Genomic DNA, 70,749 nt, shown 5'->3' with positions numbered 1-70,749 from the left:
TTATTGTTGTAGCATTGTTGTTGAAATTCATTCGGAATTATGATTTGTATTTTTGTGCGCTTCGGCTATATTTAGTCTTTTGCACCGCTGAGAAATCTCTCTATTCATTACCTTAGTTGTTGTATTTATGTTTTTTTTAATCCTTTTTTAGCCAGACAATTGGTCTTGTATCAATAGGTTAGGTAGTACTTTAATCACAAGTCAGAATGCTCTAATCAGGGTTGCAAGGATGTATGATTCTAATCATACATAATTGTGACTTGAATCATGAAGTCACATGAAAGTTGGGAATTAGTTATGCCTCATTTGAGTCGAATCTAAGTAGAGTGTGATTCGAATCACAACTCCACTTAACTCGAATCATGTCTTCTTTTCAACATTTGATTCAAGTTGTTATTTCTTTGATTCAAATAATCACTTTATGATTTGATAAAAACATGTTGTCTTAGCAGTTTTTAGAGAGTACCGTCATTAAATTAAGTGTCTACCCTCTTGCACCAATTTCTCATCTTTCTCTTTTGTTTTTTTGTCAGTGAGTAATAGTGTGTCACCCATGAGAGAACATCTAAAAAATGAGCGAGGGAGCACATCTCTTGAATCATCATTGTGTCTTTTTGTCGAAGAACAAGAAATATAGAGAAAATGATAGGATTGATCGAATCGAGTGATAGATTTGATTAATCTCTAAACCATCACCAAGAACCTATAAACTTGTGTTTACAAAGAATCTTGAGAGAACCTAATGAGTGTGATCTTTATTCATTGACACACATAACTCCTTGTTGATACCTTGTGATTAACCTCCTAGAATGTGGATCTTGTGAGTTTTAGTTGTGTATGTCTGAGATTCTTCAGATACTAATCATCATCTTCAACCTTTGTTAAGAACCATTATTATGAACCCTCAACTTTGAAGATCCAGTATGAGAGGTAGACCAAAGATACTTTAGGTAATCTAATATATATTTTTGAAGCTGCATTTTTGCGTATCAGGTGGAAGAATTATTTATTGGATATGGATTTTGGTTGTGAGTTCACAAAGAGAGAAGAGTGTTTTTATACTTCATTGAAGACTTTGGTGAAACCATGTGAAGGTTGTTGCAGAACAATGTTATGAGTTATCCAATTATTCTAGGCTAATGGCAATCACTCAAACAAGTCTTTGTCAGATTTGAGGAAATAATGTTACAGAAAGGAAGTTTGGAGCAGGTTATTATGGATAGGAAGATTATTTGATCAAGATCATTGAGGATCTTATGTGTAGTAGTTGAATATCTGCATCAACATAAGGAATTGTCATTGGATCTCTGTGTACGCTAATGCAATGAGGTTATTAGCGTTCAGTTTAATGATAGTTCGCTGTATCAAATTACGTGTATATTAACTTTTGAAAATAATGGAAGTCTTAATTAGTTTCCCAATGATTTCAAACCATTGAAGAGTGGAATAGGCATAGTGAGGACGATTTCTCAACTACTATATATATATATATATATATATATATATGTGTGTGTGTGTGTGTGTGTGTGTGTGTGTGTGTGTGTGTTCTTTCTTTCTTTCCTATCTCTCTTTATTTTTTCTTCATTCATCATGTAAAAGTTAAATCATAGCATAATTTGTATGCCATCTAAGTTAGATCATGCTTGTAGTAATTTATTGTATAAGCATAGGTTTGTGTTGCATCAAACCTACCAAATCGTGCTTAAGTCGATTGTGATAAAATATATATTTATGTTGAGAAATTAAATTGCTTGGATTATAAGTAACTTAAGTTATCATACTTGACTTAAGTCCTTGTTTGATCATAGCATTAGTGATATTATCGAAATGCATCGGTTAGAATTCATATTGATGAGACTCTATGCTTCCATTCTACTTTGTTTTAGCTTCCTCCCATTGAACTTTGATTTCTATATTGAAGTTTAGAAATCGTTTTTAAAAGGGGTCAATCCATCCCTCATATTAACCTTTATCGCTTATAGTCCCAACTAGGGGTGGCAAAACGGGCCCGGCCCGCGGGGAAATCCCGTTTTACTCGCATTTTTTCGCGGGACGGGGCAAGGGTTTAAGCCCGCTCTCTTTAATGTGCCCGCATCGCCCCGACCCATTTTTTTGCGGGCTTTTGCGGGCATGAACTTTTTCATACAATTTTACTATTTTTAGGCCTAAAAGGTTCAATGTCCGCGGGCTTTCTGCCCCGCCCTCACTTTTTTGTGGGGCGGGGCAAGGTTTTAGACCCGCACTCTCAAATATGCCCGCCCTATTTTTTCGCGGGCTTTTACGGGGCGGACCTAAACGGGACGGACATGCCTGTTTGTCACTCCTAATTCAAACCAACAAGTGGCTTAAGAGCTGGTCTTTTGATCGAGTCTAAGCGACTTCAAAAGTCAGAAATATAATTTTGTTGGACACATGACTCTATAAACAAGAGGGAGGGTGGGTGAATTGTGTGTTTTAGAAAACTTGGTTTTAAAAAACTTTTGGATTTAAAATCAGAGTTAGAAAACATTTTTCAGTTTAATTAGCGGAAACTAAACTAGCAAAATGTAAAGTGTGGAAATTAAAGAGTTTAAGGGAAGAGAGGGAACATTTGAAATTATAGAGGTTTGGTAAAACAAAGAAAATACCTATTCTTCTCCCTAAGAATCAATCTTGATAGTATCCAATAAACTTAAGAGCTTTTAGTAGGTTATACTCTCACCGGTCTCAAATACAAGCAATAAAAAATCAATGGTCTTAAATGTAAACAAAACTCATCTATAATTATTACACTCAATGTCACTATTCCAAATATACCCTTAATTTTTTTACATTCTATGTTTATAACGATTTTCAAAGAAAAAATAGGGGTAAAATTAGAAAGAGTGTAAGAATTAAATGCATCCAGACATTCTTCTTAAAGGGTGAACTTTTTGTAAATTTTCTTATGTATGAGACCGTAGGGCGTACTCACGAACACTCTTATAAGGAAAAAATGAAGTTTAAGGCTATCTTCCACCCAAACATTAACCTTAGGAGTGAAATGTTAAATTTTCCTTCTAAACGGTGGATCAAAGTTGTTAGTCCTCTTTCAACAAACGAAGAATCTTGGAGATGTTAGTCTTTAAGCTTCTTAAACAAAGATTTTACCACAGGCTAATCTTGAATGTTATAGAGATTTTAATATCGAGCTTTTCTCACAAACCTAACCATGCTTTTATCACGGGCTAACTAAGAACCTGCGAGATTTTACCACAGGCTAATCTCGAACCTACCAGGCTTTTAATATTGGGTCGAGCTTGAACCTAACCTTGGTTTTATCACGGGCTAACCAAGAACCTGAGAGATTTTACCATGAAATAATCTCGATTCTATCAAGCTTTTAATATCGATATGAGCTTGAACCTAACCTTGGTTTTATCACGAGCTAACCAAGAACCTAAGAGATTTTACCACGGGCTAATCTTGAACCGAAATAGAAAGTGAATCATAAAATCCCCAAACCAAAGCTTTTTTACGGGTTTAGATTCGAACCCTTGAACATTCGGAGAAACATCGTATGTAGAAACAAATTCTTTTGAGATATTATCAGGGTGCACCATACCTATTTGTAAACAATAACAGAAAATAACACAAAATTACAAAACTGCTCTAAAAAAATAGTACAGACATGTTTTGCAGATATACCTATGAAATATGTTCATCTTTAACACATTCCGGAGTTGTACCTACGGAAGCAACAATACCTTTTTTTTTACAAAAACTTCATGATTAATGTGAGCAATGTAATGGACACAGATGGATATTTACCTGAAATTCAGTTTTCTCTTGCTCCCTTTGATTTGTTGCACAAAAAAGTTAAAGCTTTTGAGTGAAAAATGATATTGATGATGTAAGGTTTTTTAGATTGGTGAATGTGGGTGTTGAAGAAGAAAACAAACAATGGGGGAGTGATCACACTGGTTCAAAATATGAAAAAAAAATCCAAATAACCAAGTTTAATAAATAATTTACACCAAAAACCATGTTTTCGGCAAAATTACGCATATGACCAGGTTTCAGAGGTGGCCTCCACATAGGAGCCACCTCATGTGGCGCCATAGGCCAAATTCCCTTAACTCATGCGCCACCCAGGGTGGCTTCAATGAGTATTTTGGCCTTTTTAGCCACCTAGGGTGGCGCCTACTCTCATTTGCTTTTTTTTTTTTTTGTTTTTTTTTTGTTGTTTATATACTATTTTTTTTTAATTTTTATTTATTTATTAATAAAATGGTTTTTAACATAAATATATAAGTTCAGTGAATCAGCTAAGTCGAGTGTCCACGGAAAAGAGTAGTTCATTGATTAATTAAAAGGTACATAGAAAATAACCAACAGAAAAGATAAAGTAAAACATCTAAGAAATCACCACGGTTAAAACAATGTCATTAGGTCCATGCATCATTTGAATGGCATCAATGTCGTATTCCACCTTATGCCAGAAACTTATCGTTGCTCCAGTCACAGGATCGGCCCTTGTTTTAAGCCTCTTGATGCTTCTTATCTGTTCGCCGGCCTCGTACTCCCCCTCTAAAAATCTCAGGAGAGTCCTCTTGAGTTGCTCGACGGAAGAGATATTCCAAAACATTACCGGCATGAGAGGTTTGACGGCGGAGAATATGACATGTCCGTTCCTTCTGCGATACTCCGGCTCAGGTTCGGCACGCCATGTTGATCTCCGGGGCGGCAACTCTGTTGTCCGGTGACATCCATCTGGCCTAATAGTTGTCCGGCGAGGCATGGTTGTGTTTGTGTGATTGTTTGGTATTTGTAGTTTGTGTATGTGTGTGTAAACTCAACCATAGGAGCCACTAATTTATAATAGTAGTGGGTAGAAAAAAGTAATGATGTTGCGTACTGTTTACAAGCACGCCTAACATGTATGATAAATGCAGACACACTGATCAATGACTGACTTGATGGGACTAGACGAAAGCATGCGTATTTGACTGACTGTCCAAAATAAAGAGTGGCAGTATGGGCCATGAAGACAATTTCACTACGAGACAAAGACATAACTAGTTGATTTAATAAAGGATAATACAAATACATAACAAATACAAATACGAATACCAATACAAATACAAATACAAATACGAAATATTATGGCGCTAAGACATTCCATAAATGTAGCTACGGAAGATTCCCTGAACTGAATTATTATGATTTTTTCCCATTGTTTACCATTTTAAAATACTTCCGTAGATGTAGCTCTGGAAAAAACAAAATTTTGGCAAAAAAAGATGCTTCCTGATATGTATCTCCGGAATCAGGGGGTATACATGAAATTGCATTAGGTGCAGAAGAGTATCAAAGGGTGGATTGAGATTTTCTCTAATGAAAATACATTAATTTCTCTACATGTGTTCAACACATTTTAAAACATGTCATTTTAACATGTGTTTAATGTCTCTTTAACAATACATGTGTTTTCTTATGCGAACAAGAATATCATCATGCCAAGACCACTGATTTATGTTGCTTATTTGAAGAAGGATTTTCATGTTTGGAAAATTGTCATTCATGTTGTTGATCTCTGGTTGGTGAAAGAGAGAAGTGGACAACAACATCTTGAAAATATTATTCAAGATGTCAATGTTAATATTTTGAGAACTTAATAGAAAATCAATTGCTTTTGTAAAAATAAAAAAATCAATGCCCTTTCTTTTGTTCTTTACAGGATGATCAAGTCCATATGATTATGCGAAACTGTGAACCCGATAGGAATTTTGCTTATTTTTAATAGCTTATAAGATAGGGAACCAATCAAAAAGTCACTAATATAATTGCAGTCGCCAATATGAGTATTTTTCCATATTAGGATATTCCAAAGCTGATATTATAATTTTCTACGATTTTTGATGATTACTTTTGAGTTTTTATATCAAAATTAGACTATAAAGATTGTTTAAAAGCCATAATTATATTGTAAGGGACATATAGCATTAAACCATTACAAATACATCTTCTTATTGAAGATGTGGGGAATGCTTCCAAATTGATTTAACATGATATTCTTTGACAACTGCAACAATACCAATGTCTCATGTTATATGTATCAGGCTTATAATTGTGATGTTTCAATATGACTATTATTGGTCTTAATTTTGTGTCCAAACTAACTTAGTCCTAAGAAAAGATTATTTTCTTATATTTGTGTCCAATGCTAAATGAAGAAAATAGTGGCTGAAATGCTTCAACTAAGTATGCCTTTATGTTTTTGTGTTATTTAGACTTAACATGATGTGTGCTTGTGATTTTTCTGTCATGATAACTTAGAATTGATGTTGCAGCTGCTCCTGTTAAAATTTATGACGGTATTGATCGATGTATAAGGTGAGAGGTGATGTTCACTTTTTGGTCCATTATTTCAATGAATCTGGGTTTTTAGGAATTGCTACAACTTGGAAATATTGACTTTGCACACTTTTTAGATGCATGTATGACGTAGAATGATTTTCTGGCTTTTGGAGCAGTACATGTCCAATACTAAGTGCACACATCTTGTCATAAAGGTTGTGCATAGGGACTCAATGTTACCTAACTTAGGTAACTAGCATTTCAAACAAACCAGATTTACTATGCTTGATTTAACTGTTTAGACATTTCACAAATTATTAAGTTTATCTTAATAATATATTAAAATATAAACTGTGTTGATTTAATAATTTATATGTTTCAAAAAAATACATAAAGGTGCAGTTTGACTTTGTTTATATTTCAGAAAAAGTCAACGCAATGACTTACTTTCCTATGATGATTTCAGCCCTCTACTGATGAACCAATGGAAAGATTAACAATCATTGAGATGTTTATTTTCTCAATTACTTGAATCCCACCTTTCTTTCTTATTTTTAATATAAATAAGATGAGTTTCTAAGTCTTGAGTGCAGAGGGAACATCTAGAAACCAATGTACTTCCTTTCATTCTAAGACTGTTATTTGTGGAAATGAAATTATGTATGGTTCTCCAATATATGCAAGATTTTGCAAGCGAAATTTAGGGTTCCCATATGGTTTTGGCCTAACTATCTTATGCATGATCATTAATATGACATTCGTATGAATCTTTGAATGTAAGTGTTCCATTGCTTAAACTTTTCCAAATTTCAACGTCTTTATTAGTTTCAGAGAGAGAGAGAGAAAGTCTTTATTTATTTTAGAGAGAGATAATGTGTGTGTGTGTGTGAGAGAGAGAGAGAGAGAGAATGATTTTGAGAATATTATTTGTTATCTTTGGTGAAAAATGGTGAAATTCAGAGGAATGTTCCAAATACTTCCTTGGATTAGATCTTGGAAATTACTATTTTACTTATACTTAAGTTGATCCAGAAGGACAATGGAACCATTAATTTTATAACCTAACAAATTGTCATGCCATAAAGAAATCTCTTTGTTGTTCCTTATTTTCCACATGTTATGATCTTGAATATCATTCAAAGTATGCTTTAAACCAAATCACATTGAGAAGGATATGTGATGCTTGATAGGTTTATTTTTTTTCTTAAAGTACCATCTTATAAGAGTAATGACACATAGTTTGTTAGTTGTGATCATGTTCCATCAAATAGTGGGACGTCTTGATTTATTAGTGCTTTTGATTTTCCTCAAACCAAGTCTACCTATAGAGACGAGAGTAAAAAAAATTATCGCAAAAAACAATAATAAGTTTTCTTGTGTCAATATTGCTTGTCCACATAAATTTTCTAATATAGCTATCCAATCTATTCAAAAGGGTCAATGGCCACTCATAGATTTTGAGACTATATAATAAGATTTCATGGATGACAGATCCAACCAACTGGACATGATCCATCATGGAAAGAAGATGTCATTTCCAATTATATAACTTAGCCTTTTAAGATAAATACTCCAATGAAGTTAAAGGGGTTTGACCAATGGTAAAGCTACACAAATTAACTAAGTTGTTGAGCCTTGTATAGTTGACTCCCCTCTTATCAACATGCACTTGAGAAGGATGATATGTTGTTCTGAGTTTCGTCTATACTATTGAAGAAGATTATGGATGTTTGTCGCCTTCATCCTAGTGGCTTTGCAAAAATTACAGGATCATCAACAAAGAAAGTATGAGTAGGAATGATGGTATTATTTGAAGTTATGGAGTTACTTCTAACTTGCTCCACGAATATAGCTATTTGTCTACTAAGAGCTTTTTCTTTAATGCAAAACAAAAGAGAAGATAAATGGTCCTCATATCTCACACCTATAGAGCAATTAAAAAATACATAACTTTTCCATTGATGGGTTATTTTATAGATGTTTAGATTTATATGACTAATAATTTGTTATCATAATTACTACATATTTTAAACAAAGATACAATCTAAATACACATCACACAAATAAGATAAATCAAAATCAAAATTAAGTAAAAGAACATAACTTTATATATTGGCAAAATAAAAATGTCAGAAGTGGGATTTGAACCCACGCCCTCTTTCGAAGACTAGAACTTGAGTCTGGCGCCTTAGACCACTCGGCCATCCTGACTTGTGATAACAAATTTGTTAAATGATATAAAATCTATTATTAACATCTTATATCACTATTAAAATAAAAAATGTAGTTATTTTTGCATGAAAAAGAGAAGTTATGTATGATTTCCATTAATTAGAATGAAAATAATAGAAGATATATTAGGGGGAAAATAATAGTGTTGCACTAAACTTAATCCACCAAGAAAATAAAAAGGACTATTAGTATTGAGTGCATGGATTGAGAGAATATTCCCAGTTCTCTTACCGTTTAATTGATAATTTACTAACACCATCCAAAGTGGGGCTTCTATCTATCCATTGCTTATAACACACATATTTACTGTAATGCTTGCTCACTGGATATACTATTCCCTTGTTGGCCACATCACTCGTCCTCGGCTGGGCCTGGGTAAAACCACCGTTTGCCCGCTAATGAAACATGTGTGAATCAGTAACATGTCCTTGGGGTACTAACGGTTGGGAAACCCAATCAAAGGAGGAAGTCACGTTCTCCGTAATAATAGGGGGAATAACAATATATGTTTAACAAGTGACTCTACGTAGAAGAGAGGGGGGATGAATTGGGGTATTAAAAAAATATGATTTATTTAAAAGTTTGTTACTTAAAACAATAATTTGTGTTAGTATAGTTAAAAAGAAGAGACGAAAGCATTGGAAATTAGAAAGACTAAAATGTAAAAGAAAGTAAATAACTGCAAGTAAAGAGAGAAAGTTTAGATAGATATCACCTGGATTTATCGAGGTTCGGCCAATCTCTTGGTCTACTCCTATCCCTAATAATTTCTTCTTGAGATTTCCACTAAAAATAATACCTTTGAACTTTTATCAAGTTATGCCCAAGAACCTTCCTACTGTCGACTGAGAGATTTTCATAGGCTGGTCCTTCAAACCAAAATTGAGATTTTAATAGACTAAGATCATGAACCAAGAATGAGATTTTAATAAACTAATCTCATAAACCAAACAAAAAATTTATCAAGTTAACTTCTATAACCAAATAAGAGAAACACTTCAAGAGCCAACATTCCAAAGTAAATATGCCAAACTTGGCAGCATTACAAAGAAGTTTTGTTACAATTGTGATTGCTGAGATAACATGTGAAAATAACTGTATAATACCATAAATTATAACATCTTACATTTATTCATGCAATAAGTCTTGATCATCTTGCAAACACGTGGATAAATTAAAGGAAGAAGTGCAAGATAAAAAATCCTTCAAGATGAACCCTATTTACTATTTTTCAAATATTCATGCTCTAAAATCTCTTTATATAGCAGGTGAAAGCCTTCCTCAGAGTTGTAACCTCCACTTATATATCTAATATACAAGAGAAATGGAGACATATGATTATTACTATGGGATGCGTTTGATTTTCTAAAAAATAAGGGACTGGACAACACATTTTTAGTTGTCCCGCGTTTGATTTAAAAACTGTTCACGAGACAGGGCAAAAATAAGGATTAGGGACTGGACAAAAACTAAAATTTTTGTCCCTCACTAAACCATGAGACAACTTTTTGTCCCTAGTACAACTGACTTAAAATACAAAATTACCCTTTTTTTCTACAAAAATCCACACACACACACACACACACACACACACACACACTCTCTCTCTCTCTCTCACTCTCTCTCTCTCTCACACACACACACACACACACTCTCTCTCTCTCTCTGTCATTCTCCTCTTTCTCCTCTTCCTCCTCTATTAATATTTACATTTATAAAGAGTAATATAGTAAATTTTCCTTTATTTTACTTGTCTTGTCCATTATCCATCAAACATCGCACAAGACAAAAAGTTGTCCATTACTTAAAAGGTTTGTATTGTATTATTTTGTCCAATACTTACCCTTTTGCAAATCAAACACACCCTTAGACCAATCAAAATTTTGAAGTAAGATATCAAGAAATGGTGAGAGATAGCTGGACCTAACCATTGAAATTTATTTGATACACCATCTAACTCTTTAGGGGAGATAGTTGCATGTCAATCCATAAGTGTTACAGTTACAAACAGTTCAACACATGCATTTACATGAATTAATTAAACTATGACAAAGCATATTGTTGAACAATTTTGTGAAAGAAGGTGCAAGAGTAAAATCATGACATGCAGTTCACAAAACAAAGTTGTTTCTCTATAAGAAAATCAAGATACATAAATATGATGTATAAACTATATCTAACATGTTTTTTCTAAAAAGATTCTTACATGTGCAATTTGTTTCTCAATTCATCATTAGAGATCTTTGACCTTGCATAACCAAAAATATGAACTTCATTGGATTTACTTCAATATAGTCATTACTCAAAGATAAACTTAAAATAAAATTTACAAAGTGGCAACAATGACAAACAAAAGATTGAATTAGTCTTAACATTAAAGATTCTCAAAAGAGTAACAATGAGGAGGCGTTACCTTCAATGTTTGTAAGATGTTGATATCAAATCCAACAAACCATCAATCCACTGCATAGTCAAAGTCACAACATCCCCAAATCATCAATTCACTGCAGAGTCAAAGTCGCAGTACCCTCAAACCATTAATTCACTGTAGAACTGATAAGAGCCAAATTGTGTTTATATTTATTATTAATTAGTGGCGCCTTTTATCTCGATTTATTTAATATTCATGGTAAAACCTTAACTATAATGTTTATACTAGCTTTTTAGTTTTACCGTGTAAATATTGTATAGTTTGATCATTTGCAGCTCATTTTGTAGGTTTGTTTGCATTGGTAAAGCTTTGGGCATTAAAAGGCAAAAGAATAGCTTCAACATGCATTTTTGGAAGAAAAACAAAGTTATAGGTGGGGCTAAGCATGGTCAAAGCGCGCTAGAAGATTCCAAAATAGAAGCTTTCGGGCTAAGTGCCGTTTTCTTGCGCTAAGCACCATTGTGGGTGGTTTGATCAATTTTTGTCTGGTAGTCGCGCTAAGCGCGTTTTGTGGGGCTTAACACTGTCTGTGTTTTTCTTTGTTGTATAAATAGAATTCAATTGATATTTTTGGGGTTAGACACCATTTTGGAGAGAGAAATACACCAAGAATACTGTAAAAAACACAAAATCGAGGAATCAGAGCTGAATACACGTTAATAGTCGACTTCTCAACATTGATGCTTATTCATCTCTTCTCCTTTCTTGTGAAGCAAGCTACCATGATGATGTGTAGCTAAATCCATTGTGTCCGAATTAGATGTAATTGACCGTAATTGTATGTATTCCTTTTGATCCTTGTTATGTGAACTAGTTATGAATTAATATAGATGTTATCTTTGTTTTCATGTTATTTTTAAGGTTTGAAACATTATTGAGAAATATCTTTCAAGTCTTGACCTAAGACTGTCATCTATCAAATACCAAAGTCTAGACATAGATTTAGAGGTTGATACTTACTTGTATCAAGTCTTAATGTTATTGTATTGCTTAATAGGTTGAGAGTTCATCGATTAAACAATAAGGTAAAACCCACAACACCGATTAGACATAAGCGGTATTGATGAGTGATACATGATTATATCGATTAAATTCGTCTCCACGGGGATTGTGAATTTAACAACGTATCTATGGTGCAAATTAAAGTATATAACAAAAGGCATAAGGGTTCATGTTGATTCAGCTCGAGATTAAAATGAGAAAATAGTTGGAATAAAATTCAATAGTTAAAGGCGATTAGATCTTTCTTTGGACTCTCTTACTTATACATGTTAATGAACTGTGCATTAATTGAATTTCTAATATGTTAAAGTTTTATGGCAAGTTAACAAGACCACTGCACCCAATTCTTTGGTGTATAACTCACTAATCTTCATAATAATTCCCTAATTTCTTAAGCAAGTTCAGAGTTAAATTAGGCGCTCTACATTCTTTAATTCAAGACCCACAACTTATAATTACATATTTCTAGTTAATTACTAAATTGAACAATTACCCTACACCGAATTGGTATACTTACATCAATAATTCCTACTTATCTGATATCGATTCTTGTATTCGTCAATACATAAAAAACATTAAAATTAAGGATAATTAAATAACAATAGTAACATAAAAGAATTTAATTAACATTAAAAATCCATATGATCCAACATAATACAAGCAGGTTTGTCTCAAAAAGACTTAGTCTAAGGAATCTAGCTACTCATATTGCTTGTAACAATTACCATGAGTTTAGCTGAAGAAGACAGAAAAATCAAGGAAGCAAAAATATCTTCAATGACTTCCAAAACCCTTAAAATCCTTGTTGTAAAACTATAAGTTGTCACTTTCTCTGTCAAATTTGGAACCCCTTAAAAAGTAGCAAAAAAAACCTATTTATAGCAAATTCAGTGTGTCAGAGTATCACGCCATCGCGCCTGCGTCACTAAGCATTGCGCCCGTAATATGACATCATCGCGCCGACGATGTCAACATGACGGTCGCGTGAAATCCAGAGGCTAAATTCTTATATTTTCTTCCTTTTTTTCAATATTTTCACTAAGTCCATATTTCTTCCTCTTGATAGATTTTCGCCCACTTCTTCATACTTTGGCATGACTTTTACTCATTATTCCATTGATTTCATCCAAAATTGATCGTAAATATTACGTAACCACCAAATTTCATCATAACCCCTAACTTACTCTGTTGCTTGAGAGTAAAATTTTAGGGCGTTTAGGAAGACCCTCAAATTAACGAGGAACCTTGATTGGAGGAAAGTTGAAGTTTGTGTGGATTCGAAGACGATTGTTAAAGCAATAGAAGATGAAGGAGATAAAGGCATGGAAGGTTATGATTTGATTAAGCAAATTCATAATTTCATGAAATGGTTTGAGGAAGTGACAGTAGATCATACATATAGAAAAGCTAATTCTTGTGCCGATGCTTTAGCTAAGGCCAGAATAGATAACATGCATATTGGTGTTTCGAGAAGTTGCTCTTGTTTTTCTGAAAGTTATGATAGTTAGAGATGTTATGTGGAGTGTTTTTCCTAGAATAATTGGTTTGTTGTGTTTTTTGGGCGAAAGCCCTCTGTTTAATAAAAAATACATATTAATATTTTATTTTTTAACAGAAGGAAAATCGACACTTAAATCAACAAATATTCTGATAGACGGGTAGTATGAGAAAAATATGCATACGTAGATTTGATAGAAGGTTCTCCACTTGTGGAATTAAGAATTGAAGGTTTTATTGTGAAACAGATAATTCTCAAACTGCTCCAAATAAAATGACAAATCATGAAAAACATGTTCCAACAATGAAAATACTTCCATATTATTTACCTTTGACATTTTTTATTTTCTAACACTATTGTTGAATTACAAAAAATTTTAAAAAAAAACTCATAGTATTTTCTAAAATAATAAATATAATTTTTAAAAAAATTAATTTTCTCATAGTAATTTGAATCAACAATACACAACTATATCAACATTCAAGCAACATAATGGATAAATTGAATTTTAAATTAAATTAAGAAACTTTTTTATTTTTACGCTAAAAAAATATCAAATAATTAATTGTTAGTTGGTTCAATGATAATTGACGCTGAATTTGATAGAAAAAATTATATATTGATCTCTCATGTGCAATAAAAAAAATGTATCCACTTGATAAAGTGACCCTCAACCATACTAAACAAAAAAAATGCCAAATAAAAATAAAATTTAAAATACACATTAATATTTAGTTTTGTTTTTTATATCTAAAAGAAGGTGAGGGTTCAATTAAATCCCTCACCGGTGAAACATTTAAATAATACCATTAGATTTAATTAACGGTTGGATTTATTTAATATAAAATTAAAACTCTTTACGCATCCCCACATATGATCTTATCATCTTTTTTTCATTTGTATATTTTCCAATAAAAAAATAGTGAATGGAAATTAAAATACTAGATAATAGATTTGTCTTCTTCAATATAGAAGGGACCAACCCTTAATTCTTAACACAAAACTAAAATGGGATTAGAAGATATAAGATAGTTAATTGTCTTCTAAAATGGAAATTAAAATACTAGATAATAGATTTGTCTTCTTCAATATAGAAGGGACCAACCCTTAATTCTTAACACAAAACTAAAATGGGATTAGAAGATATAAGATAGTTAATTGTCTGTAATTGAAGTTAAACCATCGTCGTCTTCTATGAAACAAGTTTTCTTCCTACAACCAACCATAAAGTTTAAGATTTTAGAAAAGAGCAATGTAGAAAATGTCTTAAATTTTCTCATGGAGACAATAATTTTTTTTTTGAGGGTAAAAGAAACTTAGATTACCAAAGAAGCCAAATTGGCAGTACAAACAACTGGTTCCTCAACAGAGGGAATTTCACCAGACCAAGACATAGTACCAAGTCTTTTACCTACATGCACCAAATGGTGTGCATCAATATTAAACCTTCTATTAAGATAAACAACAACAGGATTCCTAAATTTCGAAAGCATAAGCCTACAATCATTAACAAGTAACTCCAGTGCAGCTGAATAGGAAACTCCATTTATGCAATCAATCACTTCAAGGGCGTCAGATTGAAAGATCACATTTTCTAGCTTGTGATCCAAGGCAATATGCATGGCCCACAGGATTCCCATGATTTTTGCTGTAGCAATATCTACAAAACTAGAAATTCTTTGGCAGGCGGCTGTAAGCACTTTGTCGTTAGGATCTTTTATCACACAACCAAGAGAGACAATACCATTGTCAAAACATCCAGCATCGGTCTGGACAAACCAGGAAGAACTGGCATTGTTGCCCATGCTGATTTCATTTGGCCTGTTCGATGGTGCTTTGCTTACTACCTGCCACTCCAGCACGGATTCCATGGTGATGTGAGCAACTTGTTGGGGGTTTGGCACTGCATTCTTAAACACTAAATTGTTCCTCGCCTGCCAGATATTCAAAAAGCCTGTGCAAACAACCTGTGCAGGTGAAGGCTTATTGTATAGATTTATGTAGGGGATTGTTGATCTCAATGTTAGAAGATGGTCTCTTGTGAAGAACATTTTCATTACTGTGGGTGTTTAACTTTTTGATTAGATTATCCTGTAAGTGTAAATGTACAAATTTTAGAACCTAAAATTGATGTAACTGTTTTAATGTTCTGCAATTTTTTAATGAAAAGAAGAAGATTTACACGGAGAAGAAAGGTAGAGAAAAGATTGTGTGAAAATATATAATTTTTTTTAGGGTCATGCTAACATGTGCCCTTAGTGCACATGTTAAGGATACTATAATTAGAAAAAACTAAATGTAATTAAATGCAATAAAGTCATATTTAAAGTTCCGATACATTGAATGCACGCGTTCCAAGAATTTTTTTCTATAAATATCTAATTATCTTGTGCCCCAAGGGCACATGTTAATGAAAAGAAGAAGATTTACACGGAGAAGAAAGGTAGAGAAAAGATTGTGTGAAAATATATAAATTTCTTTATTTTAGTTTTAAACAAATCTAAATCGTTGATTCAGTCAGACGATAATGCTTCGATGTTTCACCGTGAGGGACTTAATTGAGCCCTCACCTTAGACTTCACCCTAAAAGAAATGCCAAAAAATAAATAAAAGATAGGCAAGCATGGATGATGAATGATAATAAGCCGACTTTTGCAGTGCGGCCAATCAGCTACGTGGGGATGATTCCCGAAACGTGGCAATCAAACATACATGGTTTGCTTATTACGAAACTGGTCAACATTTCATCAACCATGACATGTGGCAATCATTCACTATCTGTGTGGCCTTCTTCACCTATCATGCTATTGCTTCCTTCTCTAACCACTCTCTTGCTGACTAATGTAAATGTAATACTCCCTTCTCTTCATTCTTTCCTCTTCTCTCTTCCGTTACGACGGTTACATACCACGTCCCCTCTCTCTCTAGACCAATATGGAATCAGAGAAACGCTATGCTTCAGCTTCTTCTTCTCTCTCCCCTACTTCTTCATCCTCCTCTTCTTCTTCCTCTCCGTCCGACGAGATTGAGGCGGCGGAGACTCTAGCTTACTTTTCCCGATTAGCAATGCGCCGCCACACTACTCATTCCACCGATAATTCCTGCAACAACCGATTCAACCTCGACTCACCGATTCCTCACTCGGATCCTCCTCCGCCTAGTTCGGTAATTTTCTTGCTTAACTTAAATTACTATAGTTCAACTTATTATTATTATACTATTGTGGATTTGATGTTGAATTATACTATATCTTGTCAACTACTACGCATATAATATAATAAATATTTAAATTACTATAGTTCAACTTATTATATAACTTATCAACTACAATTTTAAACGTTCATCAACTATGATTTTCATGTATATAGTTGAGCAGAAATCGTGGTTAATTAATAGATATTTTGTATATTTGAAAATCATATACGTTTGATTGACACAATTTGGATTATTAATGGAATGTTATTTTAAGTTTCAACATCTAAAAATTATGGTTAATGGAGTATAAAGGAGTATCTCCGATCGTTGAAACATTTTATGGAGGAATTTAGAAATTATTTAATTTATTATGGCAGGGCCAAGGTGTTGCAGGTCAGCAGCAAGATGAAAAAATGTCGAGCACTACATCGATCGAAACAGAAAGGATTCAACAAAATGACTGCTTAAGAAACATTAAGTTGGAGCAGGATGCTGATTTATCTAAGACTAATCACTGCAACAAGTCGTCAAGACGTAATTTTACAGAGGTATAAGAGAGGCTGAAGTTTCTTTTACTTCAATTCCTTGGGGTACTTGTAATTTACTGTGTTTTTGTTCAGGAAGAAAAAGAAGCACGGAGGATACGAAGGGTATTGGCTAATAGAGAGTCCGCTAGGCAGACAATTCGCCGCAGGCAGGTATTTATATTGGCAGAAGTTCACCGATTTTTAGGTTTGCTTATGGATAGTCCAAAATCTAAACCAAATTTGCACCTGCACATGTTTGGTGTGTTTTGTTGACTAGAAGTCTTTACTTTTATACTTTTTTATTAACCACATAATTTGTTTGTGGATTGACTTACATTGTTTGTGCTAATGATCACCACCTCTACCTAGGCGTCATCAGATTAATTGGGTCATTAATTATTTGCTCCCTCCCTGATATTGTTGTTAATTGGGCATTGCTTATTGACAATGTACCAATTAGTTGGATGATTATTTAAGCTTTTCTTGTAGAAAATGAAAGTTTCCATGGTCCTAGAACATCATGTTTTATAACATCCATGAAACTTGTAGAATAGTCCAGTCCCAGTTTGCCTCTAGTCACCGGTTTTTTATATGCCATGCCAAAGCCAATGAGGTTAAGCATATAGTTTCTCACAGTGCATGTTAATAGCAACAAGTCCTATTTTGATTATATCAAGAGTCAGGCAACCAGCATAGGAATTTGGTTTTAATACCAAAATGCAGAATTTGACAGTAAATCTGTAGTCTTAATTTTTGATCCAAGTATGGTAATACCTGTATCACTATATCACTATGCCCACTTTGCAACAATTGCTGTGTTTGGTTCTCTCTTATTTTTAAAAACTTAATTTTATTGTAATTAAGCCTTTGCATAAAAAAGTTTAGGACTTCAGTACAACAAAAAAGGCGTAATCAACATTCAATTAGTCCCGATAATATATACCAATTTATCATTGTTCTGGCTGAGTGATTTCTCATTCAAATATTGAGCAGATTTTATTTCTTTTTTATGAAATGCTTCAGGCTCTGAGTGAGGAGTTAAGCAGAAAAGCTGCCTCGTTAGTGCTGGAAAATGAAAACCTAAAGAGAGTACGTTTCAATAGTCGTTCCTTACTTCCTTCTTATAACGAAGCTACTTTTTTTGTCTTCCTTTTATACTTTCTTCCTCTTTATTTTGCTTTGCTTATCTGTATGGTGCATCTATTTTAGATATTATTGCTTCTAACTTAATTTCATCTCTTTGATATTTTCTAATCATTCACTCTGTTGTGGCATTTCTGGTGAAAAGAAGAAGGAACTGGCTTTGAAAGAGTATCAGTCTTTAGAGACTACAAATAAGCTATTAAAAGCACAAGTAAGATGTTTTGCTCAGGAAGAAATCCTTAAGTATGGTATAACTCTTCTTGTTTTCAAAAGTAAATAATTACATGAAAAATGACATTTGCTTCTGTTTGTAGGTATCTAAGTCAATAAACACGAAACTGGAAAAAACTCCTGTTGAGCAGGAGTTATCTATGGCCGAGGTAGCACCTATGTCTGGTAATAGTCCATGGTTTCGTTGTAACCATTTTCCGGTTAGACAATTATTTTGGCCCTCCATCTTTCAATCTTCTAATCAAGTTCATACACCATTTAACTCCATTGCCATTCCATCACATGTATACGAACCATGTTCTTCTGAGTCTGAATCTCCTCACAAGCAAGATAACCTTATAAATGACAATCGAACACAAAATCTATTGTACATGTTTCAATGTCCTTGGTTATACCCTCCTCCGGATATTGGAAATGGACAACCATCGGCTTCCAGTTGTGTAGAAGATAAACAAGATAATCTTCCTCTAGATGAACAATGCAGTACTAGTTTATCCTTAAATAGAGCAGGAAATAGGGATTGTCATGCAACTGTACCTATCAAATTGAAAACAGAATCTACTGAGTGGACCAAATCCAGATCTAGTAGTGATCCTGGTCACACCACTCCATGTTTTTCTTTGGATGGAGTTGAGCAGAAAAAAAGATGTCACAATATAGAAAATTTCCATAGACCTGCATTTGATTGTAATGGACATGCTTCTGTAGTCAAGCAAGAACCCGAGCTTCAGTTAAATTTGGCTTCCAACACCAAGGTATCTTCAACAGTTTCTTCACTGGAAAAGAAACAAGAACAGTTCATATGCCCAGGAAAAAATCTAGTAGATGCAGTTGCTGCGGCAGAGGCACGAAAGAGGAGAAAGGAACTAACAAAACTAAAAAGTAACCAAAGCCGCCGGATGGAGTGTTGATTTCTCAGTTAACCAATTATCAGCTTTTGCACCTGCTTATGGTTTGATAGAAAAGAAATTTGGTGAAATTGAGGAGAGGGTACATGAGACCGAATTCACTTACGAGCCTTGGAAGGGTATTGAATTCCAAATCATGTATATAGCAGTGATAGTGGGAAAGTTAGGTTTTTCTGAAATCATCTTGCTTTTTTTACTTCCATTGTCAAGTGGAACAACTTTTTTATTTAAGAGTTATTACTATCCGGATTCTTCAACTTTGTAGGGTATCTCTGAGCACTTTAATCCCATAAATTGGGTGTACAATATGCTGTATAAGGATAACCTTGTAAATTATATACTTCTAACTGTTACTTGAGAATTGAAAATTTCATTCAACTGAAATAGAAATTGTTGGTATTGAGCTTAAAATACAGTGAACCAGGTTTTAGTGCATGCGCTTGGTTGTCATCCTGTACTTTTTTCTCTTACTGTTTAATGCATTCTTCATGTTTATGGAAAACTTTGACCCTACAACTTTTTCTAGCCCCAAGTATATCGATACAAACTATTGTTCATTACTAGTACTAAGTGCGACTAAATTTCTTTTTCATTAAGCTAAAGCAAATAGCAGACTTAGATGTACACAATATGAATAAACCTCCTGAACTTAAATTCCTAGGATATGAAATATGTCCAATTCGGGTTTTTGTATCACAATGATGGCCTAACGACAACTATTGGACTTCTAACATTGTGTTTAGAGTCATTCCATTCGAGTAATGCAGATAATATCAGTGTCTCCGGCGGCATTGGAGGCCCGTTCAGGACAACCTTAAATGACAGTTCTTGGTGCAACTGAGTAAACGTCAATGTATTTGGGATAACCTCCACAGAAAGACCCTTAGGTGCTGTGACTTTAGCCTTGTATGTTGAAGCTCCGTATCCTACATTTTTTACTGTCCTGTAAAAAACTGCAGAGATATTAGAACTGGCACTCAGGAGCTGAATATGCATAGTAGGGTAGTTGATTCCATCAGTGCCTATTGCTGGTTTAACTCTGGAGCAATCGAAACTCTTGATTCCAATCAGGATACCAATGTTTGTACTGTTGTATCCTTCCTTGCAAAGGAAGGCAATATAGGAGTTCATTCTAATGTCATAAACTAGACCAGGATGCAATGCTTTTACTGGGCTAATCTGTCCCGAGCCTATTCCCAGTTCTGTGAAACTGTCGTTGGCTTTGACTTTCATAGGAGTTGCTGAATCAAAGAGACGAAAATGTTAGATTTGAAATGAATTTTGTTATATACTTTGAAAATTTGTCTTAGTTATAAAAAAAGTCACTTTATGATCCTTGATATTGCCAAATACGGCTGATGCGACCACAATTGCCTTACCAGTGGTCATGAGGGCAGATTTAATTGCTGCAGGAGTCCAGTCGGGATGAAAGGATTTAACATAAGCAGCAGCAGCAGCTGCATGGGGACAAGCCATGGATGTTCCTGATATTATGTTAAAAACATTATGACGCGTGTCTTCAGCATACCCGGTTACTGATGTCAATTTGGAATAAGCCGCCAGTATGTCCAATCCCGGGGCAGCCAAGTCAGGCTTCACATAAAATTTTAACATTTTAGAGGACAAGTGAAATGGAAACAACACAAGGGAGTAAGTAACAAAGAGAGAAAATCAATCACCTTGAGGATGTTACGATTGATATGTTGTGGACCTCTAGATGAAAAAGAAGCAAGATATGGAGCAGGGACTTTCGTACTTGCTGATTTGTATATCACAGCTTGAGGATTCCTAGATTTGAAATCAGGCAGATATTTCTTCTGGTTAGTTACTTTACTTTCCAAAAATGATCAGATTACTCAGTTACGGTATAGTGAAAAGGAGAGTGAAAGAGTTTACTTAGTGGAATTAATATAGGTTTCAATGTTTTTGCCTACTGTATTCATATCAACAACTGCTCCTGCAATTACTGTTGTGGAGGAACCATCTTCTTGATCTTCATCTCCTATAATGATTCCTGCTCCTCCTAACTCCTTAATTATTACGTCCTGGTGGCCTGAACCCCCAGCACAATACACTATCCTTCCCATCACCTTATCCTTGCTTAGAGACCCATAATCACAAGCACTACATCATAACCATCATCATCACCTCAAAACATCATAATCTTCTCAAGAAGTTATAAAATATAGTAAGAAATTAAGGATAATAACAGTACCTAGGATTGCTATACTCATCTCCACTAACGTTAGCAGCAAGAAGTCCACTAGTCAGGGGGTACATCTTTTTCTCAGGGGAAAAGGTATTGATCGATAGTCCCTAATTTGTAACATCGTAAGGAGTTAACCTTTTATTTGTTTTGATTTAAATATACAAAGGTCTTTTGGTTTTAGTTCTTATAGTTACTTACCGTAACACTCTTTCCATCACCGAAGTCTACTTGTGTTGTAAACTGTCTATCAATAGTGGAAGCAGCAACAGTCATAATCCAAGGAGCAACATTCTCAACCGACGTAGGTCGAGGACCATCATTTCCAGCCGAGCAAGAAGTGAGAACACCTCTTCTCATAGCATGAAATGCTCCAATAGCAATTGGGTCCGAGAAAAACTGACGTGAGGGACCCCCAATAGACACTGATATGAGGTTGACACCATCAGCAATGGCTTCATCAAAAGCAGCAAGCATGTCCATGTCACTGCACCCAACGCTCCAACAAACCTTGTACATTGCTATGCGTGCTGATGGGACACCGCCGCGTGCATTGCCTTCGCCAATGCCGTAAAAACTCGCATCCCTCACCACTGATCCGGCCACTGTCGATGACGTGTGAGTTCCATGGCCCTGATCATCCACGGGACTCGGGTTTGGGATGACTGGACCAGTTGGGTCGAGGTTGAAGTATTTTGCTCCTATTACCTTGCTGCGCAAGAAAACAAGTTTAAATCAAATCAACCTTGCATACAAGCAGTACAATATCTCAACTTTGGGTTACTCTACTGATAGAATTAGAAGTAGAAGGATACTTGTTGCAGCCAGTGAAGTTGGCTCCCGTTACACACTTTCCTTTCCATCTACGCGGGGGCGGTCCTAACCCCTCGTCATTGAAACTGGGACAATCAACCCAAATACCTGTTTACATATTTCATCATTTATTTACTATAAATCTTAGAGAAATGTTAATTTAATTTATATATACCTGTGTCTAGCACGCCGACAATGATGTGACTTTCTATATTGCTGTTTCTCTTCACTTTCAGGGGCATTCCCATGAAATCCCATGACCTTGTTGTATGTAATTTATGGTATGTATTTCTAAACACAGATACCACATTCTCCTCCTCTGCATTCAATTAAATAATATGCATCTATTTCGGTTCTAAATATAAGAGACAACTGAATCAACAAAATTTTCTGTTCCCGTACCTTGCAATTTCTGTGCTTCATGTGGCAAAAGTCGTGCAACGAATCCATTGAAGCTCTTTCCATAACTATGTATTTTGGATTCTCTAGCTAACTGTTTGCTGCAGGAAAACGGAAAAATAACAATCACTTAGATAATGATCGATGAAGTGTTATTAGCATCTTATATCAGAATTTAATCTTATTTAACTACATATAAATTTGTGCAAATGTTACAACGCGACATCACATGTAGTAACTATCCTGTCCAACATGACAACAATATATCCGATTATGCCCAATTGATTTATTTTCTTAAACTTTTATCGATATTGGTGTGTCCAGAGTGTCTGTGTGGTGTCTGTGTTTGTGTTAGGTGTATGCGTTTGTATCTGTGTTTTTTTGATTAAACTTCTGTATAATTTTTTTATACATATTATTTATTCATAATTATTATAAATTAATGTAGGTAATAAAATGTATTTGGAATTGAGAATTATTACTTTCCAATGGCAGTCTCCAACATGTTATGGTGGCGTTGTTGCATAGTAGTATAGGTTCTTGTAGCTGGTAGTGCTCCCATGTATACAATATATGGCTGTTTATTAGTCACAAAATTCACATAAATTATTAAGAGGGTAAGAACAAACATAGATTAATCTTGTAACCCTTGTTTCAAAGTGCAAACCCCAACAAGACATATCGGATTACAATTGCAATGTATGATGCACAAAAGATATGTGACTCATAAGATAAATATATAGTGCGCTAGTAAAAAATAAATTTAAGCCGTAACGGCATCAATTCACATTGCAACCGTCACGATAACCATTTTTGCAGCGGAAATTAAAAATCTTGCTTATATCAATAATTCTTTTCAGCAGTAGTAGTGATGAGTTTAGGTGTTATAAACACTTTCACTAATGTATACCTTTCTTTCATGTTGATCTGATCCTTGGATCAGTATAGGAAAAGAGTGGAGAAAGATGGGTAGTAGAAGTAGTAGTAACCAATTTTGTAACATTTTTATGGTAATACTCTATTGCTAACAGACACTAGTGTTTTTTTAATGTGAAAGAAAAACGGTGTTTGTTGACATAAATAGTGCAAAACTATGTTGTTTCATTTATAATGTACCTTGCGTAGATTATGTAAGAATGCGAAATGAGTGACATTTTGAGAAGGGCAAAAAGGAGAGTCTAGGGGACTTGGTATTTCGTGGCTTGAATTTTGGATCTCTAAACAAGTCAAGACCAATACCAATATTCTTCGATCAATGCAGTACATATTGTATTGTAACTGTTTATTACAGGTGGTTTATTAATTAAAAAATAAATTATTAGGGGTAAAAGAAATGTCACTATTTGTTGGGCCTAGACTTACTTCGGTGGAAATCTAAATCAAAGCCCAAATCCAACATAAATTATATATAGAAAAAGGGGATTACTATGAGGATTTTTTAATCCATCTTATGCATCTGAAAAGTATACTATATAATTTCAAAAATGAATTTTAGTTTTCGGAGATATATCTCCGAACATATCTTTAGTTATTAAACGTTAGATTATTTTGGAGATGCATCTTTGTACCAGGGCCGGTCCTTTGAGTTTTGGTGTCTTGGGCGAATCAAAAGAGTGATGCCCCTATAATTTTTTTAACAAGAAATACATAAAGATAAAAGAAATAATTGGATAAAAAATATATTTTCATTTGATATTGTCCACAAAGAATAGAAATATGGATCTTTCAATCAATGTTTATACTACATCAAAACATAAACCACTATAAAGAGTCTTATTATTCTTCTTCTTGATCCGGTCCTTTTTCCTATAAAAAAATTGACCAAGCCTTTAAAATTATTTAAATATCATCCTCTTAGCCTTTAAGATTATTGACTATTTAGTCAATAATCCTCTATAATATATGCATGCATTAGGAAAACAATTAAAAGTCTTTGAAGAACTCAATATTATATAGCTTAATTTTGATTCAACTATTAACACTTCTCTAATAAGTTTCGGTTCTTCAAACAAAATTATTTATGATCTAAGCCTTTCAATACTAAACAAAAATCTAAAAAATTATTTTCATGTGCTATACTGCTTAAATCTTCTATCAAGTGAGCCTATTGTTTGATCTACATTATATAAGAAATCATGATTTCGAAAAGACTCTTCAGCAGACTCAAAATTCAGCTACCAAATAATCATAGCTACTAAAAGTTTAAAGTTTCTAATTCCATGAGTTGCTAAGGATTCGACTTCACTCTTAATTTTGAGATTATTATCTTGTTCAGGTAGTTGAAGTAGTTCACTCTTAATTTTGGGATCAATAATATAAAATATTTTCTATATCATTATTTTAATTTTAGTGCCTCAATTAAACTCTGTAGTTGCTAAAATTATGGATAAGTTAATTAATATTATTTTAGAGGAATTAATTGATTTTTTTTATATTTTATTTATGAGAAATTACATTCTTTTATTAATTTTAACTTTGTAGTGCCCTTATAATTTTGTTAACCAGTATTTTTTTAAAAAAATTTCTAGCAAATGTTTTTGTAATAGAAAATTCTCTTTTAATATATGTAGGGGTAAGAAAAATACATTTGGTGCCCCTAAAATTCTGAGGCCCTGGGCTCCCGCCCCACGAGCCCGTGCTCAGGGCCACCCCTACTTTGTACGAACATTTATTTGTTAAATGTTAGATTGTTTCAGAGATATATCTACGTAAAGCATTTGGAGATATATCTCTGTATCCAGTGCACACAGTAAATTTTAAGTGATTCTCATATCAAATAGTCAGAAGATATACTATGATTCAACAATACTAAGACTATGAAAAAAATGACATATATAAAGTTATAAGTCAAGAGTACATAAATCCAATCCAAGATTTATAACGAAATCGATACATAAAATCCAATCTAAAGTATATCAAGGGTACAAGTACTATAATACCGCGTATGATGGATTCGACCTTGACCTCGTGCCCTCCTGTTTCTACGCTGCCTCCTATACTGCAGTGCCTCCCAAGCCTCTGCCATCATAACATTTACAACGCCCCTCGCCTCACAGCCATCCAAAAAGAGTTACCATCAATACTTGTCTGCTCATCCTCTATAATACGACGTCATCTAGGCAACACATCAACAACATGATATGCCCTAGCTTGCTCCCCCTTTAATATCCCTGGATGAGCTGACCTCGGTGGATCTCCTGGAGCATCATGTACCATATAAGAATGCGACACTTGGAAGAATCTTCAAATATAACTATCTACATAGCTCTATTCGCTCTCAGCTATGATACTCTATGTTTAATCTGACATAATCATCAAACATAGCATTCATATCTCTACGTTTCACAATGGGAGGAGCAAACACATAAGGATCTTTGGGAATGTACTGCAAATAGCCGAACTGACGCATGACATACTCAGGCATATGAGGAAACTTCAAACGTGATCTGCAAGCCAACCATCTCGAGTATAAGACTATGTCGTCTAAAGAAATCGTCTCATGGTGATCGACGTAACAATGAAAGTGTATATCCTCTACAATTAAGCAGTCAATATACACTCTGAATGACTCTGTCGCCTAGTTCCCTCTAAGTGGGGAGAATGCAGAAGCACGTGGCATAACTTCAGTATAAGTCAGTAGACACGACCGACCGGAGATGCTTGGGAATTGTTGGAGGATCCAAGCCTGAAAAGTGATGGAACACATAAATCATTAGTTAGTAACAGCATTGCAATAATTTAATAAAACACAAGCAGTAAAAGACCAATAAATTATACCATCAAAAGTGTGATACTGCCCATCACCTATCTCGTCTTCTACACACAACCTTCAAATGACTTAGAGTACAAGTAGACCAAACAAGCGGCCTTAGTTGTACTCATATATTCGCTGAAAGTCCTCGAAGTACTGCAAGTAGATGACATTTATATAAGTGGTACTCTTGTTCACAAAAATGACAGTGCCAACCAAATCCAATAGGTATTTTTGTTCTATGGTGTCGTACTTGCTCATTATCACCAAAAACTTGTTGTGCTCTCAGTATCTCATTTGTAAACACATTCTTCAAGAAACTAAACCTAGTACGAGCCCCTCGGGTGAAATCAAACTCCTCCATGGTAGCCTTTGAGTCAACTCCTAGGTTGTCTACCACCAACTTAGTGCCTTGTCATTGGTAATCTTCTCATGATCTAAAAGTTTCCCCTTAATCGAAAGTTGCAGCAGACACGAGACATCATCCAGTGTGATAGACATCTCACCATGTATTAGATGAAATGATGGCGTCTTTGTGCGTCATCTCTCTACCGGTCTTGTACAAATCCCGCATCTCGGATAACTACAAAACTTCTTGAAACCACTAATCGTTAGGAGGAATAAGGCTTGTAATTTTTCACCCATGGTTGATGAATTTTAGCGGATCACATTCCTGCATACATAGTTTAATAAGAATGATTCCAACAAACAAAATTTAATATTACAACAAACACAACTTCAAATGAATCATTACGGGTAAAGAGGCAGCAATGATAAGTCTGATGGGTCTCCTAAAAAACTCCGAGGTGCCTCTAGTGTCCTCTGGTTCTAGGATGTCTCAGGTGCCGCCGCTGTCTCTTGGGTTTGAGATGCCTCAGGTGCCTCTAGTGTATGAGGTACTTCGCGTGACTTGGGTACCTCTGCCTAAATAGGTGAACTCAGTCGTGTACGGAAAAATGAAAGAAGAGACGCATGAGGAGGGAACTCTCGCCTGTTATGGGAAGAGGAAGAAGGCAGAGTAATATGAGTTATGAGAAGTTAGTTGTGATTTGTGGGGATATGTGATTAATAAGATTGGAAAGTGTAATGTGTAGTTGGAGGTTATCTAATGACATATGTATAAGTGAATGTCATTTAATGTATGGAGTGTTTAAATGGAAATTGAAAATGGTGGAAAAGTTTTAAGTTTAGATTTTTGCAAACTTGGTAAGTTTTATTAATAAGGGATTATAATAATTAAGGATGGGATATACTAGGGATGGTAAAACGGATTCAGTCTGTCGCACATGTTTGATTTGTCTGATTTTTTTTTTTAGGATGGACAAAGATTTTAGGCCAACACTCACTAATATGTCTGTTTTATCCCATCTCATTTTTCGCAAACACGATTATTAACCTAATATTTATAAATTTTAGACTTGAAATATGCAGTGCCCGTAGATCCATCCCACTCTATTTTTTTTTTGGACGATCAAGTTTTAAGCTCACTTCTACCATGTTTTTTTTACAAAATAGATTAAAATGGCGCACGTTGACACCCCTATGATATACTCTTAGTCAATTGAAAAAGAAATAAAAGAATATTAAATAAGAAAGATTTTATAAAAAACAATGAATCTAAAAATGCTTTTGCTAACAATCCAACAGCTAGAATGATTACAAACAAAACACAATTTAAGAAACAAAATGAATAAGTGGACATGTATTATTATTCAACACAAACAAAACTAACAAAAACCAATCTTAGTACTCATATAACTAGTAATGAATCTGTTCAAGAGCATTCGATATTCTTAGCCTTGTATAAACAGCCTGCCACCCTGCATCACTAGGATGAACCAAATCCCAAAAGAAAGCAGACTTAGGATTCTCACAAACCGTATACTTCTTAACCTTCTTCACAATACTTCCACAAAAATACTTACTACTCACTCCATTACAACAAGGTACCAACTCATTCTTAATGTTGTGTGTGCTTGGAGACCTCAACACCGACATGAAACTATCGTATAGATCAAGAACTATAAAGGGCACTGAAGAATTATCATTGATTTGCTGGTTCAATTTTGTGACAGCGTCGGTTAAGAGCGTGTTATGGTAACCTACGAGGAGGTCGTTTGTTGTTTCGTTGCATAGTTTGAATGAAGATGAAGCTGTTACTGCTGGTAAACATCCAATTGGTTGTAGATTTGATATAATCACTTTTCTCACTCCTAATTCTTTGATGCGAATTACATTTGTGATTGTTTGATTCACCACTGATGATACGAATGATGGTAAACCCTGCATGTATAATAAATAGACACATTAATATTAAGTCACAAATTATTGATGTAACAAAAAAATTGATCTAAATTATTGAATTGTGGAACCAAATATCTAATTATAATATGGACAAAATTAAAGTAATAAATTTTTTTCGGATTCATGCTAAATTATTTATATATATGTCTGTAGTTGATGAATTATAGAAAATTTGAGTGGAGCACAATGTTCCATTGGGCCACAATAGAGCTAAAATATTGTTATTCATTGCTTTATTATAACAAGTAAACAAAAAACATGTACCTGGATAGAGCCATTTTTGACATTGTAACGAGTGTAGTCATTGCCAGCGACAGAAACAAGAGCAACTGAATTTCTAACATCTGAGGCTGTGAATACTTTGTCTTGTATTGCATTTTGAAAAAAACTGATCTGAGTTGTCAAGTTTGGACCTGGATTCAATGTCTCAAACACACCAGTACCTCCAAATGCAAAGCTCATTCCATTTTTCAAACGATGTGGTGCCAAATGTTTTCTTATCCTGTATGATGCCAGTGGTTGCAGTTTCAAATGCTTGGCTGCAATTGCATGCATAATGTAAATAATCATATTCATTTTTTTTTTCAGTTTTAATAAATAGTAAAAACAAAAAATAGGATGGTTGATATATATATTTTTTTTACTCAAAGCATGATTGATCTTTAAGTAAATGAGAAAAAAAAAGGACTCTAATTATTTTTGAACAACATGATTAAAGTTGGAGAATGCTTTTGCTTTTGGAGGGGTCTACGTCAGATCCACTTGTTATCATAAAAGTTAAGCTTTGGAATAAGAAAAGAAGTGTATCTAGAATTTCTAAGATGCATTCTTTATAATTTGATTATTTGATGTCAAAATATGAAGTGGTTTAGTGATTTGATATTAATTAATCTACTACATTAATTCTTTTTGGCACAATTAGTTGAATTAAAATATAATATTTATGGCACTTGGGCTGCAGGGATGGCAAAACAGGCCCGGCCCGCGGAAAAAGTCTGTTTTATCTGTATTTTTTCACGGGACGGGGCAAGATTTTAGGTCCGCTCTCTTTCATGTGCCCGCCCCGCCCCGTTTTTTTCGGGCATGAACTTTTTCATACAATTTTACTATTTTTAGGCCTAAAAGGTTTATGCCCGCGAGTTTTCCCCGTCCCGCCCTCACTTTTTTGCGGGACGGGACAAGGTTTTAGACCCGCACTCTACAATATGTCTGCCCCGCCCTGTTTTTTCGCGGGGCGAGCCTAAACGGGGCGGACATGCCCGTTTGCCACCCCTAGCTGTAGTGGTAAATGAGTTCCGGCTAAGGACGCAATCTGGGGAATACCGGGCTTGATTCTTAGGTAGGAACAATATTTGGCCAGTGCCCATACCTCTCGGCACAAACTCTAGATTACTAGAGCCTCTTTCCCTTAGGAACCAGAGTGCGAAAGCCAAAAAAAAAAATTTATAATTGATTGTTACTCCCTCCGACTTTATTTATAAGCAATGATTTTTTTTTAAATTTATTAAGTAATGAATGTAATATTTAATTCTGAACTTGAGAAGAATAACCACACTTTACTCTGGGATTGCAAATAGCAGTAGATGAAAAGAAAAAAACAAACAGTAGCTGTAGAGGAAGCACTTACTTTGAGTGTTAAAGCAATGATTACTAAAGAAAACAATAAGGACAAAAGTGTCACGTTTGAGACTCATAAAACATGCCGTTAGAGTGAACGTGTCATGTAGTCAAAAAACAGAGTAAAAAGAAAGTGAATATGCTAAATTAAAAGGTGTGACACATAAACACACTAATGGAGCATTTTTTACTTGTAAAAGAAACAACATTATAACACCAGAATAGATAGACAATTATGAAAAGTCACAAGCCAACTGAGATATGAACCCCACTGATTCTTCCACTATATAATTGCACCAAACATTATTATAGCTTAATGTCCTTTTTCTCTCAAAAAATTCTTAACATTTTTATATTACTCCCTATTAAAAAGTACAACATTTTTCTCATAACTTTGAAAATAAAAATGGTAAGAAATATGGCTTGTCAAAATAATCTCATATAGCTAGATAATCGAAAATTCGGTGTTAATAATAATTTATATACAATACTCATGTATATCAATTTAATCAGACTATTTTTTTAAAGATCAAAGTCGTGAAAATTCAAAGTGGATAATACTTCATAACTGCATTGATGCGTACTTGAAATCGATCGGAATATTCTTGATTTATTATTAAATGATATGACTAGTGCATTATTATGTGATTAGTGACCATTAGTTTCATACTATTAAAAAAATATCATAATAATTATATAAAGAATGAACCAGAGCCGGCCGGCACAAAAGCAAAGCTTTTGCTAATGAAAGATAAAGCTAAAGATATAATGTATATTAAATAGTATTATAGTAACAATAATAAAAAAAAGAAAGAAAAAAGAAAGAAAGAATTTGTAATGAAGCAATTGCACATACCAATGAAGTCGGTGAGGACTCTGCCGTCGGAGAAACGGCCGGCGGGTTTGCCGGGGAAGGTGACACCATAAGGATGTTTCCATGAAGGAGCAAAACCTCTTTTGATGTTACCTGTGTCAGCATATGAATCTCCAAACACAAACAATTTTGTTATAGGCTCATTATGAAGACGATGATAGTGTTGAATATCAACTTCACCTTGTACAACTCTTTGTCCTATATAAATATAATCAATAAACAAACAATATTAACGGTAATGTCAATCGATAAATAAAAAACAAAAGAAAAATTAAAGAAAACATTTTAGTTGTTTGTTTGTACCAGAGAGATGTAGAATGATGAAAATGAAAGAGAGGAGAAAGGGAGAGAAATCCATGAAGGTTTGAGAGAGAGAGAGTGAAGTGATGAATGTTTTGAGATTTGAAGAGAACAAAGCAATAGATGAGTGTGCGTTTTCTTATAAAGTGCCCTCTCCACTCACTCACCCATTATTTTGACGAGTTAATAATGTTAGATTTGTTATAAAATTATTCAAGGTAGTATTTATTAAATGTAACTTACAATGGAAAATATATGAATTTACAATGGAAAATATATGAATTTTTAATGATTTCATTTGTTCCAAAAGTATATAACCTTATATGTTTAAGAAAATAACAAAATTGAAATATATATAAAATTAAAAGATTTTTTTAAATTAAGTGTCTTTCATTTAGTTATAATTTTTTTGATATATTTCTGATGTGTCTGTGATAAAAATTTATATGATAAGTTCAAATTTCATATGAAACTATTGTAAAATATTTATTAGTGTAGCTATTACTAATTACAACTTTCTCTTTCTAAAAAATTAATATAAATCTTTTTAATTTATATAAATTTTAATATTTATACAGCTAACATTAAATATTTAACTTATTCGATATGTAATTTTTGATTTTGTAGGTGTCGATTAAATCTTTCTCATACTTATGAGAAAGATAAAAAAATGGTCAGTTAATTATTTCTCATTTGACCAGCAAGATAAAAAAAAATCCTTGTTATTCCCAAAAATAATAAATATTCTTTTTTCCTAAAAAAAGAAATATTCCTAAAAAAAGGAATATCTTTTTTATTTCTAAAAAATATTTTCAGTCAAAAATTTATAGAAAAAGTTGAAATTGTTATATATTTAAATTGCATTTTAAATATATTAGTATTGGATTAAATGGTAGATATATATCGCACCTACATGAACCCAAATACTTATTTCCTCATATTTTGATTGAATGAGGAAAAATTTATTAGTTTAATGCCTTAAAATAGAAATAAATCGCCAATATTTTTTCCATTAATTCATAAGTGAGTTTTTAAATTAGCTTTTTAAATATATTTCCTCTTAACACAATTGATAAACATTATTACTAAGGGTGTTTGCGATACCGTTTAATCGCATTCAAAAACAAAAATGTATCTCATTCGAAGACAAATTTATTCACGTTCATTTTGATTTTAAATAATACATTAAAAAGTTTAATCTGATCCGATTCAAATTTATGTAGTTCAATTTAGATCAAATTTTAAATATTAAAATTATAAATTATATTTTTTATTGATATTATAAAAAACTACAAAATAATATGTATTATGTAACATAAAACGTATAATATATTATAATGTAATATTATAAATACTAAATTACAGTTTTAGTACCTCTATTTTAGTCCATTCACAAAAGCTGTCCCCCTATTTTTTTTTTAGATAGAGAGATTTTCAGAGCTATGCTTCTACCAGAGAAAAAACTTCTCTTAAGTAACTGATTACACATATTCTCATGACCCCAATCGTCCACGGTACAAATATATTCCTAACCCACTTCTTAAATTAAAGGCCACATCAGTAACTTGACTTTCACTCCTTTTTTATTATTCTTGACTTACTACCACTCCATATCTTTCATTATTCTTCCCTCTTCGCGTATAGGCCATCCACACACGCGGTTTGGGCCTTGCTTCAACCAACTCATAATCCATGGACCCATGTTCTCTATCGTTACCTTCCTCCGCAGGACCAACCTTGTCCTTAAGGTTGAACGAACGAAACTGACTTTTAAGAAAGCCCCGCCCTCCCACACAGTGTTTTCAAGTGTCACGTTCTTCCATTTAATCAAACATTGGTTGACCACTTGCTCTCCAATGTTGATCTCTCTCACAACGAACAACTCTTCCAATTCCTTGTTCTCTTCTATTTCCGCCTCTAACTCCTCTGATAGTGTAGGTTATGCAGTGTAATTTCCAATTGCTCGCTTCAACTGCGATATGTGAAAGACAAAGTGCGCCCTTGCAAAGTCCGACAACTTCAATTTATATGATACAACCACTATTATTTCAACAATTAGAAAAGGGACAAAATATCTTGCTTCCAATTTCTGGTTAATTTTCTTTGCCACAATGCTATGACGGTGAAATCGCAACTTCAAAAACACTCACTCTCGCACCTCACTCTCGTCGTTTCTTATTGGCATATCTTTTCATTTGTTCCCGAGCCCTCTGCAAGTGATACTTTAATTGTTTCAATGCTTCATTCCTATCCACTAGCTCTATAGCGACAATGTCTACTCTAGTTTCCCCTAAAAACAATTGGACTAAAGCAGGAGGTTTCCAACTATAAACCATCTCAATTGAAGTTGTACCTATTGTAACATGAAAGGTAGTATTTTACTACAATTTAGACCAATGTATCCAAAGAGAGCAATCTTTTGGTTGTTTCGAAGCAAAGCAATGCAAACAAGCCTCTAAACATCAGTTCACCTTCTTGGTTTGTTCGTCTGTCTCCGGGTGGTAAGAATAACTCATTTTTAAGATTGTCCCCTGCAAATAGAAAATTTCTTTCCAAATTAAGCTGATAAATAAAGGGTCTCGGCCACTCATTATGGATTAAGGAACTCCATGAAGGCATACCACTTCTTTCACAAAAATCTTTGCCACCTTCCTTGTTGTGTATTGGGGAATGAAGTGACTATATTTTGATAACCTGTCCACCACCATAAAAATAGCTTCAAACCCTTTCAATTTTGGGAGTCTATTGATAAAATATAAGGATATATCCTCCTATACATTGCATTGTTTGAGACGGCCCTTGTGGCAAATGTTTGAGACGGCCCAATGGCAAACTGTTTGAGACGGGAGTTTTACTCCAATGGTACCACATGCATAAGTTTGAGTCACATTTGAGTCGCATTTGAATTCCATTTGAATTGTGTTTGGATTGTTGAGATGACGAGGTGTTTGTTGTGACGTGATAATGATATGTTTGTTGTGACCTATTTGATATCATACTTGTATATTTGAATATTTGATTAATGACATCGTTGCCGTTTTGAAAGTTATATTATATTGATAAGTTGTTTTGCGGTGAAACTTGTTGTAAGATGTTATGTGATGCGAAGTGGTGAAATTATGTATGATCTATATCTCCTATATTATTTATCATGCATTCCTTTATATTGTAAGATATCTCACCCCTTTGCTGATATTTCCCCTACCATGGGAAATGGGCAGGTACTCAAGATTAGTCGTGGGTGTTCGAGGTTATCTATGTGAAGTCTTTATGTTGCTTTATGGCAAGTCTAGTTGGTGTCCATTACTCTGATACGTAGCACTCGGGGGATATTAGTCGTTATTATATGATTATTGTATTCCATGATGACATTTGTGTTAAGTTGAATTGAAAGGTGCTTATAAGTTTAAGTTGTAAGTGGTGAATAAAGTTTTGTTCCGAATGCTATGTATCTTTATTAAATGCAATATAAGTATGTTTGTTTGGTTAAGTTGAATTGTGACATCCCATCGTTTGATGAATAATTTTAAATGCACTCTGATTTTTGTTTTTAATTGCGGGGTAGATTTGGGGTGTTACAATAGTGGTATCAGAGTCTGGTTGGTCCGTTCGGCCAATGTTGTCTAATGATGTTTATTCCCGTGTACACGACGAGTGTGTGAAACACTGTCGATACTTGTTGTTCTTCTGATCGTTTGTCTGCAGGAGTTGGTTTGAAGCTAAGTGGGGGAGAAGCTATGCTTCTCAGTTATATTTCAGTTGTAGCATGTAGTATGCTGCTGAGGGCGACAGTGCAAGTGTTGTTGGAGTTTGTTGTTTCCTAAATCGAAGATGACTTGGATTTAAGATTTTTGTTGCTAATTAAGTGGGGCATCTCGAGGAAGAGGATGAGCAGGAATTTTTTATGTTCACTTCTTGAAGGATGAGGAGCTATGTAGAGGTTGTTGGTATGCGAGTATGGTGCAAGCTCCTGATGTGTCTGAAGGTAACTGTAAGTAATGAGAATAAATTCTAGAAGATGGAATTTAGAAAATGCGATGTTTCAATGCTGCTGATGGACTGTGAAGTTGTTGGTTGAGCAACCTTGCGTAAGATGTCGATGTTGGATCAGTGATTAAAATAAGTATTGCTGTAAGATTGATGCAAGTGATTGAGGAAGTAGTAGAAGCCGTTGAAGTTGTTGAAACTTTCTTAAGCGCGAGTAAGAATTGGTAATGCGAAGAGATGAGTATGATTTCAATAATAAGAAGTGCGGATAATGGTGTACATGAATTTTGTTTTGATGTATCATCAGAGGTGCTTAAGGAAGTAGCTGCAAGACGCCGGTGTTAGTTTTTCCGAATGATTTTGGAAGATTAGTGAATTACGGAATCATATTTCTTCTGGTGATATGAGTACAAGTTGGAAAAGAACATTATTAATGTTGGTAATGATGGTTTATACTCCATTATGGTTGTCGGCTATCTATTGAAAAATTGAGGACTTGATCACCCTTAATCACTTGTTGATAGTAGACGAAATCGTGATTGGATGGCATAGACGTATCTTGCTAGCTTGATAAGTGCGTAAAGGGATGAATGTTATGTCGTGAAGATAGTTGCTCTCTGGTTGGTGTGAATTAACATAAAGGTATCCACGAATAGTTGAGAGGTAATGAACAAGTCGGAGAAACTGGTTTATAGGCGAGATAGCGTCGCAAAGTGAGGGATTGAGAATGTCGAGTGAACAACGATTTTGTGATGAATGTTTAAGGAAGTCTGAACTAGATTAAGACTTGTGAAACTTGTAATTGACGGAAAGATATAACGTGGACAGTGACTTAAGATGGATTACCAGAGTTGCGCAGCGGATGTGTAAGGTGGCGCAGTTGCTATGCGAGTGTGTTTGTTAGAGGTGAAGAACTAGGTATCGGAAGCCTAGGGGAATGATATGTCTTGATCTACATGTTTGAGTTAGTGGGTGTTGAGGTAAGAACGAGGTATAAGAAATATGGTATTTTTGCCAAGTTTATAAGGACAATACTAGAGTTGTTAGTTGATGGTGGAGTTGGGTGTATTCGTCGAGTAATCTTGTTAAGTTGATGGTATAGTGAGTTGGTTTCCATTGTCGCGATATTGTTGTTGGACTCTGTAAGTAAGAAGTGATATTTTGTACTATGACTGAGTTGATCATGCTGGCTATGTTGGCGTAACTTATAAGAGTGATATGACGAGGCGGAGATAGAGCTGTTGGTGTTGGTTAAAGATTGGCATGTATAATTAAGGGAATGAAGGTATGTGTGTGTTCTGGTGTTGAGAATGATGTTATTACGATGATGGTGTGGTGTTGAACACCCAAGTATGAGAAGGTTATGGTTGGTACTACCTTAAGGATCATATGTCAAGGTATTGTTGAGCAGTGATGACTCTGTTGCTAAGTTAATGAAGTGAGATTGTATCTCCATGTATAAGCGAGTTAAGGTTGTTGCTACCATAAGTATTGATAAGCCGGGAGGTTCCTGAGGTGGTTGATAAGTTGTTAACGAGTATGTCGTTGAGATGTCGAATAATTGACACTGGATTTAAGTCAGATTGAGTTATTTTGATAGTCGAAGTGTTGTCAAACGCAATTGAGAATTGGAGAGTTGGGAGCGAAGTTGAGGACGGTTATGTCGGATGGATTTTCGAGGACAAAAATATTCTAAGTGGGGGAGAGTTGTAAAGCCCCGAATTTAATTAATTATTTAATTAAATTGATCGAGGGTTTATTCATTGGAATTAGTTGAAGTCGAGGTTTATCGGTATTATTCTACAAACGTAATTGATTAATATGTTGATTTGAGCAGTTAAGTTATGGTCAGATTAATTAGTCGGATTAGTCAGAGAAGTACAATTGCGAGTTAGTATTGTTAAAGTTATGGATCGATGGTAAATGTGGAATATTATGGGAAATAATATTCGATTATGTTGTGTGGTTAATTATTTATGTGTGTTATTTGGCTTAATTGAGTAATTAAAGAGAGATTATGAATTGGGCCTAAGTGAAACAAATATGACATAAGAGATTGGTTTGTGGGCTAAGCCCAATTAAGAAAAGAATGATAGTAAGAGTTAGGGTTTTAGAGGTTTGACCTCATAACTCATTTTGTGGAGAAAGAAGAGAAAGAAGGGAAGGAAGAGGGAAAGCTATGACATGAAGAGGAAGAGCTCCATTGAAGGAAGTGAAGCTTTTGCTAAGGTAAGGGTTGGGTTCTTACTTTATAAGGGTTGGCATGATAATGTTTATGGTGGGTGAGATTGTATGTTATTCTCAATGGATGTGTGAGTTATAAATGTTAGGTTTTGAGTGAAATCATTTGGGTAATGTTGTATGTATTGATGAAAATGATATGTTATAATGCTTCTTACCATGATTCTATGTGTGGATTTTGAATTGTAGTATGTTTGGTGGAAAGAAAGTGAAAACCTAGCTTTTGGGATTTTGGGTGAAATTCATAGATTTGCATGATTAATGAGGTTTTGATGATTATAGAGGTCCTTATGTGTTGTATATATGATATGTATGGGAATTTCGTGTGCAATTTTGAGCTAGAACATGAATTTGGGCGTTGGGATGAGAAGGGGGATATGTTGAACGCGTACAGGGAAATGTTCCTGCACTGCGATCGCGGCGCGAACAATAGTTCGCGGAGCGAACTGAGTAGTTGGTAGGCTACTGCCTTGTAGTTCGCGGCGCGTCTGTAGGGTGGCGGCGCGACTGTAGGCAGATTTGAGAAAAATTCGAATGTGTGTAACTTTTGATCCGTAACTCCGTTTTATGCGCCGTTCGAAGCGTTGGAAAGCTAACGCAATGAACTATACCATGATGTAATGAAATGATTCATATGATATAGTCTCCTATTATGTTTATAAGGATTAAGTGATGAACTATGTTATGTTAACATGCGAAGTGTGCTCTTTGTTATGAATTGACATAACCATGTTGTGGTATAACTTAATGTATGTTTTCCTTATGACGATACAATGCTATTAAGATGATGATATGCACTTCCCTTATGATGAGATAATTATGCTTTATAAAGAATTAACAATGAATATGTCTTTATTAGGAAGTTGAATATAACATGTTACGATGATTACTTGAATTAAGGAATATGACGAACTTGTTGATGTTGTTGGTGATATGACGAATTGTTGATGTTTGTAGTTAACATGATAAATTGTTGTTGTTGTAACATGATAAATTGTTGTTTTTGTAACATGTTAATGTTTGTTGTTGTTGTGCAATATATTGAATTGTTATTGTTGCTATAACATGATGAATTTGTCGTTGTTGTTGTAGACCTTATGGTCACTATTGATAAGTTGTATTATGTTGATAAGAATGGAGTTGAATAGATGTTGTATGTCGATATGATGTGATGATGTGATTGAGATGTGGTAAATTACTATGATATGGTTATTGCCATAGAACCTTGGCATTGAGTTGATGTGGTTATGTTGTTTAAGTTGATTATGTCGTTCAAGTTGATTATGTCGTTTAATTTGATTAAGTGGTTTAAGTTGTGTTTGTGGATGTGCATCATTTGAGTCGCATCCATTGCATTGTTTGAGACGACCCTTGTGGCAAAGGTTTGAGACGGCCCAATGGCAAACTGTTTGAGACGGGAGTTTTACTCCAATGGAACCACATGCATATGCATAAGTTTGAGTCACATTTGAGTCGCATTTGAATTCCATTTGAATTGTGTTTGGATTGTTGAGATGACGAGGTGTTTGTTGTGACGTGATAATGATATGTTTGTTGTGACCTATTTGATATCATACTTGTATATTTGAATATGTGATTAATGACATCGTTGCCGTTTTGAAAGTTGTATTATATTGATAAGTTGTTTTGCGGTGAAACTTGTTGTAAGATGTTATGTGATGCGAAGTGGTGAAATTATGTATGATCTATATCTCCTATATTATTTATCATGCATTCCTTTATATTGTAATATATCTCACCCCTTTGCTGATATTTCCACTACCATGGGAAATGGCCAGGTACTCAAGATTAGTCGTGGGTGTCCGAGGTTATCTATGTGAAGCCTTTATGTTGCTTTATGGCAAGTCGAGTTGGTGTCCATTGCTCTGATACGTAGCACTCGGGGGGTATTAGTCGTTATTATATGATTATTGTATTCCATGATGACATTTGTGTTAAGTTGAATTGAAAGGTGCTTATAAGTTTAAGTTGTAAGTGGTGAATAAAGTTTTGTTCCGAATGCTATGTATCTTTATTAAATGCAATATAAGTATGTTTGTTTGGTTAAGTTGAATTGTGACATCCCATCGTTTGATAAATAATTTTAAATGCACTCTGATTTTCGTTTATAATTGCGGGGTAGATTTGGGGTGTTACAATACACATCCAAGATATTTGAGGACTTCTGTGCAGAACATGATATTGGTTGCAAGGTAACTTCTCCCTACACGCCTCAACATAATGGAATAACCAAAAGAATAAATAGAACCATATTAGATATGGTGGGTTGCATTATGTATCAGAAGAATCCGCCAAAATCCCTTTGGGGTGAAGCAGTCACCACTATAGTCTATATACTGAACATATGCCCTATCAAGAATTTGAAGAACAAGGTTCCTGAAGAATTATGGAGTGGAAAACGACCATTAGTTAGTAATGTGAAGGTGTTTGGCTCTATTTACTACAAGCATGTTCCCAATGCAAGAAGAAGGAAGCTTGATGATAAAAGTGAACCTATGATTATGATAGGATATCACAAAACTAGAGCATACAAGTTATTTAATCCAAGCAATGATAAGATCATGACGAGTCGAGACATTGTGATTGATGAGAACTCTGTCTAGGATTGGAATTCTCGTGATGCAACTAAAAAGCCATTGATGAACTATGGCGTTGATTAAGAAATTAGTGAGGGCGAAGAAATTCTAGTTAATGACATTCCAAATACATATGAAGTCGAAGAAGAAAATAGAGGGGTGTGGCTATGATAAGTGCCAAAATGTACTTATTTTGTGTATGTAAATAGTGGCACTTATCGATACTTTTGTTAATACCGTTTGAATAATTCCCCGTTTTGTGTATAAATACGTATACTTTGTGAATAGTTGTATTTTCATATACTTTTATACCATTTGATAGTTTTTCCTTTGTTTTTATAGGTATTCATGTTTATTGGAGCCTTGAGGAATAAAGTGTCAAAGACACGGCTTCGATCTCGCAATTTTGGTGAAAGCCCGCTTAGCCACCGTCAAGCGGACTTCCAAAGACTCAAAATAAGGATGACCAAAATCATCATTTTGGGTTCCATTCATTCATTATTGGATAGAGCATTGAATAAGCTTTCCAACGCTTCGAACCGGGCGCAATTCGGAGTTACGGTTCTCGAGTTATGGCGAAAACAAAATCTGATTTTTAGCAGACTCCGCTAAGCGGAGGGGGTCCGCTGAGCGGAGCTCCGGCGGAGCAAATCAGAGTCTGGATGCAATTTTGAGTCCGCTGAGCGGAGGGGGTCCGCTAAGCGGACCTGCTAAGACAGCAGCTCGTTAAAAGGGGCCAAAATCACATTTTTAGGTCATGGGTTGGGTATTTTTGAGTCCCAACACCATCAACTTCATTCTTAGAGTAGAATTGGCTTAGAAAACAACTTCGGAGGTTGCATAAGGATGATCGGGGGTGGATTGAGCGTCAAACGGAGCTGACAAACCGGGAGATTTTCGGTTCATTTCTCTTCTTCTTTGTGTGTTTCTCTTTGGTTGGGTTTGTTTGTATATTTACTTGAATCTTATGTATATTTACCGATTATAATGTTATATTTAACTTGCTTTACGAATCTGTGTTGATGTTATCCTGGATTTTTGCTCTATGCTGGGGATTTGGGGTGCTTTAGAGATAAACTCCTCGAATCTTTATCTAGGATGATTATCTGTTGGTTCTGAACTCTAGAGATAGATTTAGAGCTAACATTCACTGTTTGTATCCGTACTTAATGCTTTCGTGTTTGAGCGGCGCGCGAGAGATCGCCGACGCGAGAATATGGATGTTCTCGTGACTTCGCGTTAGAGATAACCTTAGTTGTGAGATGATCTCGTTTGTGCTCCAGAGATGGACGCTTATGTGAGAGATACGTGATAACATAGATGAGTATAGTAGGTTGAGCATAATGGGTTGGTAAGTGTATGTTTGTGAAGAGTGGGTATATTTACATTCCTGATAAGTTATTTCTCTTCTAAGAATGTGTTTATTCTTTTCATGTCTATATCTTTGTTTACTTTTTGCTCATTCAAACCCGAGCTCGAAACCGTAGAAACTGTTGAATGGCATCTCTCCATCTCTGAGGACGATAATTCCCGGATCAATATTTCCAAATCTTGTTTATTGCTTGCCCTATACTGCATTCAACAAATGGCGCCGTTGCCGGGGATGGTTGTGATTGCATCGCAATAGTTTTCGTGGTTTTGAGCTTTGTATATATCGTATATATTGTATAGTTTCACTTGTATATATTTATTTGTTTATGTTCACCATATAGTTACTTGTATATGTTTGCATACAAGTATACTTTGTTGGTGAATGTTGGTGAAACACGTTGAGATCGGAACAGTTCATTATTCAAAATCTTCACTTTTCAACTTGTGAATCCAACATTCACCTATTTTCTCTTTTTGTATGATAATAATTGTATTTGCTCCAAACTTGTACATATGTGTTTGTTTGTGTATATAGTTGTATACTTTCGTTTTTATGTTCGTTGAATTGTTGTATATATTTGTACCCATAACGTTTGTTGAGTGGTTGGTTAGGACACTTTCTTAGGCTTGTGCGGTGAGACGTCACATGGCATGATTGGAGGAAGCTACTTTCCAAACACCGAAACAATAAAGGCGTCGAGCTAATGACGTAAAACAAGCGCTTGTTGGGAGGCACCCCAACGGATGTAAATGTTGTTTATATTTCTGTTTATGAGGTATTTAGGTTAAGTGGCGAGTGATTGAAACAGTTGGTGATTTTCTGATTTTTCTGAGTTCTGATGTGCCTGCTAAGCGAGCTCAGCTCCGCTAAGCGAGCATAGCAGAATTTTGTTTTTCTGCTCTATACCAGTGGGGTTCCTATTCCACTTGGTTCACTCCTTTTTCCCACTTTCACCAAGGCTAATTATTAATATATATTAGTTTTGTTTTTCTAATTCTTTTGTTGGTTGTTTGTACTCATATTTTGTTCGGTGATTCGAAGATTTTTGAGGTGATTTTCCAAAGCTTGAGTGTTTCAACTTGCGGATGTATGGTAGAATATTGTTTTTGAAGTTGTATCATTCAAGGTACTCATTTATCGCTTTCTATAGCATAACATGTTTAGGAAACTTTTCATTTGTACAATTACCATACGATTCATTCTTTTGCCTTACTTGCTTGTTGATTGAATCACTTTAGTTCCCAAACCATAAATGTGAGGAAGCTTTCCATTGTTTACATATGCTGGAGGCCACAATCTTTGTTTTAACTGGATTTTATTATGCTTAATCTTTTGTTTATGTTGATTTTATGAAAGCATGAAAAGGATCAAGGCATTTTGATTCATTTTGAGCACAACCACCATAACCAAATAGTCAATTCACCTTGTGAGTGTGTGATCATTTGTTAACCCTTTTGAGCCTTTTTGTCAATGTCCATGTTGTATTTGCTAAATGCTTATCTTTGAGTGTTTAGTTCTCATTTTTGCATGGATGATTGATTCTTTGTTTTCTTGAACCCTCAACCATGATTTTTGGTATGAATTTTTACCTTGCCTTAGAAAGTATGGAGTATTCATATGATTGTGTGGTTGAATTCAAGTTGGGGAGAGAAATGGTTGCTACTTATTTGGTTGTTGCTATGAGGTTGAAAAGAAAGAAAAAAGAAAAAAAATGTGAAAAAGAAAGAAAAAATGTGAAAAAGTTTTGAAAAACAAAAAGAAAAAAGAAGCGAATAATTATAAGTATGGTGTCTTGGTTGTGACAACTTGGAATAAGGAAGAAGTTTAATCGAGATTTTGTTGTTTGAATCTTTGGTGGATTGATCACTCCCTTAGGTTTAGGAAAGTTTTTGTTTCGATTAGCCTTAGGATATATCCCTTGTTTGTTAACCAAGCCACATTACAACCTTGAAAAGTCCTTGTGATTCTTGCTTTTGTATCTTCAATGTGATTTTTAGATGAGTGCATAATTTAATCTTTTGTTTGCAAGATTGTTGGATGAGTGTTAAAAGTCCTTTACCTTTGTGTGTTCTTCATCCATTGATGAATTTTTACTAGGTGTGATTCATGATGTAAGCATGTATTGTGTTAGAATGTTTTGTATGCTTTTTGTGCTTAGGATTCATTTCGTTTACATGTTGTCGTTGTAGGATAGTGGTAAGTATTTACTTTGTTTATACGTTTTTCTATTAAGCCATACATTTATTTTTGGTTTTCAAAACTTGTTGAATCACAATTCTTTGGTTTATTACTTTTGATTCTTTGATTTATTTGACATTGTTTGAGGACAAACAAAGTTTCAAGTTGGGGAGAGTTTGATAAGTGCCAAAATGTACTTATTTTGTGTATGTAAATAGTGGCACTTATCGATACTTTTGTTAATACCGTTTGAATAATTCCCCGTTTTGTGTATAAATACGTATACTTTGTGAATAGTTGTATTTTCATATACTTTTATACCATTTGATAGTTTTTCCTTTGTTTTTATAGGTATTCATGTTTATTGGAGCCTTGAGGAATAAAGTGTCAAAGACACGGCTTCGATCTCGCAATTTTGGTGAAAGCCCGCTTAGCCACCGTCAAGCGGACTTCCAAAGACTCAAAATAAGGATGACCAAAATCATCATTTTGGGTTCCATTCATTCATTATTGGATAGAGCATTGAATAAGCTTTCCAACGCTTCGAACCGGGCGCAATTCGGAGTTACGGTTCTCGAGTTATGGCGAAAACAAAATCTGATTTTTAGCAGACTCCGCTAAGCGGAGGGGGTCCGCTGAGCGGAGCTCCGGCGGAGCAAATCAGAGTCTGGATGCAATTTTGAGTCCGCTGAGCGGAGGGGGTCCGCTAAGCGGACCTGCTAAGACAGCAGCTCGTTAAAAGGGGCCAAAATCACATTTTTAGGTCATGGGTTGGGTATTTTTGAGTCCCAACACCATCAACTTCATTCTTAGAGTAGAATTGGCTTAGAAAACAACTTCGGAGGTTGCATAAGGATGATCGGGGGTGGATTGAGCGTCAAACGGAGCTGACAAACCGGGAGATTTTCGGTTCATTTCTCTTCTTCTTTGTGTGTTTCTCTTTGGTTGGGTTTGTTTGTATATTTACTTGAATCTTATGTATATTTACCGATTATAATGTTATATTTAACTTGCTTTACGAATCTGTGTTGATGTTATCCTGGATTTTTGCTCTATGCTGGGGATTTGGGGTGCTTTAGAGATAAACTCCTCGAATCTTTATCTAGGATGATTATCTGTTGGTTCTGAACTCTAGAGATAGATTTAGAGCTAACATTCACTGTTTGTATCCGTACTTAATGCTTTCGTGTTTGAGCGGCGCGCGAGAGATCGCCGACGCGAGAATATGGATGTTCTCGTGACTTCGCGTTAGATATAACCTTAGTTGTGAGATGATCTCGTTTGTGCTCCAGAGATGGACGCTTATGTGAGAGATACGTGATAACATAGATGAGTATAGTAGGTTGAGCATAATGGGTTGGTAAGTGTATGTTTGTGAAGAGTGGGTATATTTACATTCCTGATAAGTTATTTCTCTTCTAAGAATGTGTTTATTCTTTTCATGTCTATATCTTTGTTTACTTTTTGCTCATTCAAACCCGAGCTCGAAACCGTAGAAACTGTTGAATGGCATCTCTCCATCTTTGAGGACGATAATTCCCGGATCAATATTTCCAAATCTTGTTTATTGCTTGCCCTATACTGCATTCAACAGGCTAGCACAAGCCAGAGATCTCAAAGAACTATAATTCTCCTAGCAAGGCATCAAGAATGTGAAGTGGTTGGTGATGATGAAGTCACACTGATCGCGACTTTACGTGTCTATTAGTCGGGATAACTGCAAGTGCACAGTCGTGTCGTGTAGTTTTAAAAGATATCGAATCCACAGGGACTATAAATCGACCTACCGTTATCTAAAGTTACTATGTAAAGCTAAGGCTAATTTGGGTTTTTTTATAAATGGGGAAACTAAAGTCCTAAATCTAAATAAAATATAATAACAAACGGATATCAGTATGTATTTCATCTAACTTAGGTGATCCGAAGGTCCATTGGCTAGATTCTAATTAAATCAAAGATCTTTACTAACTATGTTATTTAAAAGTCCTCCTCTCAAACTCTCGCTCTATTGATTCAGACTACGATCCTAACTCTTAATGTACGCTTTCGCCATCCCACCAGATTTAGAAATGCTTTTTGAAAACAACGTAATTAATAAAATGCTTGTTTTATGAAGTCGTTATCTACTTAAATCTCCTAATCTCAAACTCTCGCTCTGTTGACCCGGAACATGCTAATATCCCTAACGTACGCTTTCGCCATCCCGTGCGGGTGTAAAAACACTTTTTGAAAATAAATAAGTTCTAATTAGTTTTAATACGCTTTCGCCATCCTTAAAACTAATGTCCTATGTCTACTATCCAGTTAAAGATCTCAAACTTTCGCTCTATTGATTTTAACCTTTGACCGTCTTAAGCCCTCAAACTTTCGCTCTATTGGTTTTAAGACTTACTAATTAAATTAGACATACAAACCAAAAACAAGTGATATTTAATAAAACATAATTAAGCCAATTTATTTCGGATCCCACGGTTAACTTACTTTACATACCGATATCTAAATAAATTAGCTAGACATATTAATATGGTTAAACATGCATAAATAGATTCGGTTCATAATAATGGGCATATTAATTGGCATATAATATATCATGCAAATAAATAATATAAAGGCAGTAAATAATAAACCTGAATAATATAAATCTGAAATAAAACTTGAATCTTGGAGTACTTGAACTTCCACCACAGGTTGGTTGGATTGTTCTTCAGAAATTATTCGGCGTAAATTAAACAAGGAAATTAAAAAAACCAAATCTAACGTAAGGTTAGATCCGTTAAAAGGTTCACAACAATTTCCGGTGGAGAAATTGTTGTGAGAAAAGATGAACGGGATAGAAAATAATTGCTGGAAATATAATGCTGGAAATAAAATACTGGAATAAAAATAAAACGAAAGCTTAAAACTAAAATGTTGATCCTTGCTGAAAAACTCGGACACTGGAAACTGAAGTATCAGTCTCCTTTTATTGCTGAGCGTAGGCAGTTTCGTTCCGTGAATATAGCACCTTCTGACGCAGACTTGGGAGACGCACGTCTCCACTTCTTCAGGAAGACAAGGCAAACAGACTTGAGACGTGCGTCTCAAGTGGAGTTTTTTTAGGGAGGGTTGGAAACGTGCGCCTTGTGTGAGAAAGAAGTGGAGAAAATAGTGGAGAGGTGGAGACGGGCGTCTCCATTTGTGACGTGGTCATTTGTGGGCTTTGGGCCTTTGGAGACGGGGGTCTCCAACTTTGGAGATGGGCATCTCAACTTTGGAGACGGGGGTCTCAGTTTGGAGACGGGGGTCTCCATTTGGAGATGGGCATCTCCCTCTATCTTCGTGGATTGGGCTTGCATCTTTGCACAATTGGGTCTTCTTTGCACCCCTTTCTTACTTCAGCACCCCTTTTTCATCCTTTAAGCATAAATAGTAGTGGATTTAGCTCCATTTCTTCTCCTTTTCACAAATAGTCCTCAAAACGAACATAAAACCTAAAACAATGAAAATACCAGCATAATACCGACATAAAGCAACATAATTAAGATAAAATAGGGAAATAATATATGTAAATCAAGCCAAATATGTGATACATTTTCGTGTTATCAAATACCCCCATACTTAAACCATTGCTTGTCCTCAAGCAATCAACCACACGGTAAAAGAAAATGATTAAGCAAGGTTTTTGAAACACAGGCACGGCACAACTCCTAGTCATACGTGGTTGCTAGGCTAAGGTTAGATCGATAGGTACTAAATGCCAACACCAAGGATACCGTAACGACACAATGTCAAAAAATCCCTCCTTATACAAACCAATTCGAATTATGCCATTATAACTCAACCTATATCTCTTGTTTTTCCTTTCACTCTTTTCATTCAAGCGCAATCACATTAAGCCCGTTATCCGTACACGCACATAGTAGGGAAATCGGTTAGCGACTATGATCCTTTTCTTTTCTTTAGCACGGGGTTCTGGTTTTTTAAATGGCGAAGCCCCCATCTTTCCCAACTGCGGTTGCGGGGGATCGGACCGTAATCCATCCTACCAAGCCCAGTACCAGTGACCTCTAGGCCAACCAACAGTGGGTGCTAATTATTAAATCTTTATATGCGTAACAACCGTTGGGCTAAATGACCGGGTGAGGGTCACCTAACTTAGAGGGTTATTTTTCAATCAAATCATTTATTTATTAAAAACAGGATCATTCACTTATATTCATCGACTCCCTACGTAGTTTGTGTTTAAGATGGTGCCGACTGCTAATATAAACTACTTAAGAGCTACTTTGAAAACTTGAGCCTAAGGTCTCGACATAATGGGCATCCAAATTGATATCACATAATGAGGGGGTTTAGGGTGTCAGGACGGTATCGATGTTGTTGAAACATCTCCAAGTCTTTCTAACAAAGCCTAAAGTGTGACAACCTCTATACTTTCAGAGTGTGTACGCCATGCGTCAAAATTCAAACTTTTGTTGGAGGTTAAAATTTTCAAATTTTGGGGAAATTCGATAACAACAGAAAATCATGTATAAAGACTTGACAACACAACTAGAAGACAATAAATAAAGCAATAAATGAAAGCGGTAAAGCTTCTCCCCCACACTTAAACCAAACATTGTCCTCAATGTTTCGATCCAAGGTGGTGAAGAAAATACAGAACCTATATGGATGCTACCGGAGGGCTATCACAACCAAATTTGCTCCGCGTCCGGAGGAAATATCTTCTCTTATCATGCTCATCAACGGTGTCACCACCAGCAGCAACACTCGTAGGAATGTGCGTGGAGACCCATTCATCTTTGAGATGATCGTCTATAGATTTTTCGCCTAGATATGGCCGAGACGTGACAAGTGATCCATATCTTTATTATCTGCAAGTTCAAACGATAAAAGGAAAACATTAAACTGAAAACTCGTGGGTTGCCTCCCACGCAGCGCTTTGTTTAACGTCAATAGCTTGACGGTTTAAGAGTGCAAGCACTCAAGGTGTTTCTTTCGAGAAAGACTTCTCGGTTGAACTTTTAGCAAATGTCGTTTTCCATGGCCATTTATCAAGCCATCTCACATATCCCTCACCTTTTCTTTTCTTTCTTCTGTGGGGTGGTTCATTCTTTTGAAATCGTGGTGGAGGTTCTGGATCTATCCTAAGTATCAGTTTTTCGAGTTCGGGATTAATGATATTATCCATCACCTCAAAAGTTAACCTTACCCTCTTATCACCAATGATATCCTTAATTTCATGGTCGTCTAAATTTCTCTTTTTATGCAGGACTTCAAATAAGGGTGCATTAGTGTGGATATTTTCCAATACCTTCACATACATTATGGATTTGGAATAACAATAGGTTTGCGGGAAAGAAATCGGTGGGGTATAAGGATGAGGAATAACAATGGGTGTTTCCCTCTCTACCTCTTCTACAACCTCCCTTTCAGATGGTGTTGGTGGGTTTTTCTCAATCTCCACTCCTTTCTCACTAGAAATCTCTTCAACCACATTATCACTCTCCTCAATCTCATAGTCACTCTCCTCAATCTCATTATCACTCTCCTCAGGAATTTCAATTTGTTCTTCACTAATGGTTGTGCCAATATACTCCTCAAGTAAGTCTCCTAGTGGCTTTTGTTCAAGTTGGGCGATTTGAGTATCTAATGCCATGTTGTGAGTCGCGAGGGACTCAACCATAGTGGTCAGTTGCCTAAGGGTTTCATTGTTTTGAAGATTTTGTTTGATAAACTCTTGGTTTTGGATGGTTTGTGTCTCTACAAAGTGCTCCATCATGGCTTCTAATCTAGAGTGAGTTAGCGTCTCGTTGGAATCCTCCATTGATGTTTCGAAGTTAAAATTATGGGATTCTTGAGGTTCCTCGAAGGGAGTTAGCGTTGCGTTTTGCGTTTCCTCAAAGTGCTTTGTCATCATAGATTCTACCCTAGAGAGACTTTGTTCTTCAATGAAATCCTCCATTAAGATTTCGAGGTTGGATTTATGATAATCTTGCGACTCCTCAAAATGTTGGGCGTGGTGATCGTAGAGGAAATTCGGTTGATGATAAGTTTGCGTTGCATTGAAATCCTCTATTGATGCTTTAAGGTTAGAGTTATAGGATTCTTGTGGTTCCTCGAAGTAGGTTAGCGTCGCATTTTGTGTTTCCACAAAGTTCCTCGTCATCATAGATGTTTCATTAAAATTTTCCATTATTATTTCGAGGTCGGATTTATGGGGTTCTGGCGACTCCTCAAAATATTGATTATGGTGATCGTAGAGGAAATTCGGTTGAGGATAGGTATGGTTGGGATTATAAAATTCTTGTGGTTCCTCAAAATGTTGGGATTGGTGATTGTAGAGGGAATTCGGTTGAGGATAAGCTAGTGTCGAATTGTAATCCCCAATTAATGTTTCGAGGTTTGGATTGTAGGTTTCTTGTGGTTCCTCGAAATGTTGAGATTGGGAGTTGCAGAGGTGACTTGGGTGAGAATGAGTTTGTGACGCATTGAAATTTTCCAACAGTATTTCGAGGTCGGATTTATGGAATTCTGAGTATCCCTCGAAATACTGTTGTTGGGAGTTGTAGAAAAAGTTTGGGTGATACATAGTAGTAAATGAAAAGAAGAAAAAAAATGCCTTAGTCTCTACGGTGTAACAACGAGTTACGATATCGACTTGAATAGTCCCCGGCAACGGCGCCAAAAACTTGATCGCGACTTTACGTGTCTATTAGTCGGGATAACTGCAAGTGCACAGTCGTGTCGTGTAGCTTTAAAAGATATCGAATCCACAGGGACTATAAATCGACCTACCGTTATCTAAAGTTACTATGTAAAGCTAAGGCTAATTTGGGTTTTTTTATAAATGGGGAAACTAAAGTCCTAAATCTAAATAAAATATAATAACAAACGGATATCAGTATGTATTTCATCTAACTTAGGTGATCCGAAGGTCCATTGGCTAGATTCTAATTAAATCAAAGATCTTTACTAACTATGTTATTTAAAAGTCCTCCTCTCAAACTCTCGCTCTATTGATTCAGACTACGATCCTAACTCTTAATGTACGCTTTCGCCATCCCACCAGATTTAGAAATGATTTTTGAAAACAACGTAATTAATAAAATGCTTGTTTTATGAAGTCGTTATCTACTTAAATCTCCTAATCTCAAACTCTCGCTCTGTTGACCCGGAACATGCTAATATCCCTAACGTACGCTTTCGCCATCCCGTGCGGGTGTAAAAACACTTTTTGAAAATAAATAAGTTCTAATTAGTTTTAATACGCTTTCGCCATCCTTAAAACTAATGTCCTATGTCTACTATCCAGTTAAAGATCTCAAACTTTCGCTCTATTGATTTTAACCTTTGACCGTCTTAAGCCCTCAAACTTTCGCTCTATTGGTTTTAAGACTTACTAATTAAATTAGACATACAAACCAAAAACAAGTGATATTTAATAAAACATAATTAAGCCAATTTATTTCGGATCCCACGGTTAACTTACTTTACATACCGATATCTAAATAAATTAGCTAGACATATTAATATGGTTAAACATGCATAAATAGATTCGGTTCATAATAATGGGCATATTAATTGGCATATAATATATCATGCAAATAAATAATATAAAGGCAGTAAATAATAAACCTGAATAATATAAATCTGAAATAAAACTTGAATCTTGGAGTACTTGAACTTCCACCACAGGTTGGTTGGATTGTTCTTCAGAAATTATTCGGCGTAAATTAAACAAGGAAATTAAAAAAACCAAATCTAACGTAAGGTTAGATCCGTTAAAAGGTTCACAACAATTTCCGGTGGAGAAATTGTTGTGAGAAAAGATGAACGGGATAGAAAATAATTGCTGGAAATATAATGCTGGAAATAAAATACTGGAATAAAAATAAAACGAAAGCTTAAAACTAAAATGTTGATCCTTGCTGAAAAACTCGGACACTGGAAACTGAAGTATCAGTCTCCTTTTATTGCTGAGCGTAGGCAGTTTCGTTCCGTGAATATAGCACCTTCTGACGCAGACTTGGGAGACGCACGTCTCCACTTCTTCAGGAAGACAAGGCAAACAGACTTGAGACGTGCGTCTCAAGTGGAGTTTTTTTAGGGAGGGTTGGAAACGTGCGCCTTGTGTGAGAAAGAAGTGGAGAAAATAGTGGAGAGGTGGAGACGGGCGTCTCCATTTGTGACGTGGTCATTTGTGGGCTTTGGGCCTTTGGAGACGGGGGTCTCCAACTTTGGAGATGGGCATCTCAACTTTGGAGACGGGGGTCTCAGTTTGGAGACGGGGGTCTCCATTTGGAGATGGGCATCTCCCTCTATCTTCGTGGATTGGGCTTGCATCTTTGCACAATTGGGTCTTCTTTGCACCCCTTTCTTACTTCAGCACCCCTTTTTCATCCTTTAAGCATAAATAGTAGTGGATTTAGCTCCATTTCTTCTCCTTTTCACAAATAGTCCTCAAAACGAACATAAAACCTAAAACAATGAAAATACCAGCATAATACCGACATAAAGCAACATAATTAAGATAAAATAGGGAAATAATATATGTAAATCAAGCCAAATATGTGATACATTTTCGTGTTATCACACACCAGATGGAGAATTGGTTCAGTTTGCTTTACTTGCAGACGTCGAACCAATAACCTTTAGCGTGGCTTTAAAGAATAAACAATGGAAGTCAACTATGGTCGAAGAGTTATAAGCAATTGAAAGAAATAACACATGAGAACTAGTCTAATTACCAACACACATAAAAACTATCAAGGTGAAGTGGGTGTTCAAGCCGAAGCACAATCCTGATGAGTCGATTGCAATACATAAGACAAGATTAGTAGTTCGAGGATTTCTTCAGAAAGCATGGAGCGTGTGTCGCTACCGCGAAAATTGACAGAGTCGCCACTAACATATTTATCCTGAAAAGGAAGGGAATGCCAGCAAACCATAAAACAAAACAACGGTCTCACGACCAGAGAAAAAGGGTAAGGGAGTCGGTTACGCGAGGGGAAGGTGTTAGCACCCCTCGCGCCCATCGTACTCGATGGTATCCACGCCTGTGTCTAAAATTATGGGTGTGTAATAAATCTACGCTAATCTGGACTAAAATGAATGCAGAATGTAGGGAAAAGAAAGGATTGTGCTCGCACGGGCCCTACCCCGCTGCCTACGTATCTGTTTTGCAGAATCAGAGCTACCGTAGCTCGGCTAACTAATTTCTGTTTGTTTTGTGTTTTTTAGGTGAACGAGTTACATTCACACTCCGCTGCTCGACCTTTGGAGGCTTATGCTTGGGAATGGAGCGGAAATAACAAGCTCTTAAGAAAAGAAAATCAAAGAGTGTGGTTTGTGTTTTAAAGAATGCATGAGGAAGACCTAAGCTAAGGGGGAAAGCTTGCTACCTAATGTTATCATACAAAGGGTACAAGTCTAAGCTAAGCTAACAACCTATGGGGAAGAAAGGAAAGCAAACAATGAGCACACAAACGAGCATCCGCTCGTAAAGCAAACAAAACCAACGGTACTGACCGAGTGGTAGAAAAGCGGTCCCGCCATAGCCAAGGGGAGCAGCTCAACCCAAGTCAACCAAGCATCAGACCTCGTGAAAATGATCGGGCCATAGACAAGAGGGCGGACCCCTCTCAGCAACCAAGCCGTCACGGATCATAAAGGAAAACGGTGCGTGCGTACACCGAGCATCAACGTCGAGCGACGCGAGCTATAGGAAAGGCGGGGGTCCGACTGCATGAACCCTTTTCCTGACATACTCGATAACAAGATCTTGTGCAGGTTCAGAAGCGAGCAACGCGTAGCGCGCGCATAATGAACAGACTCGATGAGACTAGGCGGGGGTTGATTGCTAACCCTTGACCGCATGCCTTCCATGAGGACTTAACGGAGTGCCATATAGGACTTATTACACCGTGACTCCCTGCCGCAAAGCACAAATATAAACACACCAACAAAAACAGAGCCTCTTTCGAGGGCTTGGCCAGATGCATGTCTAAGTCCTACTTCTCATGTTAAAGGATGATGCGAGAAAGCGATAAAGTACAGAAAGAAGTAAAAGGGAATAGGGAACGATACCAAACGGATAGCAAATCCGCAGTGAGCTAGCAACGCAAGCAGAACTAAGAAACTTCACGTAATCTAACATCCAGCAAAGCCAGGAGTCCAGCATAAGCGTCAAAGCGATGTGGTGTGAAAATAAATCACAACCGCTATGTAGTGCGTATCAAACACAACCACATAAGCAACCTGCAAGAGAAACACAATCCAGACAATACAGGAATATACATCTCAATGAATGAGAGATCAGGTGAATCGCATCGGGAATAAGTCCGTATCCCACAAATAAAGTGGAACACGAAGCAAGTCTAATTGCAATCAAAGGCTCTCTCGAAGTAACTCGCATATCTCAACAACCAAATCAGTAATAACAAGGAAGCATGCACCGACCATAGAAAATAAGAGAAATTAAATTCTAATTAAATCCTAAACAAAAGTCTAACAAGATTAAATTGTTTTTTGTGACATTTTTATCTCAAAGTAATAGAACAAAAACTATGTATAAAACAATTAAAGTCTAACAAGTAAAAGAAAACATATTTTTTTATTCATTTTATATCATGTTAATCTAACAAAAATTATTGATTTTTATGTTTTTGTATTATGCTAAAAATGTTAGAAAACAAACTAAATCTAATACAAAAAACATGCATACAGGGGGTGAAAAATTGAAAACAATGGTGTGCACAGCAAGGTTAGCGCAAGGCCCAGGGATTGAGGCCCAAACAGAGTTTTTGTTCAGCTTTTTTTCTATGTCAAAAATGATAATGGCGCTACGGGCTATGAGGGGGTGTAAAATGCAGGCCCAAAATCATGGTCCATGGATCCAGTATACTTTCCGGATTTTTTTGTATTAACAATCTGATTAACATCAATTACTTTCAATTAATCCTCATTTATCTCACATTAAACTCAATTAACTCAATTAATCAAAACAAAAATAAAAGGGATTAGGTTTTTTTACGTGTGTAAAGGTCCAGGTTCCTCTTCTCCCTTCTCACGATTGCCTGCGGCGGAACTCCTTCTTCTCTCCGATCCAATCGCCGACCACCGTGAATCAAGCACAAAACAATCATCATCTTGTTTCTCTGCCTCACCGTTCTCTCGTCTCCGACTTCCTCTCTCAGTTCCGTTCTCTCCGATCTCGCTTCTCATCTCTCTCGTCTCTCGGCATGACTTTGAATTTATCCACCTCGCTCGCTCTCTTGCCTCATCTCTGATGAACAATCTTGAAGGATGAACAATTGAACAATTGAAGATGATGTTTACGGAGACTCGAATGATGAATCGGTGATGAGGAGCGGTTGGCGTCGACATCGGAATCCCTCCGTTCTTTAGCCACAGCTCAGGTATCTCTCATTTCTATCCTCTTCCTCACGATTTCCTCTTCTCCTCTTGATTTTTGTTGTTGCTTTGTTGTTGTTTGCAGATCGTTGATGATACAATGAACATGAGGAAGAACGATGGAGCTTTGTTGAAGGAGTGCGTTGAAGATTCGGCAATGGTGATCTTCTGCGATAACGAATCTGATGCCGGTTGTAGAAGTATGAAGCTGCGTTGATTTGATGATCGAAGATGAGGTTGAAAAACGGTGAAGGTGATGATTTCTCTGCGATTTTCTTTTGTATCAGAATGATGAAGATTATCGATTCTTTTGTGAATTTCTGTTGCAGGTTTCTTCTATCTTTCTTTTTGTCAACTCCGTTATCTCCTCTCTGTTATAGATTCAATGAAGAGAGAAAGATGAAGTTATGGTTTGAGAATGAAGAATCGATGGAGGTCCATTGAAGATGATGAAGAACAGAGATGATGAAGATCAGAATTGGTGGAGAGGTTTGTTACGCTTTTTCATTTTTTGTTATTGAATTTGTGATTGTTGAAGAAGATGAAGAAGGTGCAGAGAGGTTGTAGATTCAGAGAGAAAGTTTGTTACACTTTCAATTATCTTTTTTTTTCTCGGTGAGTCTTTTTCTGAGTTTTTCCGTTGTGCCGTTTTTGAGTTTCTGTTATGGAGATCATTCATGATTGAAACCGGTTTTCTCCTGGTTTTGTTCTTAACTGCAGGTTCAGCTTCCACTTGGTTTGGAGCTGCGGTTCAATGAATTGGGCATGGTGCAACACGGTTCAAAGTTATCAACTTGCCCTTGTGAAGCTTTTTTTTCTCTTCGCAGCAAATGTTACATTGTCTCTATTGCATATTTTTTTGTAATGGGCTTGAACTTGGGCTTTTCCTTTTGTAATTCAATTTTTGTTTTGTAATTTTTGGCTAAGAGATGTGACTTTGTAATGGACCATTATGTATATGAATTGGACTTGGAAATTTTGAATATTTTTGTACCTTTTGGACATCTGAATTTTTTGGTAATGAATTTTGGTAGAATATGAGAAAGATCGAAGTAAATGTGAATGAATTTGATGCTCTTGCTCGGAATTAACTCTTGACGAATCATGAACTTAACACCTTTGATACTATTTGAACGCCTTAGCAAACATGAGTGAATATTCCAAAATAATCTTCAATTTTCAATGAACACTTCACGTTTAACATTCAAACCATAAGTGACTTGCATTACGAGCAACGAGTATTTGAACTCATAATAACACTTTAATCACAATGATCCCGCAAACCATATATTGTACCATGGCTAATATCTTGACTTGCATAACAAGCAATTAGAGGAAACCTTTGCACCGAAATTGTCTTGAAAAACAACAAAAACTACTTAATTTTTCTTCATTTTCGAACGACGGACATTCATAACTTATAGCACAGAGAAAGAGGGCAAATTTTGGGGTGCAACAGCTGCCCCTATTCAAACTTCTTGAACCTGACGAGTGAGAAACGAAAGTTTCGAACCGTTGAGGTGGAAGGAGATTGAATACCAGAATGAACTCGAAAATTTGCACTCTTGATCAATAGAAGATTCCATCTTGCAATAAGAAGGAATGTACCACCCCGCAAGCAGGGAGAAAAAAACTTCAATTGACCTAGATAATTAAGTAGCTCCAACTTGCGATAAGAAGGAACAGGCAACCCCATTGCTGAGGGAAAAACTTCAATTGGTCTGGGCACCAAGAGAAGGTCGACATCTTCGGTTGATCTGTGTATCAAAGCGAAATAGACGTCTTTGGCCGATCTGAATATCGGAAATAAGAATGTCTTCAACTGATCTGGGGACATCAGGACTGAGCAGACATGTCTTCTTCTGGCGAAAATAAATCGTCAGGTGGGTGGATATCCTCAACTGATCGGAAACATCAGGATTGTGCCTTCTACTGATCTGGGGACATCAGGAAGAAAATGGATATCCTCAACCGATCTGGGGGCATCAGGAATTTTAAAGAATGCTTTCAACTGATCTGGGGACATCAGGACTAAGCAAGCAAGTCTTCTTCCGACGAAAATAAATCGTCAGGTGGGTGGAAGTCCTCAACTGATCGGAAACATCAGGATTGTGCCTTCTACTGATCTGGGGGCATCAGGAAGAAAATGGACCTCCTCAACCGATCTGGGGGCATCGGGAATCAAGATTGTCTTCAACTGATCTGGGGACATCAGGACTGAGCAGACATATCTTCTTCTGAACGAACTAAATCGTCAGGGAATGGATATTTCCGACTGATCTGAGGCATCAGAGGGCTTGCTCCTTCGGAAGATCTTAGAGATCCGGAGGCGGTTCTTTCAACTGAACTGAATTTCAGGATAAGAACAAATATCCTCAACCGATCTGGGGACATCGGGAATAGGAGTGTCTTCAACTGACCTGGCGATATCAGGAATAATAGACAGTCCTCTTCTGATGAAATAAATCATCAGGAGATATCTCCGACTGATCTGAGGCATCAGTGGGCTAGCTCCTTCGGAAGATCTCGGGAGATCCGGAGGCGATTCCTTCAACTAATCTGGATACTAGGATAGGAACAGATATCTTCAACCGATCTGGGGACATCGGGAATAAGCATGGCTTTCATCTGGTCTGACAATGTCAGGGAGAGGGAGACAAACTTCTTCAGACTTAGACATCAGGATAAGCGCCTGTAATGATTAGGCGAGTTGCTCTCTGGGAGGCATTTGTATCTTGATAACTTTCCTGTAGAAAGAAACAGATATGATATGATTTATGCATGATGCATGTATGAATGTTTATGAAATAACGTTCCTGAGAAGGAAGACGCTATACGCTTTTGAGAATGCTATGCAAATGATGCATGATTCGGATGCTGCTTAGGGAGACATCGGAGGAGCACTGAATTGCTGAAGCAGTCCTGGAGAGAGTATAGAACTCTGTGGGGAGGACAAGATGAGTGACCAAGGGTCACAAACTGTGAGCTGGCAAAGATGGATCAGAAATCTGCTGGAGACGATCAAATCTAGATGCGAGCTCTGTTTGGGGAGTAAATCTTGCTTGGGGATAAGAACATCCCAACTGACTGCTTGGGGAATACCCTGGCAACTTCACTGGAGAAGCAAATTCTCGACACTCTGAGGATGTGGAGATACGGGCAAGTCATGGAAACAACTCTGATGGGGAGTGACCAACTTGCTTGTATAGGACGCATTCCGCTGGGGAAATCCTTGAAGGACACAGATTCTGCTGAGTATGCATGTGAGTCTCTGCTGAGGAAAGACTCAGTGGGGAAGATTAATACTTCTGCATAGTGGTCCACTGGGGAGATGAGAGATCCACTGGGGATAAGGAACTCGGCATAAGAACCTTTGTTAAGACCATTCCACTGGGGAATAAGATAACTCTCTTGGGGAGACAGATCAATCTGTTGGAGAGAGCAACGCTCTACTGGGGAAAATGAGGCATTTGGGCAAGGAACCTCATTAAGAGCTTGCTGGGGAATCAGATATCGTTCAATCATGATTCAATTGGGGAGAAGACATTCCATCGCAGAATAAGGCTTCTGAAGCATGGGGACTGCATTGAGATGTGCTTTGCTGAGGAGATGAGAATCTTAGAATAAAGAAAACCTCGTCTGAATATACTCAGCTGGGGAATGAGGATCTCTCACTTGGCTAGATCCGCCAACGCGTTGACATGACGCTCAAAAGGATGTACCTGCGAGATAAACAGATGAAAATTCCCCAGGATATAGCATGACATCTCCACGGGATTCCCTCACCTGACCGAGGATAGTGATGCTCAACCACAATGGGCAAATGCAAGAGCAAACAGATCGTCAGGCATCTTGGCTTCGAAACTTTCCAAACAGGCAATGGATTCAATGAGTTAATAGGCAAGCAGTGAATAGAACACCAAACAAGCATCGGCCGGAGCATCAAACAAACATTGGTTCTCCAAGAGAGTGCCACCAGGAAGTGGGCTTAAGAGGTCAAGCAAGTGTTGACTTCAAAGAGACCAAACAGGAAATTGGCTTTCAAAGGGCTCCTGCATATCCGTATTGATTGTAAAGATGCCACAAGTATTGTACTTTCAGCTTCTAACTTCTGAGGATGACGCCCTGATGGTTCTCAAGTTCATGAGTTGTTTAGCTCACACCTGAACTTTAAACTGAACATCTCTTGATGAGGATAGAATGCCACTGCATATTGCTCTGCCCCAGCCTGTAGGGACTTTGAAGAAATTCGCCTCATAAGGACTTTCTGATATTCGTGCCTATCAAACCAACTTACCCCAGTATCATGAACTTTGGAACAAAGCCCCTGTTTGATCTGTATTGGAGGTAGCTTCAACTGTGCTTGGGTGAATGCCCTTGATTGCTTAGCACTTTGAGAGATTCTTAGAATCTTGACCTGATTGCCTCAGATTGAGTGAAAACTTACTCGATAGAGTAATCAAATGCTTTTGTGCCCCTGAGGGTGATCAGACTTCGAAGTATTGTCGCTTCAACTCAACGGAGTTCTGAAGACAACTTGTCCTCAAGAGGATAAAACTGTTCATCTGAAGTTCATGATGGAAACTTTCTTGATGTTAAGCACTTGTTCACATGCAAAGAATGTTTATTATGAGAAATATAATTCTAATGCAAAGAGCATGTTTGTCTTGAAGTTTAAAGAAACTTTTTGAAAAGATGTCGTAACATCGAGTTTTGTGTGAAAGAAAGATAGTGTGACACCAACTCAAGCATTTAGCGGATCTCCTAGGAGTCAGCTTACCGTATTCTCGTTTACAGTCTGCTTTCGAATTAACCCTGCTTCAATTAGGACTTTTAAGGGTTGTAACGTGGCCAGGTTCACAGTTTGAGAAAAAAGGATTTTTAGGCTCAAATTATTTGGTGCCCACCCCCTTCGTGATGTTCTCCAGTCCTAAGTTCAGTTAACTTGACACAAACACTCATCTTTCAAGAGGAGTTTGGAAATGATTGAGGAATTAATGAGGCGTTCGAACACAGCAGTCACTTTACCTTTCATTTTTGGTGTCTGATCACACGACTTTGTTCCTTGCTGAGGATTTTTATTTTGTACTCCTTTTTTCGCTTTTTTTCTTTTTTTTCGTTTCCCTAACTTTTGCCTGGACAAATTCTTTTGAATTTTGATATGGAAGTCCAGCGGGATGCCCTAACTTTTGCCTAAGTCACATACTTTCAACTTGTTGACTTAGCGGGCTTTTCTTCTCTTTTCTTTTTTTTCTTTTTATTTTTTGAACAAGTCGTGTGATCTTGAATCTCAGATTTGTTGGAAATGATTGTGACTGCTTGAGTCCTTGATTGATGAAGAATTACCATTGTGGTATCCTCATATTTTAACCTCTTGATGTGAGGGATAAACCACCGCGGCTTTGATGTTGGTCTCGACCTCTTGATGTGAGGGATAAATTTGATGTCTCGACCTCCTGAGGTGAGGGATAACCGTTGTGGTTTTGACGTTTCGTCCTCCTGATGCGAGGGATAACCATTGTTGTATCCTTAAGTGCACACTCTTGATGAATTTTGAATGCTCGATCAGGTTAACTGAACATTACCCTGCCCCAGGATTAAAATAAGGGTTTTTTTAAGAAAAGAAACTCCTACTTCGAAGGCTCAGAGGGGTAACGAGGGTTTCACTCCCTTATATCTCCAGTGTTTGAGAATTTGAAACAATGCCTGTACATCATCAACAGGGTTCTACTCAAAAGCATACCATTTGAGGTTCTTGGTATTATGTTCATCATTCTCCCTTCGGAGTTATCATGCTTTATGTAGCAAGAGTTAAGTATCACAAAAAGCATATTAAAACATATAAGAGCAAAAGCGAATGAATTTTTTCAAGACAAACATATTGAGTGCATTATGATTATAGTTCAAAAACAAACAAGTTTTGCATACAAACAGTATTGAACAAAGAAAGAAAGCTTAAACATGAACATGCATGATGATTTAAGAAACCAACGTTGAGGAGATCTTCTCCGTATGGACTTATTGCTTCAGAAGATCCGCCAAGTCAAAGGAGAACTTCAATTCTAGCCTTCAGGTGCGAATGTGATAACCTTTGAGTCAATCAGGTCTTGAACCTTTTCTTTGAATGGCTTACAATCTCCAATCAGATAACCAAGTGTCCCCAGAGTGGAAAGAACACCAAGCACTACGTCAGAACACTTTAGACCACTTCCTGGAAGAGGATTTCGGCAAAGTCATACAGAAGTTGCAAGTGCTCAACTTTAGGGATTTGAGCTGTGCAAGTGGTGCACAAACTCAAGATACAAGGCGTCTTGCTTATCCCTCGGTCGGGAGCCCCAAATATAGCGACTGGAGTTTGTGAATGCTTTAGGGATTTGAGCTGCCAATGATGCGAACTCAAGAACACGGAGTCTTGCTTATCCCTCGGTCGGGAGCCCTAAATATAGTTGCTGAAACAGAAATCACCATCATGAATGGAGGAAACTTGTATTACTGTCGGCATGCAACAATAACCTCTGACGCTTGGCCATCAAAGTCGTTACTTGGAACACACAATAGTTGTTGGGAAGGAAGCCTCTGGCAGTACAAGTTGCAAGTGATCCTCATGAGTTATTCATTGAGGAAGAACAAACATTCTACTTGCAGCAGATGAAATGGCATTGACTAGTAGGAACCATTATGAGTGAACTTAAACACCTTCGCATCGAGCAAGCTCTAGATTTTTTTTGTACTTCAACACCTTGTAAGGCTTGACATTATGATCAGGTGCCCCGAGAATGGAAAACACCGAGTATTGTCATCGAAATCAGGAGAGCTATCTGTGGTGAGGAAGACCCAAAGCAAGAATCTTAACCCACTGGAATTCCAACAAACAGGGAAGCAACTTGACATAAGGGCAATGTGATTACATTAGCTTTCTTCTTATACTCTTTCCGTCTCTGTTGACAAGCAAAGGTTGCTGAAAAGGAAACTCCATGAGGAGGAAGTGTCTCGGAATATGAAACAGAACCTTGAGAATGAGAGGTGCCTTTGCAAAACACTCTTGATTACTGTCTGGAGGAAGATTCTGGTGAAGTCAAACGGAATTTGTAAGTGCATTAGGGATTCGAGCAATGCAAATGGTGCAATGCTCAAGATAGACAATGTCTTGCTTATCCCTCGTGCGGGAGCCCCAAGCAACTTCAAATACTTGCAGATCATAGCATCACGACCAGGTGCCCCAAGATAGAATTCACACCTAGTGTCATCGTCATCAAGCAAAGAATATGTAGATATCCACACAGTACAGAGCTTAACCAGTTGCAAATAAAGCAAGCATGGAAGCAAATGAGCACAAGACAAGTCTTCAAAAAGAATCCCAACTAAGCTTTCCTCTTGGTCACCCCACAAAGTTATTTCATGATTGATCTTTGAGCACACAATAAGAACAAGTCAAGTCTCTGAGTCTGGAGAGAATACCAAGTCAGAATAAGATATCCTCGTTCCTGAACACCTGTTATGAAATGTATGATATGCATGATATGAATGCAATGCCATGTTCATTTGATTTCCAAGGAATCCTCGTATTTTGATTTTTTTAGCAAGTAAAAGATGGAAAAGCTCAACACGCAACTTAAAGATATGATTCCTTGGAAATGAAAGGAACATGTATGCTAGTTATTTTTTGTACATCATTTTTTGGAAAGTAAATATGCAATGATGCAAAGTGGTGGGGCTTGTTGCCGCCCACCAGGCATTCTGCACTGCCGGTAACACACATAGTACAAAGCCAAAGGTTCGGCCCCAAATGATATACCACACGGAACATAGAATGTCAATCCACGGAACCAAAGCCCATAGTACCCCACGAACAGGAACCAATAGTAACCCACGAACAAGAACAGCGGTAACCCACGAACGAGAACAGCGGTAACCCACGAACAAGAACAGCGGTCACCAACAATGTACCTGTTAATATGATCATTGATTCCCGCCCCACTCACGGGTAAAATCTAGGCCAAGGTAAGGTCATGAAACGCAGTATACGGTCCGCCCGAAGGTAAGCATCATCACAGCGTGTAAGCGGGTGACGATAATACCTCCGTTTGAAACCACTACTCTGCTCGTGTTCACATAATCCATCCCGAGACGTACACCTCGAGACAAACCATGCTCCCACTCTATCCTAGGGTTCCTATGGTTCACACATAGCCTGGGTATTGGGCCTTTTACCTCTTGAAACACCCACCCAACAGACAGAGATCCAGCCAGTCCAGAATATAATGCAGAAAAGTAAAAGCGCACATAGAATGCAATGCAAACAGATAAATATGCAAAGCAGTAAAAACACCCAATGATAAACACACAAGCGCTAGGATCGACTTGCTGAGTCCGGACCAGCAACAGGTCGAGACGTCCCCAGCAGAGTCGCCAGCTGTCGCTACCGCGAAAATTGACAGAGTCGCCACTAACATATTTATCCTGAAAAGGAAGGGAATGCCAGCAAACCATAAAACAAAACAACGGTCTCACGACCAGAGAAAAAGGGTAAGGGAGTCGGTTACGCGAGGGGAAGGTGTTAGCACCCCTCGCGCCCATCGTACTCGATGGTATCCACGCCTGTGTCTAAAATTATGGGTGTGTAATAAATCTACGCTAATCTGGACTAAAATGAATGCAGAATGTAGGGAAAAGAAAGGATTGTGCTCGCACGGGCCCTACCCCGCTGCCTACGTATCTGTTTTGCAGAATCAGAGCTACCGTAGCTCGGCTAACTAATTTTTGTTTGTTTTGTGTTTTTTAGGTGAACGAGTTACATTCACACTCCGCTGCTCGACCTTTGGAGGCTTATGCTTGGGAATGGAGCGGAAATAACAAGCTCTTAAGAAAAGAAAATCAAAGAGTGTGGTTTGTGTTTTAAAGAATGCATGAGGAAGACCTAAGCTAAGGGGGAAAGCTTGCTACCTAATGTTATCATACAAAGGGTACAAGTCTAAGCTAAGCTAACAACCTATGGGGAAGAAAGGAAAGCAAACAATGAGCACACAAACGAGCATCCGCTCGTAAAGCAAACAAAACCAACGGTACTGACCGAGTGGTAGAAAAGCGGTCCCGCCATAGCCAAGGGGAGCAGCTCAACCCAAGTCAACCAAGCATCAGACCTCGTGAAAATGATCGGGCCATAGACAAGAGGGCGGACCCCTCTCAGCAACCAAGCCGTCACGGATCATAAAGGAAAACGGTGCGTGCGTACACCGAGCATCAACGTCGAGCGACGCGAGCTATAGGAAAGGCGGGGGTCCGACTGCATGAACCCTTTTCCTGACATACTCGATAACAAGATCTTGTGCAGGTTCAGAAGCGAGCAACGCGTAGCGCGCGCATAATGAACAGACTCGATGAGACTAGGCGGGGGTTGATTGCTAACCCTTGACCGCATGCCTTCCATGAGGACTTAACGGAGTGCCATATAGGACTTATTACACCGTGACTCCCTGCCGCAAAGCACAAATATAAACACACCAACAAAAACAGAGCCTCTTTCGAGGGCTTGGCCAGATGCATGTCTAAGTCCTACTTCTCATGTTAAAGGATGATGCGAGAAAGCGATAAAGTACAGAAAGAAGTAAAAGGGAATAGGGAACGATACCAAACGGATAGCAAATCCGCAGTGAGCTAGCAACGCAAGCAGAACTAAGAAACTTCACGTAATCTAACATCCAGCAAAGCCAGGAGTCCAGCATAAGCGTCAAAGCGATGTGGTGTGAAAATAAATCACAACCGCTATGTAGTGCGTATCAAACACAACCACATAAGCAACCTGCAAGAGAAACACAATCCAGACAATACAGGAATATACATCTCAATGAATGAGAGATCAGGTGAATCGCATCGGGAATAAGTCCGTATCCCACAAATAAAGTGGAACACGAAGCAAGTCTAATTGCAATCAAAGGCTCTCTCGAAGTAACTCGCATATCTCAACAACCAAATCAGTAATAACAAGGAAGCATGCACCGACCATAGAAAATAAGAGAAATTAAATTCTAATTAAATCCTAAACAAAAGTCTAACAAGATTAAATTGTTTTTTGTGACATTTTTATCTCAAAGTAATAGAACAAAAACTATGTATAAAACAATTAAAGTCTAACAAGTAAAAGAAAACATATTTTTTTATTCATTTTATATCATGTTAATCTAACAAAAATTATTGATTTTTATGTTTTTGTATTATGCTAAAAATGTTAGAAAACAAACTAAATCTAATACAAAAAACATGCATACAGGGGGTGAAAAATTGAAAACAATGGTGTGCACAGCAAGGTTAGCGCAAGGCCCAGGGATTGAGGCCCAAACAGAGTTTTTGTTCAGCTTTTTTTCTATGTCAAAAATGATAATGGCGCTACGGGCTATGAGGGGGTGTAAAATGCAGGCCCAAAATCATGGTCCATGGATCCAGTATACTTTCCGGATTTTTTTGTATTAACAATCTGATTAACATCAATTACTTTCAATTAATCCTCATTTATCTCACATTAAACTCAATTAACTCAATTAATCAAAACAAAAATAAAAGGGATTAGGTTTTTTTACGTGTGTAAAGGTCCAGGTTCCTCTTCTCCCTTCTCACGATTGCCTGCGACGGAACTCCTTCTTCTCTCCGATCCAATCGCCGACCACCGTGAATCAAGCACAAAACAATCATCATCTTGTTTCTCTGCCTCACCGTTCTCTCGTCTCCGACTTCCTCTCTCAGTTCCGTTCTCTCCGATCTCGCTTCTCATCTCTCTCGTCTCTCGGCATGACTTTGAATTTATCCACCTCGCTCGCTCTCTTGCCTCATCTCTGATGAACAATCTTGAAGGATGAACAATTGAACAATTGAAAATGATGTTTACGGAGACTCGAATGATGAATCGGTGATGAGGAGCGGTTGGCGTCGACATCGGAATCCCTCCGTTCTTTAGCCACGGCTCAGGTATCTCTCATTTCTATCCTCTTCCTCACGATTTCCTCTTCTCCTCTTGATTTTTGTTGTTGCTTTGTTGTTGTTTGCAGATCGTTGATGATACAATGAACATGAGGAAGAACGATGGAGCTTTGTTGAAGGAGTGCGTTGAAGATTCGGCAATGGTGATCTTCTACGATAACGAATCTGATGCCGGTTGTAGAAGTATGAAGCTGCGTTGATTTGATGATCGAAGATGAGGTTGAAAAACGGTGAAGGTGATGATTTCTCTGCGATTTTCTTTTGTATCAGAATGATGAAGATTATCGATTCTTTTGTGAATTTCTGTTGCAGGTTTCTTCTATCTTTCTTTTCGTCAACTCCGTTATCTCCTCTCTGTTATAGATTCAATGAAGAGAGAAAGATGAAGTTATGGTTTGAGAATGAAGAATCGATGGAGGTCCATTGAAGATGATGAAGAACAGAGATGATGAAGATCAGAATTGGTGGAGAGGTTTGTTACGCTTTTTCATTTTTTGTTATTGAATTTGTGATTGTTGAAGAAGATGAAGAAGGTGCAGAGAGGTTGTAGATTCAGAGAGAAAGTTTGTTACACTTTCAATTATCTTTTTTTTTCTCGGTGAGTCTTTTTCTGAGTTTTTCCGTTGTGCCGTTTTTGAGTTTCTGTTATGGAGATCATTCATGATTGAAACCGGTTTTCTCCTGGTTTTGTTCTTAACTGCAGGTTCAGCTTCCACTTGGTTTGGAGCTGCGGTTCAATGAATTGGGCATGGTGCAACACGGTTCAAAGTTATCAACTTGCCCTTGTGAAGCTTTTTTTTCTTTTCACAGCAAATGTTACATTGTCTCTATTGCATATTTTTTTGTAATGGGCTTGAACTTGGGCTTTTCCTTTTGTAATTCAATTTTTGTTTTGTAATTTTTGGCTAAGAGATGTGACTTTGTAATGGACCATTATGTATATGAATTGGACTTGGAAATTTTGAATATTTTTGTACCTTTTGGACATCTGAATTTTTTGGTAATGAATTTTGGTAGAATATGAGAAAGATCGAAGTAAATGTGAATGAATTTGATGCTCTTGCTCGGAATTAATTCTTGACGAATCATGAACTTAACACCTTTGATACTATTTGAACGCCTTAGCAAACATGAGTGAATATTCCAAAATAATCTTCAATTTTCAATGAACACTTCACGTTTAACATTCAAACCATAAGTGACTTGCATTACGAGCAACGAGTATTTGAACTCATAATAACACTTTAATCACAATGATCCCGCAAACCATATATTGTACCATGGCTAATATCTTGACTTGCATAACAAGCAATTAGAGGAAACCTTTGCACCGAAATTGTCTTTAAAAACAACAAAAACTACTTAATTTTTCTTCATTTTCGAACGACGGACATTCATAACTTATAGCACAGAGAAAGAGGGCAAATTTTGGGGTGCAACAGCGTGGGATAAGGTCAATGTCACTTTGTTCAAATAAAGTGTAGGATCTCTGAGGTATGTGTGTAATAGTAGACCTGATATAGGTTTCTCAATTGGATTAGTAAGCACATATATGGATGAATCAAATGTGTCACAAATGAAGGCTGCAAGAAGAATCTCGAGATATCTAAAAGGATCAATAAACTATGGAATCATGTTTCCACGAGATTCTGAAAGCAAAGAAGTTGTGATTAGTTGTTATTCAGATGCTGATTGATGTGGAGATAAGGAAAATCAAAGAAGCATAACTGGTTATTTCTTTCAAGAATTTGGTGTCGCAATATCATGGTGCTCAAGAAAGAAATCTGTGGTGGCATTATCATCGTGTGAGACTAGGTATATAGCAGGATCATATGCTGCTTGTCAAGCAATCTAGATCAGATCTGTGCTGGATGAGATGAAGGTCAAAGTAAAGAAACATCTAGTGTTGCAAATCGATAACAAGTCAGCCATTAATCTTGTAAAGAATTCAATTCTGCATGGAAGGAATAAGCACATTGAAGTTAGATTTCACTTCCCAAGGGAGAAGGTAAAATATGGTGAACTTGAAGTGAGACATTGCTCGAGTGAAGCACAATTGACCGATTATGATTAGTTTATGCCTAACAACTTAAATTAGAAAGGGATATATTGTGATATAATCCAAGTTAATAAATTAATTAGTCTTGTTATGTTAGTTACTTGGAGTGTGAGTAACTTACTTATATATAAATATATATATATGTCCGACCCTGTGCCTGTGCAAGCAGTGCCACAATACAGAGCCTCACAGTTTTTGAACATCAAAAAATAAAAATTAAGTTGAAAAAATAAATAAATCATTAAACAATTTTGTAACTGCATTTTTAATTGTAATAAAGTAACATTGTACTTGTAATAATTTACTTTTTTATTAGAAGAGCATCTAATAGTGCCCCACCAATATCAATATGAGTAATAGAGAATTTTAAGGTGAAGTCATTAAAATAACTTTTTTGATAAATTCAATTTTGATTTAGAATTTTCTAATTTTGTCTTAGTCAATGTCACGTAGGATTATATGGTGCACATCATTATTGTGTACCTCCGTGTATCTCATAGATCAAATTTTTTAATCATCATCTTCTACATCTAAATTCATATTTTCATTTTTATCTTGAACATCCATAAATCTTTATATTCATTTTCATTTTCATTCCGATTTAAAAAATTTGTTCAAGAACTCTCATGAACTCAAGAACACAAAAATAACAAAATCATGACTCTTAACTGTTTCGAGCAAATGAATACACCATTAAAAGCAGAATTTCACCACGAACTAGATTCTATAATTAGTTTTTCATAAAACCTCATAACCCAATCAGATTGAGCGTGTTTGTGTTCGAGTTTCACACAACTTTTTTTCTTCGATTTTTCAAATTCATGGCTTGTTTTGAAATCGTGGTGAAATTTCGGTTTCAACGGTATATAATTTGTGAATTAATTAGTTAATTTTGTAATTTTTAAATTTTTTGTTCATGAGATATAATTGAAGATAATGAACACAAGATGGTGATTCCGGATTTTAAACCGGGTTGAAGTGAGTGACCCAACAAAATGTTGAAGATGATGATTAATTTTTTTATATGAATAATGAAATAAAATAAACTCACAGTTAGATTAATCCAAAAAATAAAAGTTACACATTTCTCTTGTAACACTATATCCATTTCCAAATAACTTTTTTAAAAGGAAAATACTTAATGTTAAGAAAATATCAAAATAAGAAAGGTAAGAATAGATCTCAACCATTCAATATCACAACCACCCCATCTACTCTAAAAGAATGACATGTGTTCATTCTTGCATTTCTTCAACAATTTATTTCGTAACATATAACACTACTCTTTTTAAAATTGTCATTTTTACAACTTCAAGCAATTGAATACCAAGATTTCATATGAATTACACTTTATGAGAAAATGCATAAGTAATTATTCTTCATTATTGTCTTTAAATTGTGGTTTAATAACTCTTACCGACACATAAATAATCAATAAAGCAAAGAGAAAATAAGTGATGCAGTGTAAAATAATTTTATTGGATTACTTTCCGTGTACATCTATTAAATCATAAAACCAATTGTACGCAAATTCTTATTATAATTAAATTTATTTTTTATTAATATATATTTATATTTTCAAGACGATATTTTTAATTATTATAATTATATATTTTTTTGATCTAGACCAATTTTCTAAATTAAACGGAGCTTCCATATTGATTGGGCCATTTTTCAAATATACAACAACTTTTCAATACAATTACTTTTAGAAATGCTATTCTTACACTAAACCCTACACGTACACTGTATGTACGGATGATACTGTTCATGTACGGACGTCACTGTTCATGTACGGATGCATACTATTCATGTACGGACGGATACTATTCATGTACAAACGTTTATTTTTAATACCTGGACGTGCATTAACCAACTTCATTACTGCATTAACCAAGTTTTTACACTATATTAACCAAGTTTGATGACTGTTAAAAAATATTTTTAACACCTGGATGTTGCATTAACCAACTTTATTACTGCATTAACCAAGTTTTTACATTGCATTAACCAAGTTTGGTGACTCCTAAAAATTATTTTTAATACCTGGATGTTGCATTAGCCAACTTCATTACTGTATTAACCAAATTTTTACATTGCATATTAACCAAATTTAGTGACTACTGTAAAATACTATTGGGTGTAAGTATTGGTGTAACAATTGAGTGTATGAATAACATTTCTCAATTTTTGTCAAAAAA

General features: G+C 36.3%; 3 protein-coding genes and 1 non-coding gene across 4 annotated transcripts; 1 reads left to right on the top strand and 3 right to left on the bottom strand.

The window, feature by feature from the left end:
• Positions 1–8,445: 8,445 nt before the first annotated feature.
• TRNAL-CAA (transfer RNA leucine (anticodon CAA)) lies at positions 8,446–8,529 on the bottom strand. Its single transcript has one exon. It is a non-coding gene; the product is annotated as a tRNA-Leu (tRNA).
• Positions 8,530–16,255: 7,726 nt separating this feature from the next.
• On the top strand, positions 16,256–19,858 carry LOC131610982 (light-inducible protein CPRF2). Its single transcript, XM_058883089.1, has 6 exons — positions 16,256–16,646; positions 17,054–17,224; positions 17,297–17,374; positions 18,227–18,292; positions 18,492–18,557; positions 18,661–19,858. The coding sequence occupies exons 1-6, from the start codon at positions 16,416–16,418 to the stop codon at positions 19,486–19,488; spliced, it is 1,440 nt and encodes a 479-aa protein (XP_058739072.1). The 5' UTR covers positions 16,256–16,415; the 3' UTR covers positions 19,489–19,858.
• A 257-nt stretch (positions 19,859–20,115) lies between these two features.
• LOC131615236 (subtilisin-like protease SBT4.15) lies at positions 20,116–27,018 on the bottom strand. Its single transcript, XM_058886707.1, has 13 exons — positions 26,871–27,018; positions 26,555–26,588; positions 26,211–26,349; positions 23,386–23,480; positions 22,907–23,004; positions 22,680–22,823; positions 22,507–22,612; positions 21,893–22,403; positions 21,701–21,801; positions 21,382–21,609; positions 21,165–21,273; positions 20,865–21,078; positions 20,116–20,726 (listed from the first exon to the last, which is right to left on the bottom strand). Exons 1-13 carry the CDS (start codon positions 27,016–27,018, stop codon positions 20,179–20,181), a joined length of 2,475 nt encoding a protein of 824 aa, XP_058742690.1. The 3' UTR covers positions 20,116–20,178.
• Positions 27,019–28,215: 1,197 nt separating this feature from the next.
• Positions 28,216–31,904, bottom strand: LOC131613090 (GDSL esterase/lipase At5g03610-like). The gene is made up of 4 exons (XM_058884804.1): positions 31,753–31,904; positions 31,432–31,647; positions 29,223–29,497; positions 28,216–28,937 (listed from the first exon to the last, which is right to left on the bottom strand). The coding sequence occupies exons 1-4, from the start codon at positions 31,805–31,807 to the stop codon at positions 28,413–28,415; spliced, it is 1,071 nt and encodes a 356-aa protein (XP_058740787.1). The 5' UTR covers positions 31,808–31,904; the 3' UTR covers positions 28,216–28,412.
• Between the last annotated feature and the right edge of the window lie 38,845 nt (positions 31,905–70,749).

This window comes from Vicia villosa, linkage group LG6 (assembly GCF_029867415.1).
Source record: "Vicia villosa cultivar HV-30 ecotype Madison, WI linkage group LG6, Vvil1.0, whole genome shotgun sequence".
Taxonomy (NCBI): domain Eukaryota; kingdom Viridiplantae; phylum Streptophyta; class Magnoliopsida; order Fabales; family Fabaceae; genus Vicia; species Vicia villosa.
The sequence above is the reverse complement of the archived record's forward strand: the minus strand, read 5'-3'. Positions and strand labels throughout refer to the sequence as shown.

Excerpts from the sequence above, each read along its gene's own strand:
- LOC131610982 (XM_058883089.1), top strand. The coding sequence starts at position 16,416 with ATGGAATCAGAGAAACGCTATGCTTCAGCTTCTTCTTCTCTCTCCCCT. Across the intron at positions 16,647-17,053 it reads ATCCTCCTCCGCCTAGTTCG|GGCCAAGGTGTTGCAGGTCA; the intron begins GTAATTTTCTTG and ends TTATTATGGCAG. Across the intron at positions 17,225-17,296 it reads CAAGACGTAATTTTACAGAG|GAAGAAAAAGAAGCACGGAG; the intron begins GTATAAGAGAGG and ends GTTTTTGTTCAG.
- LOC131615236 (XM_058886707.1), bottom strand. The coding sequence starts at position 27,018 with ATGGAGGAGTTTGATTTCACCCGAGGGGCTCGTACTAGGTTTAGTTTC. Across the intron at positions 26,350-26,554 it reads ACAATTCCCAAGCATCTCCG|ATCACGTTTGAAGTTTCCTC; the intron begins GTCGGTCGTGTC and ends GTTGGCTTGCAG. Across the intron at positions 20,727-20,864 it reads ATCTGCCCTCATGACCACTG|CAACTCCTATGAAAGTCAAA; the intron begins GTAAGGCAATTG and ends TCTTTGATTCAG.
- LOC131613090 (XM_058884804.1), bottom strand. The coding sequence starts at position 31,807 with ATGGATTTCTCTCCCTTTCTCCTCTCTTTCATTTTCATCATTCTACAT. Across the intron at positions 29,498-31,431 it reads AGTCCTCACCGACTTCATTG|CCAAGCATTTGAAACTGCAA; the intron begins GTATGTGCAATT and ends ATGCAATTGCAG. Across the intron at positions 28,938-29,222 it reads TCAAAAATGGCTCTATCCAG|GGTTTACCATCATTCGTATC; the intron begins GTACATGTTTTT and ends TTATACATGCAG.